Below are 71,900 nucleotides of genomic sequence, written 5' to 3' on the forward strand. Positions count from 1 at the left end.
CCAGTCTATTCCTCTGCTGAATTCTAGGGATTCTGCAAACAATGAAAAATATTTGCTTAATGGCAGACTTGCATACAATATTCTTGTTGTGCTGACTCACTGTATCTGGGTAAGCACAATGTAAAAAGGATGCTAGATACAGAAACCACTTTGCTAGACAGACTTCGAGTGTGATGAAGACGGGTCATAAATATGGAGCAAATAGAGTGTATTTCTAGGAAATGGGTGTCATAGTTGTTTTCAGCTCTGTCAGGAGATACTTCAAAGCATGGGGAATTTATTTTGTTGAAATAGCATTGTTCATATAACTGTTGTAAATGTTAAAGGAGTTTTGACACTGATTACATTAGAATTGAAGAATGGACTTGGGAGCGGACTTCAGCTTGCCAGTCCCTGTGACCTCTTGCATTTTCCATCCGCGTTGCTGCCTATGGACTGAACCCAAAGCACCCACGCAATGTTTCAGAATAGTCATGTTCTGGATGCCTGCTGCTGGACAAGAGGCACATCCAACACACTGCTCATATCCACGTACACGTCACGAATAAAATGTCCTCTGTGAAGATGCTAACCAGCTTTCTGTAGCTCTCAGGCTGGGATGATGCAGACTTGATTGTTCACAGAGCGCATGATGACTCTGGTCTTGACAGTCGGCTCAAAATTATGTCAGGGTTACTGTTCAAGCAGACGTGCTACATTTTTCCATGAAAATCTGAATGAGAAATGTGTTGCTTGGCAGCAAGAGAGCGTTTCAAGTCCAAACTCTCAACACAGAAAAAGCGCAGAGTTTGTAAAGAAACCTTAGTTGACACGACAGGAGCGAGAAAGGAAGAAGGAAGAGCTAAGTCCCCAGGACATTCTTGCTTGTACTGATGGGTGGAAATCCAGATGTCTTTGTGTGCACATGCACATGGAGTATGTGTATACACACTGCTGGAACTCGAATTTCACGTATCTGAGAGAAATGACATTCGGAATTGTCATGAAAAACTGGGTATGAAATTTATTATATTTTATAAAAACATCATGACAGACTTATCAAAACAGGCACCGCAGAGTGCTAGATGGCTGATAAAAGAAGCAAAGGTTTCAAGTTTGACCAGAGAAACAAGCTGGATTTCTGAACCACTTGCAACTCATATCTGTGTTCTTAAAAGCATGTGTCAGTCACTGGTGCTTGTTTTTGGTAAACAACAGTTGCAATCTTTATAAAAAGTCTTTCAGTTTTTCAAAATCATTTTTGTTGCAGAACAAATGTAGGTGTAGGTGCATTCTAATGCAAATGCCTTGGATGGCGCTAGTGAGGCTGGCTTCCTTTTACAAAGCAGAAACCCAGAATGACCCCAAATGGGTCTTTCATAACGAAGGATTTATTTACGATCATACCTGTGCCTGTACTGAAATGAAGAAGATGGCAAATAAAAAGTACACAGTTGGGGAAAATATAATATAATCTCAAAAGGAGAGAGATGGCACCTGGGAAATACTGGCATGGAAGGATTACCTCAGACCATGCTAGACACTTCCTCACTCACAATGAACTGTGTTACTGCCCCGGAGCTTGCGAGCTGCTTGCTTAACGGAGCTCTCTGGGCTAAACCATTCAACACAATCTCTGTAGCATTAATAGCTCCTACTGCTGGTTTTAGAAAAATATCCCCAAACACAAAATCTTCCTTTATATGTAACTGATACAAACTGTAAGTGTAAAAGCTAAGCCAGACTCCTGCTCAGAAGGGTTTCAGAAATTTCCTTTGCGTGGCTTGCGCGGGCTGTGCCTGTGCTGCAGAACAGCTCGGAATAGCTCGGAATGGCTCAGCATTTCCATAACCAGCTAGCGGAGGAGCCAAACGGGCTTGTAGGGAAGTACACATCACTTCAAGCAGGTGCTCAGTGGCAAAAAGCTAAATAGTTTTTGAAAGATCTGATTACTAAACGGTTCCCTTTTATTGGCCATGTGCTTTCTCCATGAGTGGATTCATTGGATGTGCAAATATAATTGAGTTTCATCCCACGGGTGAGGTCCATTTGGTGACTTAAGTGCAGTCACTTGTCAGGATGGATTTTTCCACAAATGTACATTTTTCAAGTTTGCATGTCTTTTGTCAATACCTTGGCTCTCCAAGGGACAGCATGTCAACTTCCTACATTCTTACATTTGACTGGTACTGAAAATTCGTCTGTTATGGTTCTCTGAAGCCTGTTTGATGAGGAAGGCTTTTTGACAACCCCTGCCTCTCCAGAGCTCTTACCTCTTTGTTTTTGTTATGGTCTTTTCTCTTCCCAACAGAAACCTTGTATTCAGCCTAGCAGCATTTACACCCTATTTTTCTCTTCCTCGTCTCCCAAACTAGTGAACGGTTTCAAAGTCAAACCCCTGATCAGCCCAAACTGGTGAACTCCAAGGAATAAGCACCTCGAAGCTGAAGGGATCCTGATGTTTTCTCTCTGAACTCAGCCCTCTGCACTCATCCAAAAGTATATATTAAGCACGAGACATACAGGGAGCCCATAAATAGAAGCCACACCGATGGACACAACAGAGAATTTGAAACTATTGCAAATAAATAAAGTAGATGAGCAACTGCTAGCAAAGTAAGCGGGCCACAATATTATGGTCTTGTGCAAGACTTGTTTTACTGGGTGGTACTGCTTGAAAGGCAACATTTTCCATCCGTCTGGTAATTCTTCCAGAAGGAGGAGGCAGGCAGTTGGAAATGAGCGTCAGTTTGTTCCCGCGTTCCCCAGGATCAGAGAAACAGCAGATGGTAGTTCTAACTTTCTTTGCTGAGGTACAAGAACTGAAGGACTTGGGAACTGGAAACTATCAGTCCATTTAATTCACTGTTTTCTACCTCATGGTGGCCAATACCAAATAATTCTGAGAAAGGAAATATGTACTAAATTACAGTGTTACAAGGTCATTCATTAATTCAAGAAAATGTGCACTTAGGTCCCAGTGCCAAGTCTGGTTCTTGTAGATAATGCTTGAAATACATACTGTTAATTTATGCTGCTTTTTCTTATCTGACATTACTTTCAGCCTGGTCAACAACCACCAGCCTCAACAGCTTCACCTTTGAGAAAGATTTTGCTCTTTCAATCTTTCTTTTAACTCATTAAAACATTTGTGTTCATTTCAGTAGCTTTTTTTGCTGGTATGGTTCTTGTGGTTTGCTTTTGTGAAATACTCATAGTCCACATCAGCTTTTAAAGCCTCGCTTCTGTAAATAACAAACCAAAAGAACCGTACTCCAAGCAACTGCAATAGGAAAGAAGGAGAATGAGGGAAGCATGAAAGGAGAAGTTGCTGAAGCACCATTGCCTTTCTCAAATGGAAGTTACTCAGGTGGGAACTCTTTGTTCCAGGACTTGGAACTGGATTTTTTTTCCTAGTGAGGAATATAAATTATGATGTTACCTGGAAGGGAGAAAAGAAACTCACGAAACAGCTTGCTTCTTTTCTCTTTTCTGTGAGTACAAAAATCAGCAGCACTTTCCTTTATTCTTTTTTGTTTTGTTTTGTTTTGTTTTTTCCTTTGGAACACAATTTAATTGAAAACTGTGGAGAGTGGAAAAAAAAACAGCATTTTAAAACATCCTCTCTCCCGCTTTGGGATAGAAAGATAATTTTTCTGACTAAAACTGCCTGGATAAGTACAGCCTGGAGATTCCCAACCTGTCAGGCTGTGGAAATGTTTCCATTAGTGTGTTTCAACTCAAGTCCAGCTAATCATTCTGGAAAAAGATTTCAAAAAACATCTTGCAAAGTGTTGCCGTGGCAATTTTCATTCCCACGTAAATAAAAATGTCCATTCAAATATTATTTCTGCTTATTGTTATTGTTATTTCTGTTTTGTCTATTTTGCTTGTTTGGTAGCTTGCATCCATGAAAATGTATATGTATGACCTTCAAGGGAAAAAATGCAATGCTTCCATGCGTCATGCTTTAATAACTTATCAAACTGCAGCTGCTGTGGAACACAGCTTAAAGATTATAGTGATTTGCCATTTCTTTTACCTGTTTAGGGGCTATTTAGTACTACTGGGGGCAGGGAGAAATGTGGCTATAGCTCTGTCCTCTGGTTGTCCACAGCTCATGGAAAGCTCCAAGAGGGCTTTATTTGATGAGGCATTTAAGGTGTCTGTGATACTGGTTATTACACAGGACAGTGGCCAAACCTAAAAGAAACAGGGCCTTCAGGGAGCAGCTGCACAAAAGAAATCCAGTCCCTTGGAGTTTTGTGTCTTGTGGTTGGATTCTCCTATGCTTAAGAACGTACAACTCCATCAGAAGCCGGCACATTCACAGCTGTGTTTCTCAAGTGGATTCGTTGCTGTCTAACTGAACTCCCACTTCAGCTATTCCCAGGAGAGGGGCATTCATGTGCCCTCCTTCTCTGTGCAGCTGGGTATTTTCACAGGATGTGTTACTGCATGTCCTTAAGCCTCCGACCCCTCTATCTAACCAAGTCGGGTAGAAATTGGCCAGTAAGTGCAATCGTAACTACAAGGGGTCTGAGAGAGAAACACATGGCAACATCTCATAAGGTTTGTGTCCTTAGGAAATTAGGCAAAGAAGACCTTCCTGGTTTGGGATCTAGCACAAAGCTGAGTGACTTGGACTATGCTCCAAGACACCGTAACACATGGGAACATTTGCTGGCTGCAGCCCTGCCCACGAACGGTGAGCTCACGGCTCTGGCATGTGCCCTGGCTCGGCCCCGTTCTGCCTCCACTTCTCTAACCGCGGCCACTGCCACAGGAATTCTGGAACTCCTAACCAAGACAAACCCGGCAAGGGCTGAGGGTTACAAAAAGCACACGGCAACCTGTCCTCTCTTCCTCCTCCCGTGCAGTTCAAATGCTAGCAAGAGCCTGGTTTGTGTCAGTGGGCAAAAGAACTTCCTGAAGAGCTGCGTGCTGCAAACAGCAGCAACGATCGAGGCTCGAGATATACCGGAACTAAAGACAACAATCTGAATTGCCCTAAGAAGGAGGATCATAGGTGATTCATCTGACTGAAGCATATTATATGCTGAAAAGCACTTCTCGAAAACAAACTCCTGAATTCCCCTTGTAAAGTACCACAGCCAAGTAACACGGGCATGAAAGAAACCGTTGTGGCAACAGCCAGAGGGTGTTTCCCTGTATCCTGCACTGCCCGCAGCGTGAACACACTTCTCCATTTCCAAACCCTCCTCCAAGTATTGGATAATGCCACTTCATGAGCATGAAGAACGTTTAGAATCGGCCATGGGCTGGCGAGCCCCAAACTCGGCATTTTTCTTGTAATTTGGAAGTGTGCACACACAGGCAATTGCTAGTGCACGAGAAAGAAAGAAAAATCAAACAAAAAAACAGTAACTCTGTAAAAAGTGGAATTAATGAAGGCTAATTCCCTGGAGACTTGTCTCAGACTTGATTGGTTTAACAATTAAATAATAATATTTTGGCAGTAGGAGATCACCCCTTCCTAGACATTAGGGAATACAAAACAGAGGAACATCATGATGCCCTAGGCACAGGAAAGCCAGACTTTACTCCTTCCTGGACACCAGGGAACCAGAGGAAACAGCCTTAATCTCAAAGGCTCAAGGACTGAGCTGAAGCTGCATTTGTCCTTCAGGAGCAGTCAAACAAAGTAGCTCCTAATAAAGTCTCTCCTATTCTGTCACCTGTTCTCAAGAAACCTGTAAGAACTTTACATACATTTGTGACTCACTTTGCAAAGTCACCATCTTTGCCTAATCTATCCGAAATGCTTTGACTGTTTCAAAAGACTGAGCCAGGCAGAGTGAAATCCACATGCCCACAGAACAGAATCAACCTTCATTTCTTGAGGCTAGAAGAGAGAACAAGCACAGGGACTAAAAGCAGACTGAGGTTAATATTCAACACAGCTTCCCTGTGGGGACTTCTTGCAGAAACTTTCTGGGGATGTGTTGGCTGTCTGCGGGCAGAGTTGCCCTCCCAGCCTCTGAGACAAATCGCCACCTCTGCACTTCAGTCTTTTGCAAGCATAATATGATGGCAGTTGCAGTCTTGGCTCTGAAGTTTAAAATAGGGTAATTGTCACTCCTTAGAAAACTTTGATGTTTGCTGCCTAAACATTCCTTTCCAATGAATCAGACATGTCCTGGGAATGAAAATGCTGTTAGTAAAAGGAGGTATCACCTCAGAGTAGGGGTGAAAAGGCCAGTGTTAGGAGGGCTATGGCTGCAACAGAAGGCATCAATCCCAGATTCTTCCTTTCATTCTTCCCATACTTTTCACATGCATTCCCAAGCTCTGCCTGCACGCCAATGCTAAGCCCCTCTCCTTGAGCTAGGGAGTGTGAATGAGTCCAGGCAGGAGCAGTGGGAGCTCTGCGAGCAGCCTGAGGACCATGGAAGTGACCTGAGGGTTTTGCTCCCTTTATTTACCAGAAGCAGAACGTTCTGTGCTGGAACAAGGGGACAGATTCCAGAAAACATCATCTAGAGACCTTCTGCTTGTAACAGTGTATGTGTATAAGTTTGCATGGATAGCATATAGTAAAGAAAGCCAGAGATTTGGAAAACCTGGAGCATCAACCAGTCTACAAAGGGAGAGAATTATTTCAATGATTCGTCTGTACTAGCAATTCTTTATAAATATATATATATATATTTAGGAAATTCAGATTTCAGCTCTCTAAATAGGTGAAAAGTAGAGCTTGAGGAAATGATGAAAACAAATACTGCTTTAAGTGAAGTTTGTCATCCTCTGCAATCGCTTCCATTCCCTGTTTGCTTCTGACACTTTTGGTGTTTTTTTCCGGGGGGTGGGAGGAAGAGGGGTGTTTTGTTGTTGTTTGTTTGTTTGTTTTCCATTTTAATTGTAAATTACTCACTGACTTGGATATATCTCTGTTGTGCATTAATATGGTTGAGATTAACAGCAATATTGCTCTCCAGGCATTTGGAACGCGTGAGACTTTTTGTGCACCAAATGGCCCCTATTAACTTCTGGAATATCCAGGTGCAAACTCTATTGCAGTGTTCAAATTAGTTCAATTTCCCTAACAGCTTCTCTTGTAATTGATGGCTCAAATTATAATAAAATACAGTTCCTCTGCATGATATATGCTACAACTACTACCTGTTATCTTGAATATTGCATTGCTTTGAAACTGCATTATCCTCTACCTACATGGCTCAGATCTTTCTTTAAAGCAACTACTTATGCACCAGAAAGTGTCTTCACATCATTCAGAAATTAGACATATGCTCATGCACTTTATCAGTAGCTGACAGAATGGGGATGGCAAAATTACTGTCAGTCATGTTACATTCAATCTTACATAAAAACCTGCTTTTACTATAGCCTAAAATTGACAATAAATGCCATTCATCTCTCCTTGCCCCATTACTGCATGCAGCCATAGCTAGTAATGCTCAAAAGACCTGCACCTTCATCTTAACTGCTTTTAAATTTCAGCTTTATCTTCTGTCTTTCTTCTGCATATCCTGTTACTCTGCTATGCCTAAAATACTCTCTCCCTACTAAATCTAAATACTAAAATATTCTTTCCTACTCATTCTCTTTTTCTGGACTCTATAATTAGAGCTGGTCTTACTTCTATTTTTCTGATGGAAGGAAAGATTTGTAAAACAAACAAGCAAACAAATCAAACCCTAAGGGCTCGCTAACTCCCAGTATTTCATTCCAAGTGTTAACCGTGGTGGGAAGAGAGGAGGAAGAAGGGGCGGATTTGGCTCTGGGGCATGTGCACCTGAAATGTGGCCAGAGCCTGGACCCTGGAAAGTGCCTCTTGCAGCCCATCAAACCTGCCAATTCGGGGCAGATCTGCTCCAGCGCTCGGGACTCCGGGAGCTGCCTGCAGCTGCTCAAGGAAAATTACACTGACAAGAACATCCATTTCATTGGACTGGGGGACTTCAGATCATCAGAAATACATTTAGAAATTTGATTTTGATCCTAAATGGACTGAAGCCAAATTTCAAAATAACAATAGCAAGTGAGAAACTTTGCTTTTTTTGCTAGCTCCAATTGTAATATTTAATTCCTCTTTCACTCTCCTACTCTTGAAGACTAACGTCCTCAGTATATTCGCAAAAATAATGTATTTTTAAAATAATTACAACAGCCACAAACAGCCACTATACATGTCATGTTGCAGATTAAAATACCAGCTTGGTGTTAAATAGCATTCACAAAGACAAATGGTGTTAAGAACTCGTGCAAGTGGAACTTAAAAAAACAGAAAATATTATTAGGGTGATCTATATCTTGAATACAGCATGGAGTGCTAGCCCCTCCCTTTCAGTTTCAAAAATGATGCAGTAGAATGGAAATGGTATGTTTAAACATATGGAGCAATTTCTGCACAAGGGAAAACTGGGTATAATAGGAATCACAGGCACAGAGACTCAGTGAAGAAAACAGTATAGTAGAAAATATCATATAATCTATCCTAAGAATTCACAATTGGCAATAAAATGAGCAATGAGGTATTATTATTATATACTAATTCTCATAATACTTGAACTAGAAATACTATTAAGTAGAAAATCAAAGAAAAGCATTTTTTTTTCACACAACTCTATGTTATAGAATTCATTGCCACAAACTGTTGTTTAAGTTAAAAATATAAATGCGTTCAAAAAGAAATCAGTTGAATTCATGCAACCAACTTCTATCAAGTATTCTTGAATATAAAGCTTTAGCACCAATACTCTGGTACCAAATGCCTGAGTTGCAGAAAAATGAAAATCACAGAAAACTAAAAATAGGGAAGCTCTACCTGGGGAATGATCCATCCACACGCACCACTTCTTACATATTTGGAAGAAATCATCAGAGTACCTATGTAAAAAGATAAAACTGGATGTCAGAAAGTGGGTAGGTGGCCAGCTGTTTGCTTGTGTGCCTTTTCCTGATTAGTTCAAAGAAGAACCAATTTTCAGAAGAATTCAGTGTAATTTGACCATTAAGTGAAGTTGCAGCTGTCTTCCAAATGCTGTTTTGCATGCTTTGAAAGGATAATTAAAATGTAAGGTAAAAGTTTACAGATATATGTTGTCTTTGGGCAAAATACACTCATTTATTTTTTGTGTAACATCCTGCAAATGAAAAGTGTTTATGGCATTACAAGTCTGCCTTATAATTTGCTCTGTGTAGTATGCTGACAAGTATAATTGTTGTAGTGAAGTTCTCCCACCACACAGGCAGGAGATACACATCAGGAATATATTACAGACTAACCATAATATCCAGGCTCTCTGTTCATGTCCTGTAACTGGCAAAGAGATAGCGGGCTGACTTTCATCTCTGCTGAGAAAAACAATCCCTCAGGACTAGTCATTCAAAATTCATCCTGAAAACATGTTGATAGATAGATCAGCAACAAAACTAAGTGTATAATGAAACTGTCTGACAATCTTGATTATAAAATCACTTCCCTGGCTTCACTGTTTTCATTACATCCTGGGAGTTGTGATTCCCGTTCAATACCCCGCATAAGCAAGCAACATTGAAGATGGCACTGCAACACTTGTTGACAAGGATGTTAAAACAGTTGCTATTCTCCTGAGGCAGCTTTAATGCACACGAGCCTCCCTGGCTCGCTCTCCTTGACTCGATCCTTCTTCGGCAGCAGAGGCAAAGCTCCGACACGCGTCAACGCCGGGCGCCTCGCGCGGCCTCCCAGCGCTTGGCCGGGCCCTGCCGTGGCCTCCAGAGCCTGAGGCCTCTACACGGCTCGGGGAGGCCGAGTGTGCGCTGCGCTCGGCAGACAAGGAACCATAATGAGGGAGCTTTATATGTAATAAAAGCAGGTGACATATTCAAGTGACTTTTATACCAGTGTTTTGTGGTTCAACAGGCCGCTTGCACAAGCCGCTCTCCTTTGGTTGTCCGCAAGGCAAGAAGTTAATCAGCATTAAACAGGGTTAAGGGGGAGGGCAGGGTTGCGGCCCAGGCCGCTCAGGGCGGATCCTAGCACACGGTGAGGATGTGTCTGTGGGGCCCGAGCGGCCGGGCCGGGTCGGACCGCACCGCACTAGGCCGGGTCGGGCGGCCGCCATGCAGGACTACGACTCCCAGGAGCCCTTGCGCCCCGAGCGCGCGCCATTCACGGGGACCAACCTCCCCCCGGCAGGCCTTGCGCGGCCGACGGGGAAACTACATATCCCGTGGTGCCGCGCGGCGGGCGGCTCTCCATTTCCGGGAGCGGCGCCGCGTCCCTCGCTCGGCAGCGGCGGCGGCGCGGGCCTGGCGCGGCGGCGGGCGGAGCGCGGCGAGCGGCGCCTCGGGGGGCCGGCGGCGACGGGGGGCAGCGAGGCCGGGAGGGCTCCGCGCGGTCGGCGCCATGCTCAACATGTGGAAAGTGCGGGAGCTGGTGGACAAGGCGTGAGTACGGCCGACGGGGCGGGGGCCGGGGCGGCCCGGGCCCCCCTCGGCGGGGCCCGCGCACCTTCTCCCCTTCTACACGCACAACATGGCCGCTTCCCTCCCCCCTTCGCTGCCTCACGGCCCCCCAGGATGATCCCCATTCCCCGTCCCCTGCTTCCTTGCCGGGGGAGCTGCCCCGCGCCACCTCCAGCCCCTCTCGCAGCCGGGGCCTCCTCGCGGGGCCTGGGGGCCTGTCCGGGCGCTGCTGGCCCTGGGCGAGCTGCGCTGTCCCCACTGGGCTCCCTCTCCCTTGCCGGGGTGCTGCGGGGTGAGCCCTTAAAACCGGGCTCTTCTCATGGCTATAAGTCTCTATAGGAGGAAACAGGAATATGGTGCTCGAAAGGAGGAGGAGAGTCGGGAACCACCTGTACAGCAGTCAGTTTTCAGAGTGCTTGCAAAGACCCTATGATCTCCCTGAGTTTTTCTGGTTGGTTGGTTTTTTTTTTTTTTTTTCCCCGTTCCTTAAGAACAGGTCACTGCTGCAATCGCCATTGACTCACCATCTTGGGCTTCTGAGGTGGAGCATGGTAGAGGAGTGAAATACTGTATCCCAACCCTTAAATGTTTAAATAGTTCAGGTGTTTGCAGGCTTATTGCCTTGAGCACAACCTCGTCCCACTCTAAACTGGGCAGAGGTGGTAGTAATCGCGATCATCCTGCTGCTGTATGAGAACGTATTATTGCAGTGTTTTTCTGCCACCTCTTGGCTTAATGAGAATATTTTGATCTGGTGCAGGAAAAAAGATATATTTTGCCCCCTTAAATGATCTTTAGGAGTAAATTGGGAGCGCTTTCCCCTGAGTTTGCAGGCTTAGAGGAATACCTGGCTGAAGCTCAGGTGAGACTGCACCAGATCAGATTACATGATCTAAGAGTTGTGCCCAGCTCTGGAAGTCAAGGTGAGTCTTTCAGAATTGAGGCCCCATTTTGAACTTTTTTACTTTGGCTTCCCCAAACAATACTTAAACTTTTATAAAAAGGTTAGTATAAAGGCAACAGACTGAAGAGAAATGGTAACTTCTTCATGATAGTTAATTTCTGCTGACTATCTTGGCTTATGGTTTTGTATATCTGACTGAGACTTTTCTAGGCCAAGAGTTAGAGATGACATTTAAAAACCACTGTGAGTAAGACTTCTCCCAAGGCAGTAGTTTACCTTTATTGCTATCAGCTTCTTGCGGGGAAAAAAGTCTGCCTTTGCCCAAGTAGGGTGGTAGTTTTAATAATGCTACAAATCGTATATATGGACAAGCCAAATACGAGGCCTGTCTTGAATGCCAAGCCCTGAAAGGGCATTTTCAGGGAAAGCAAGCTCTTCTAAGTTTAGCTTGTGTAATTTTAATTGATTAGTATTAATGATTGATAAAAACACTGCTCCACCCTCTTACTATGTTTAAAATATTTACTTCTAAATATAGTTCATAAGCAATTAGTCAAGTATGCATCCAAACCTGTATTGGAAAGGCTTTTGATTTTTTTCAATCAAGTAGAAGAAATGGGTAATTACTTGTAAAAATCATGGAAGAAACCTTTTGGACAATCTTCAATTTCAGAGAAAAATACTGTCCAAGAGAAGAGGAGTGTATAGGCTTTTTTATTAATAATAAAAAAAAAGAAAGTCTGCAGAATAAATAGCACTTAGGCATCAAAATCAATAGTCCCATTGTGTTTGGTACAGATCTGTCATGATGTCTTTTGTCTTAAGGCCATAAGGTACAAAATTCTCTGTGGAAGAGTCTGTGAAGTGTTGTCCTTCTCTTGAGTAATCCCAGGTGCTGTGGCAGGGACATGTCAAATTTTAATAGGAATGTCTCTCTTTCCTTAAGAAAAGGAATTAGATTAAATAATGGTTTTGAAATTGCAAATAGCTGTCAATTACAAACTTTGATAGTTTGGGGGTGGGGAAGTGCTGGTGATAGTAACTCTGTCTTGATTCCCTACTCAGCTGATGCTTATCATGGTACTTCAGCTTCCTCATCTGCTTTCAATTTGCCATTGCTTGGGCTTTTGGCAGTTTGATTAGATCAGAGATGTGTCATGTTGGAGAACCTGTGTTAACATCTTTAGGATGTTTGAGCAAATACTTAGTTTCTTAATAAGTAGGAACAGTAAATAAACTATTAAAATCTGAAAAATTTTTAAAGCTAAAAATGTTAAGAAATGACAGTGAAATATAAAATAAAAATTCAGGTTTGTAGTTGATAGTTCTGAAGTTTTTAGTTTTCATGCTTTCTTCAGTTTGATAGAAACCGAGAAAATCAAGTTCAGTAGGTTAGGTCTGCTTTCCAGTTCTTCCTCTCTAGAATCACCACTACTACTTTTATCATAGCATTTCCTAGAAATTCAGAAATAGGTCAGCATCTGCATAAGATATTGTTATTTGTAATATAAGGTCATAGCCTTTTCTTGGAAATTTAGAAAGCCTACAATAGAATATTGGATTTAGACTGTTCTAAGCTATGACAAGATAGTGTGATCTGTCTTGTTCTCTAACCTTTCTGTTCAATAGTTGCTGATACAACTCCTTCCCCTTTTCAGTTTTGAAGTGCCTTCATTAGAGTTAGGTACAATTCACTGTGATCCCTCTCTCTTTTTTTAATTAGCTATTATGAAGTAGTTTGGAGCAGAAAGCAAATGAATAATATAGCTTGTCTGTATCTAGTTAGAATTGTTTTGATTTAAACTTTCATTCTTCTGGTTTCTAAACACGTGTCAGGCTTCTGCCCTCATTTTTCCTAAGTACTGCAAAGTGCATAAGCACTGTGCTTGTGTGGAATTAGACAGACTTTCTGTAGGGCTAGCTTGTAGTTTAGAGGGTAGAGGTCTAAATTTCCTTTTTTTCTTTCTTTTTTCAGGAATAAATTCTGGATTTCACACTACTTCATAATGTGAATAAATTAACTTTAGAAGGGAGCTTTCTTTAAGCATTTACTTGCATAGATTCTTTTTTGTCTAGCTGGCCAAAAGTAACTTGGGAAGCACACTGTATAAATGCAGCCCTGTGTGATGGACTTGTAGATGCTGTAACTGTAAACTCTGTTTAAATGGCAGAGGTTTTTGATGGCTCAAGAAAAATGCACGGTGTTCCGTGGGGCACACTTACTGAGTCAGGTGGCAGTTTTGAGTCATTGCTGAAGTAGTATAGTAGACTTTTTGTTAAATTCTCTGTTGCCATAGACTTAGGCGAGGCTGGCCACAGAAATGTGTGGCTTAAATTGGCTGTCTCCTGCACAGTGCTTTTCTGATCTCATGAGCTGCATACCAAATTCTCTGTGTGACATAGAGACACGCTGTGTGTGCTGCATACTTCAGATAACTGGTAGGAATGTGAGCTGTAAGAGCATTCTGCAGATGGGAAGTACTGTCCTGCGGTCCCCCTGCTACGGCAGGATGAGTTTTGCAGCCTTGGCTCTGGGTGGCCAGGTAAGAGCAGTTCCTGAAGGCCTGGGTATTCTGCCACCTCCTGCAGCAGGGGGTTGAGGTGCTCTGCTCCCCAACAGCCCTGCTCAGCTGCGGCTTGCAGATGAGCCTCATGTTTGAGCAGTTTACATGAGGCTTTAGAGTTGTAAGCTGCCAGTCTGGAACTCTGAAACCTTGAGAATGTATTTCTGGTGTGGAAACAGTTTGGCAGAAATGTCATGTTTTGGTTGATATAGATGTATGTGCTTTGAATGACCCAAACAACTATTTCCCTATGGAGTCTTAACAGCTGTGTTGGCAGAAGACTTTGTACTCCCTGAGTTCTGGAGTCCTGGACACAGAAGTGTAGAAAATTGTGCAACTTGGAAACTTCCTCCTTTAATCGCAGACAAGTATGTAGTGCTTTGTATGCTATGTAGAATTTTCAGGGATATTCTGAAGAATATCTTTTGAAGAACAAAACAAGAAATATTAAGAAAACCTGCTAAAATGGTTTTTAGCAGCATGAAGATATTAACTTGGCCTTCTTGCCAAGTTCAAAAGATAGTCTACTGCATCTCTCTTCAGCTTTGCTGAATTCCTTTTACCGTAAACCAGAGCCTGCTCTGGTTCTTAGGGTATTTTCCTGAATTACTATTGTGTTATTTCTTATGCTGAAAGCAGAAAATGTGTTTGTGCATATGAAGCTAGCAAAGCTGTTTTGAAATCTCTTTGGAATAATTCCTCTGTCAATAAAAGATATTGTCATAACTTAATGTTTTGACTAGTTTGTCACAGATAAGTAGGACACACTGTAAGTAAGGTAGAAGGAAGAACTTAACCTTTAGACTCATGGAGATTAAACTGTTGCTTGTGTCACAAGGTGATGACTTTGCAGCTGCTTTCTTTACAATTTTCATTACCATACTTAGCTTTTGTGACCTAGAGTCTGGAAGAGATGATTCTAAGTGCTTTCCACATATCAAAGAGCAAAGAAATAGTCTAATTAAAAATTTGGTCAAGGTGACAGATGAGCATGTATAAAGGACTGTAATCCAGATGCTCATTTGAGTTAGTTTAGGTGAGTGAAATAGTTGTAGCTGAATTTTGGAGCTTCTTGGCATGTACTGAAGAGAGCGTGTGTGTCTTTCTTGCTAGTGTTAAGAACATGACATTACCCCTTCCCAGAAAGCATGGTTAGGGTTATTTTGTCCATATAGCTATGTCCTGACTGCTTTGCTGATACTGCTTCTGACTGCACCATTATATTACCGATCAGGCACTGGATTTGCACTCCCTCATAGACTGGGGTTTATGTTACAGAGCTGTTTTTCTACATTTTGCAAGGTTCTGCCCAAATATTACATGTTTTAACCTACGTTGAAGTGGAGAGCAAGGTGCCTCTTCTCAGGTTAGAACTGATTGTGATGTTTGTACACAGTTTAAATGCTGGAAGCATTTATTACCCTTGAGAATGTATTTTTAAGTTAGATATAGGATTTTCTGTCAATTATTCTGATATGTCTATGCAAGAAGCAATTATTTTAATGTAAGTGAAAATGAAGGTTGAAGCTGCTGTCATCATCTGCAATACAACAGGCTAAAAGAGAAGTTTTAGTTAACAGAGTATGTTTTCCTTAGCTCATATGATTAGAAGCACTGTAAAGAGAGGGTAAATTCCTGGCAAAACAGAGTGAATTACTGCTTTGCATAGTTATTGCAGATTCTAGCGATTGTAGCCTAAAGCAGGGCAAACTAATTCAGGAACCTCTACTCCACAACAAAAGTGCAAAGATCACCCCTACTTCACAACTATGGAAAAATAAAAAGTCATCAAGTGAACTAAGTTACAGGCAGTTAGTGAACATGGAAACTCTAGATTTACAGGCTCATGGGGTCTCATGCTGCTCTCTGTACCCTGTATTAGGCCTGCATTGTATGTGTTAATATGGTAAATGCATGAGTAATTTACCCTACAATTACATGGCTTACATTTAATATTCAGTTGCTTACTGCCTGTAGCATTCTTGTGTTTGACCAGTATATAAGTGGGTACTGCTTATTGCTTGGCTGGGAGTTTTAAATAATCTTGCCCAGCTACATTCTTCTCTTTTTAATGTGCTTGTAATTGTTCTTGTTTACAGACAATTTGGTTCAAGGAACAAAAGTATCATATGGTTTAGGTTAGTAATAACGGGTATTATGGTAAATGATGTTTCAAATGGTGTTTCCAACAAAAGGGTAAATAACTGTTTAATACTAGTCCGTTGCTCTCTGACCTTACAGTAAACTCACTCCAGTTCTGGGATCATTTACTTTTCTTTATGTTGAAGATTTATTTTGGTTTGCCTAAACAGGATCTTCAGAGCAGTAAGCACTTCCACAGTTTCATGTAAGGGACACTTAACCCTCACTGCATGAGTTATTCTCCTGTTGCTGCTTAAGAGATGTCCTGCTGATAACTGCTCTAACAACACCATTTTGTATCATTATTTACAAGCAAGGTCATTATATTATCTCCAGTCCTATAAGGACTTGTCCTCTGCTCGGTTATCAGGCACTCTGAGAAAAGCAATACTCTTGGGAATTCAGAGAGGACTATTCAAACATACTGTTTGGCTCTGCAATAGTGTATAGCTCTATCAAACCACTGCCATAGCCCTTATTTTGGGGGGTGTTTCTGCTTCATTTAAAAACTTTTCAAAAGTGTTACACTATTTCTTTAAGAAGGAGTAAAAATAATTGTAACTTTTAGACTGTGGAATTGAGTATCAGTAGCAATTATCTTTGCACATAAGAGCATAATAATTCCATAGGTGCACCATTCTCCTGTTTAAATATTCAACCAGTACTGTAATCAAAGTAAGCTAATAGTAGAAGCTGAAGTATATATCAAGGCATTGCATAAGGTAATTGTGACCAAATATACAGGCTTAATAAGCACAGTCCTTAAAGCGGTGCGTTTGTTTGAGCTCTTTCCAATGACTCTTGCTTCTTAAACATTACAGGAAGTAACAAGAGTTAGAATATGTTGCATAATGCTAGTTAAAGCATTGGTCATGTGCATTTTCAGGGAAGCTAAATGGTGTGTGTGTTAGAAAGCTTATGTATTGAGAGATTGTGAACTAGACCACTGTTGTCTCTAATCAGAATAGCCTACATAGAAAGATGCAGCTGTAAGCATTACAATGGTGGTCATAAAATGTAATCTTTGGCATTATCAGATTCCTGAATTTTACTTTATGCCTTGTATGGTGATAGGCTTGGAAGATAAAAATCTGGTGTTCCTTAGAGAAGTTGTATATTTCGTTTTAAACTGCTCTCTATATATACCTAAATTTGGGCCACAGTTGGTCCACAAACCATAGTACAAGAATAGTTAAAGCAACCGGTTATTTTTTGTATGCTCAAATATTTTGCTGGCGTGCCTCAACTTCAAGCCACCAGTGTATTCTGAGCTAGTATTAAGGAAGTATTACAATATATTGAGAATTTTTTGACTTAAGAGTGGTCCTGGAAAAAGTAGGGTCACTGTTCCCTTTAGTTGCCTTTTTCTTTAAAAAAAAAAAAAAAAAAGTGTACATAGAGTAAATCTTTTCTTGTTTTCCTGCTTACTTCAGTATGTTTTTATTCATAAATGCAAAGCTAACACAGGGCAAGAAAAAGTAAGACTAAATTTGTAGAAAATACACCAAGTAAATAACACATTCAATTTTGCAATTGATTTGTCTCCCTCTCCTTGTAGTGTGCCTCATCTTCATGGCATAGGTCAAGTACAGGCGCAGTTACAGACAAAGATTGGCAGCTGTTGTGGCCTGCAACTTTGAGCAGGAGCTTTATTTACCACACCATTAGGAATAAACAGCTGCAGTATAGCAGTTTTGTTTTATGGATTCTCTGTAGTCTTTCTTGAAGAAGCAGTCCGTGTATTTTGCCTCTCTGAAAAGTAAGATCCAATTCTACCTTGGACACGTAATTTTTTTAAGAGGTGGACGTTAGTGAGGGTAGGATCATATGAAACCATTTAAACAATTTAGTTCACTGCTTCTGGAAGCTGTTTAAATTGTCCTTTGAGCTTTTTGTAGTATTAGATTAAATATTCATTGCTTCCTGCATCTTTTGCTATGAAGTATGTCAATTTGGCTTGCCAAGCAGTGAACTAATTAGAGGAACAGCTCAGATTATTTTTATTTGTTTGTTTCTAAGTCAGATTAGTTCTGTAGTCTGGTTTATCGTGCAGCCGTGTGGTGCAACTGAGGGAGCAGTATCAAGGTGGAAAGGAACAGGAGAGACAGCTGAAGCTGGCATAACTAGTAAAAATATGTGCCTGAATCTCCTTTTAATTGTTCTGAAGTCTCAAACTACCTTAGCATGAATACGAGCTATCCTGAGCAATGAAATCTTAGGTTAAGGTTCCCCAGTCGGTGTCAATGGAGGTTGATCCATACTGAAACCTACTGTGCTCTTCCTTCTGCCACAGGCTGCCTGTTTTCTGTGCCCTCCTCTGGCTGGCACTAGCTACCTTCTGCCTGAGCAGAGAGTATTTCCCTTGGACTAACCAGTTGTTTTTGCCAATTTAGTTCTCAGCTGGATCAGTTCCCTGGTATAGTTGATTCCATGGTCACACAAATATTTATACTGGCATAAAGCAAGGAATGGTATTTGGGTAGGAATAAGTGACTGAGAGCAAGGACAGGTTTAGCTGTGAACTACACCGGTAGGATGTGCTTTTACAAGTGGGTGAAGGAGCCCTAAGATTATTCTGCGACTGAAAAAGACTGTCCTACTTTCATATGTGACCATTCAGTGTTTTTTGCCTTCCTTGTGTGTTTCTGTTCTGTAGTTTGGTGTTTGCTTGTGCTAGCTTGCTGATGCACCTAAAAGCAACCTTTTATTTTATAGAGTTTGTTTACAAATGGATCAGCACTGCACTGCCCTGAGCAGCTGCTTATGGGGCTGCAAGTCCTTGCCCTGGTAGGGGATAAGACAGGAAGATGGGCTGGGACCAATTTTTTGATGAGGGTACTGTTTTCTGTAGCTTTAAGTCCATTTTAAATCTCTGCCATTAATGATTTGTTACCTGCAAAGCAGCTCTAAAATTTAGATTTTTTTTAAAAAAAATCTTAAATTTCTTGTGTATCACTGCTTCAGGCTTATGAGCTAAACTTATGTTTGTGTAATTGTTGTGTTTTCAAAGCCATATGTTTTGGTTTTATTCAAGTCCCTAATTTTTGAGAAAAGATATGAACAGGAATATGTAACTGTCTGACATGGTTCCACTTTAAATCTTTCAGGTTGGAAATAATCTCAGGGTGCAGTAGCCACGCAGAACTGTATGGGTGCAGAGTAGCTAATTATACTTGAAATACTGGGGGCATATATTTCAGTTACAAAGTGGTGGAAGTGGTACTATATGTAGAGTATTAATTTTAAATAGTTTTAAGTCTTCCTGCATGTGGTTGTTTTACAAGTAAATAGCAAACTAAGATGACAAAACAGCATCTCTAGTGCATGTTTGTGCTTTAAGGCAATTGCATGAAAACTGTCATACTGCTTTGCTTCATCCAAATAGTGTCATATCTTCCTAACCAGTTAAATACAGCCTGCATGTTTAATAGATATTAACTGGCTCATTTGGGATACAATTAGAAATATTAATGTATATCCAACTTCCTTAATGAGACTGACCTGCATGCTTTTTTTAATCTGTTGTAATAATAATGAGACCCATTGGGACTGAAGAAGTATGTTATTTTTTGTCTCTGCTCCATCCTGAGTCATAACAATAATATCCTTTTGTTGGTTCTTCCCCCAGCTATCTGGAAGCATCCAATGTGTATATAGTGGATATTCGGTGTTTCCTCTCATGGCATAATTTTCTAGCTGAGAAAACAGATACATCTGTATGTGATTATTGGAAGCTGTGGGTTCTGTGTTCCAGGAGACCATATAGTTGAGTTTGTCCAAGTCCATTTTGAATTGAAAGAGAAGAAAAAAGCTTTTCATAACCTTTGGTAATTTTATTGGCGCTGATATGGGTAGATGCCTGCCTCTGAGAAGTCAGTTTCATTAGTATCCTATTTCTGCTAGTAGAGTTGATTTTGTAATGATTGCTGTCGTCTTTAATTCTTTCTTATGATGATTTATTTTAATATTCCATGTGATCATGGAAAGAGGTGGAAAAGCCTTCTGTTAAAAGGTGTTTAGCATCTGAGTTAACTTATAACACAGTAGTTTTTCTTTGTGTCACTGAAGAGATTGAATTGCTTGAAACAACTTGAAAACTTAGTGTTGATAGAATTCTAATTGGAAAGTGGACTTTTAGCCTTTAAATTACCATTCTCAGTTCTTTTTAATATTCTGTAAATAATTTACTTCTATAGTTACCAACATTGGACTGTATATAAAAAAAAAGATAATTTTGCCATTAATCAGTTAAAATAATATCTTTGGTATTGAATCATTGTTTACTTTGAAGTTTCCATCTGTATGTGGACAGAAACTGGAAACGGGGGCTCTTGAGAAAAGGAAACAGCTCTTGTTACCTTTTAGGCCAGAAGAGTTACTTGATCTCCTGGAAGAACCAGTTCAACAAACAATACCTGTGAAAGGAGAGGAAACTCATTATCATTCACAAATAAACTTCGTTTGGCATTTTGAAAGTAAATTTGTGTTTGATTTGCCAGACTCTTTTACCAAGTGAGCGCTAGCTTTGAGTAAAAAAGCAGTTTTGTGAACTTGCAGGGTTTTGATTGCCAAACTACTCCTTTTATTTAATGTGAGGTACTAATCTAAAAATGTTACTAAAATACTGAATATTAATGTCATAATGCTGATTTCTTGAAGCTTTGCTTTGGTGTGTTCTTACTGCTTGTGCCCATTGCTTCCCTTACTGTCTTACTATAGGTGACATTCAACCATGAAGCTTGAGCCAGTGTTTTCTTACAAGTAGAGTTACTTTGCCTGGATGCTTAATACATTAATAGAAGGGTTTCTAGCTTGCAGCCTGTCTTCATGAAAAATGTAATTTCAAAGTAAAATATGTATTTTAGGACTGTGGTGACTTTTTATGCTTAATAAGCTACACTTACAGGAAGAAAGCAACGTTGTAGTAGTTGGGTTCCTAAAAGGATGCACGATCTGAAACAGGAAGAGATTAGACTTAAAAAAAAAAAAAAAAAAAAAAAAAAAGCTTTTTTGTTAATTTGGTGGCTGAGATATAATAAGCTCATAACTAAGTAGTTGTGCCATTTTTAGTGACTATATTTGAATGTATTTAAATTGGATATTTTTCTTCAGTATGCCTTGAGCAGTGATGTTTGCTTTTCTGATGTAGTTTTTCTTCTGTTTCTTGTAGTAATTACTCTGGTGTGATCCTAGAGTCCTATTTCATAATTTTCTAGAGAAAAACCTGAAATCCAAGACAAAAAAATGGCAAATTAAATTATAATGCTATATCCTGGTAAGAATTCCAGAATTCAGCTCTTCCAAGAATCTTAAGGGTATCAGTCTTATAAAGAAAGAAGTAATTCTCTTGGGCCTATTGTGCAATATAGGCATCTACAGCCAAAACCTATCTTGGAGCTGGGACTCTGGTTTAAAGACAGTGAGTGTGCTACAGGTGTGAGCAATATAGTTGTAGACAGAAATGCATTATTTATATCCAAAAAAAAAAAAAAAAAAAAACCTAGGGTAGCAGCTTGCCTGTTGAGCAGCAAGATGACAGACTTTGTAACATAGTTGGATAAGCTTTTAGGAAATACTGGAGAGAAGCTACTGACTGCAGTCTGTGTGAGTAGCAGTGTCATTGGCAGGCGTAGGAGTGAGGTTCTTGAGCTCTGAGGCAGGAGGATAAAGACAAGAACTTGGGTAGAAATACTTGTCTTGGAAATAATACTAGTGATGTGTGCAGGATCAAAAAGTGCCTTAAATGGATGAGAAAATGATGTGAGCAGGAGGGATTCAGGTGAATTGGGCCTGGTGGAATGAGAGAACTTGCAGAGGAAGGACTTGTACTGAAGCTAGAATTGAACTAACTTGTTGGTCACGAACTGCTCTTACCTTCTTGAGATGCCCTTGTGGTCTCAGGTCACAAAGCCAGAATCCTCCAGTGAAGGGGGAGAAGAGAAACTATAGGAGTCAAGGAACAGAGGATACTGTTTAAACAGGCACAAAAAGAAAATCTAAACTGATTGTGTGTGTTTCTATACAGATATTTAGAAGATTGAAGGATCAAGTGGGTAAACTTCAATATTTTCAGAAAATTTTGGATAGGCCTGCTATGGCAATGTCCAATTTTAAGACAATGTGGCTAATAGAACTCTATGCCAGGTGAGAAATAATACAGGCAAGGGTGAAGAGAGAAACAAGCAGCTTTAACCCAATCAAACCCTTATTCACAGTTCATGTATTCTGTGAACTAAAAATTCAGAACCGAAGGCTTAGGGGTAGAGAGAATAGGAAGAGGGACTGTTACCACTTGACACCCTCCCACCAGCGTGGATGACAGAGGCAGTGTGGGCAGGAAATGCAATAGCAGCGAGTGACCTCGTTTACATCTCACCAGTCTCCTGTATTGAGACAAAATACCTCGATGATCACAGCATTTACTTCAGTCAAAAAAGTAGTAGTGAGACTTTGCTTGATCTGAGCAGTGCACTTTCTGGTTCATATTATTACCATCAGAGTCATACTGTAATAGTGGTGATAACACATTTAGATTTAGAAGTTTTTCATGAGAAACAGAATTAAAAATTTTGTGTCTTTTTGGAAAGATGAGGAATGTTGTTTAAAAGAAATCTCTAAAAAGGCATTTAAAATAATGAAATATCTGCAGTTACATGGAGATTATGAAACTTATATTGGGAGCTCATAGCAAAGCTATTTTTCAAAGGCACTGATCTAAAAGAAATATCATTGCTAAAGAGCAAGATTAAGGAAATAATAAAAGCCAGAGCAAGTATTTCAAAAACCAGAAAAGATGCCCAGTTGAGGAAAACTGAAATGATTGCAGGCTCAGCATTTTGTGTGTAAAATTGCAAATAAGAAGCATGTGAGGGAATCTGAGGAACAATCAGCAAAAGTCATGCCACCTAGTTCATGGTAAGTTTGGCATAGGGTGTGTGCCAAAACCTACAGGGCTGTTAAACCCTGAGTCAGCACTGAAAGGGTAAAGATGTAGCAGAAACACTCTGCAAATTCAGCCCTATCTGTGAACTGCTGGGAGGCTGCCTGAATATGCTGCACAATTATCACTACATATTTGCTCTATTTTTTTTCAATTCTCTGTGGGTGTCTTCTCACAGTGTTGGAGATTAAGATGCTGAGCAGGTTTGGTTTGCCTTTGTACAGACATGCTTTTGGTAAATGAGTGTAAAGTACTTATTGGGGAGCTCTGAGGTCTTATTTTTGCTATTAAGTTGCAGACTTTCTTGTTTCTGCTTGTTAGCAAGGTGAGCTGCAGGGAAGCTTCAGGAAGTTTCCTTCATAGGGGAAAATATATAAATGTCTGGAGATACTGAAGCACAAGCATCTTAGTTGTGTTCCTTTTTTATAGCTGTGTGGAACTGCGTCAAGAAATAAGGCTTTTGGATCCAGATGTAATCAGTGCAGTCTTACTGAAAGACCACATTATTCTAATATTGTTTGACAAGTCTAATGGTCTTTTCTGGATTACATTTTGGTGCTGGATGTGTAAGGAAACGTTGACCCTAGATGTGTTTCATCTAGGGACAAGAGCTGTTAATGCAGCACGCTAATCCACTGAACAGTTCTTGCCTTCAGCTTCCAGTTGTGAGTAATCAGGAGATTGAAAGCAACCAATTTTGAGAAGAGAAGCTGATCAGCTCCTCTGTAGTGAGCACAAATTCCCCTTGTTTAAATTATTTTCAGGTAAAAGGTGAAAGACCTGAAATGGGGATGCTGAGAAGTTTTGGGAGGGAGGGCATCCATTTGTTTTGACTTGTGGGGTCATGGTGTGGAGTTCTCTTGCTTTGTGGGATTTGTTTACACTTTTGGTTTACAAACCAGGAACTATAGGATTAATTCTAGAATATCTGGAAATAAGAGCAATTAATTACATGTTTGTTTTGTTTTTAGACAAACCCAAATATTGAAAAAGTCCTCCAGTGTATCTCTGTCCTACTGAATATCTCTGCTGAAAGACACTTGATTAGATGAAGGAAAACAAACCAGTTATGAGCCACTGATTTGATGATTTTGTGTAAATTGTCATCTTCCATTCTCCCACTCCAAAAAGTCTAGTGCAGCATCTGTCTCTTACACTTTTGTCCTGGAAAACATCTGTGTATTAAAACAGCTGTTGCAGGTTCTTGGTTTTGGTTACTCTTGGCTTAGAGGCGTTATCTGTGCTCGAGTTTATTGGTGTCGAGGTGGTTGCAGAGAAAGCTTGCAAAATACAAAATATTGCAAAATACAGGGGTGCCTGTGACATGTTAGCACTAGAGTGATTACATAGTAGAGCAGAATAAGTTAGTGTGTTAAAAGCTGTAGCATGTGCATTGTTTAAACTTTAACCAGCTTCTCTAGTGGAACAACTAGCTTATGTTTAAAATGCTTAATTTGTAACAAATTTGGAATTCAGGCAAAGTTTTAATGGTGCTTGGTCTGTACCAAAGGGATAGCTGGAGCTGCAGGCATCATCAAGCATAGCCCCTGGAGTGCTGTGAGGGTGGGCTTTGGCAATACAAAACTCTCCACTGTTGCTTATGTGTTCCTTCTGTGCATACCTGATATCCTGTCAGTTGAGGGATATTCAGAGCAAACCTAATTCTTTGGGTAAAGAAAGTTTGGATTCCTTGGAATTCAATTTAGCAACACCTAATAGTTTTGTGCAGTTCATGGGTGAAGTAACTAGTGGGTAGCGTTTCCTGCTTTTCAGAGCAATATATCTGACTATTCAGCTAATATCCTAGAGCTCCCTTCCAACCTTAAGGATTCTGTGATTCTGTGAATATTGTTCAAGCATATATATCTTCAAGACTTTTACTTGGCTGACTGTGGTATTGTAAGCTAAAAATAAAAGTATGATATGCTCTTTATGGTGTTGGAAAACCTTAGTAGGAGTTTTGTGGTGAAGGCACTTCAAGTGATGTGAGCGAGCAGTTACAAATAAATCGGGGTGCAGAATTTTGGGAATTGAGAGCTTTTCAAGGGAGTTTTTGCATCTGCACGAAGTCATTTTAATCTGGTAAATGCACAGGCTTTTTGACACTCTGAAGAGTAAGGATTTTTTGAAAGCATGAGGAAAATGATTGTGTAATGAGCTCTGGAGCAAGATGTTCTGGATGCTTGGGAAAGTGATAGCTCAATACTGGTGGAATATTCTCTTTACTACTTTTCTTCCCCTCCCCTTCGTCTGTCCCAAGATCACTCCCAAATACATTTTGGTCAAAAACAGGAGGTCTAGAGTATGCAACTGAGTCAGTTTTATGCAGCCAGAAAATTTAGTGTTGCCTCAAAAAGAAGTGGTGAATGTAACTGCAACCTGAATGTCCTCTGAAAATAATTATTTTTACCCTTTTATTTCTTATCCTAGAAGAAGGTATCCAATAGGTTCTTGTTCTTGTAGGTATTTCTGTTTTGGCATTAGAGAAATCCATGCCCTAGTCCTGAAAGCTCCCAGACTCCGAGTACAGTCTGTTTGTCTGAAGGTTTCTGTGCACGCTCGAAACACTCGAGTTGTGGACTTGAAAATGGTGCCTTTGTACAAAAAGGAAGTAGCATTAGCTGTTTTCTTCAAAAAGAAGCTTATGCAAGTTTCTTTTTTGGGGACGACTGCAGCTTTGTTTTTTTCAGGGAAGGTTTCTGTTGAAGTTTGTGGTGCAAGAAAATACAGACTAAAGCCAGTTGATTGGCTGTGGCAGTTGGAAAATATATAGCAATTATGGCCCGCACTTGAAGGGGGACATGAGAACTGGTGGAATTCTGTAAACAAATGCAGCAACTTTAAAATATATTTTTTGTAAATGATTGCTGGTTTGCAGGATAAAAATATGAAAAATAATGAGCAAAGTAGGTTAAAATAGTTATCTGTTTACAAAATGCATGTGGTAACTTTTTGTAATTGCAAAGCTGAAGATATTCAAGTTCAGTAGTTCCAATTTTTGATTATATAGATGCTATTGTTTAAACATACTGTCTCTTAACTCCGAGAATTAAATCTAAAGGAATAAGGCCTGCGAAGCAGGGATTTCAATCTAAAAGCCAGGGGCGTGTTCATATTAGTACAAGGAGACAAATTTTGTAGAGGACCATAAAAATTTTGGTTCTGTGTTTGACTGGAAAACAAAGGTAGTGTTTTAGCAGGTAATTGCCCCACTACAATGTCCAACTCCTGCCCTGAAAAGAGGGGCTGTTGAAAGGCAGCTGTTTACATTTGTTTGTGAAATTTTGTGCTTAAGCCCCTGAATTGTTCTAAGAGCCATTTAACTCTGGCTGTACTCTAATTTGAGCTGCAGTTTAGGTATGTAGTGAAAAACAATAGCAATAATATTGCTGTTTTTCTGCAGTGTAAAGTAAGTGGCAAATAGCAAAATCCTCAGCGTGTTTGAAAACTTAAGTCAAGAGGATTTTACTACTCCTACATACAGTTTTTCTTATCTAAAACTTCTGTTCTTGAGGGTGCCCTACAATAGGTTAACATTCACACATTTAAAGCAGCCATGTATCTGTTCATGTAAATCGCATAATATGGTTTTATATAATAATATGAAAGTATTTACAGTACTGCAGGGGTTCTGTAATTGATGGCACCACTCTTAATTAACTATGGAAAAAGTGTCCTTAACCCAAGTATCCTTTAAACCTACCACATAATTGGTCACCTCATGTTCCCAACATCTGTTTAAAAATTAAAAAAAAAACACTGCTTGAGCCATAGCATAGCAATTAAGAAAGGATATTAAGAGTATAGCAAACCACAGTTGGGTAATTTCTGATGGGGAAGAACTATGAAAGGGAAGATTTCGCATGTGATTGGTGACTTCTAAACAACAGATCCAAGTGCTGGAACACTGCAATTTAATTCTTAGTCAGGGCCCTTTTTGCGAGTGTGTGTGTGTGGTGGATTTGGGGTTATCTTGTTTTCTTGGTGCTCTTTTGTGATTAAAAGTTGTACAGCACAGGAAATAGCTTTATAGTTCCTTCCTCCCACAAGCTGTAATTCATTTGTGGACATCAGGATGTTTTTCTTGGCTTATCTATTTCTGTGCAGTTTGCCTTGCACATCTGCCCCATAAATTACGGAACTGTTAACTTGGAAAAACTGCAGAAGTGTTTGGGATCCTCTTGTACCGTAATGAAGATGGTATTGCTGGTCAGAAAAATTGTAATTGAAACTTTTTTAGGTCTGTATTAATACCAGCTATTTATGTATTAAATTATCTGGTGCTCTATTAGTAATACTTCTGAGCACTGATTTGAAAAATCAGTAATTTCAAGTGGTCAAGTATCAGTTAATGTAGAGCTGTTACCTCTGTGTAACCTGAGGTGGTTCAGCAGATGGGTACCCATCTGTTTTGTAGCTCAGTGTGGGCTACTGGCTTCGTGTTTGGTATCCATATGTTTCGGCTGTAAGGCTGCAAACCTAAGCTGTATGTTTTATAACAAAAGTGACAGTACTGACAGGAGCAGAATGGAAACGGACTAAATTTGTTGCATGTTTTTGGTTTGTCTTCACTAGGTGAAGACAAACAGTTGCTGGCTGAAATCTAACATCAGAGTTAACTGAGGGCAAGAGCAGCACTGTATTTTGGATGGTTAGTATCTCTTTCTATATAATGGTCAGTAACATTAGGTACGCTTTGGATTTTGCCATTATGCTGTTTGGGAAACAGATGTTAAATGGGGTCTTTCTCTCTGTCTCCTCTTCATGCCTCAGACTGTGTATTTAATTCTCTAAGTTAGTGACAAGCCAGTAAAATCAAGTGCTGAGATGCATCTTTTGGAATTGAGTTTGTATTTTAAATATTAGATCCTTTCAGTTTCTTGAATCGGGAGTATGGATCAGTGATCAACTTGAATCTGAGTTTGCAGCAAATGATGCTAGCAGAAATAAATGCAGCTGATGTGATCCAGCTCTTGGTGAGATACTTCCTGCATGGCATGCTGGCCCCTAGCGGCTTGGAAGGATCTGGATAGCTTCTTTTTTTCTGTTTATCACTTCAAATCCTCTGGGAAAAATATTTCATGACCAGATGGATAAGTATTAAATGATATATTTGTATTCGTCAAAAATTTTCTAGAGACTAATAATTTTATATATACTGACTTTTCTGTTCCTGGGAGTGAGAAAGACGTATCCTGGACTCAAATGACTTGGATATGTTTTTGATATTACTTAGCTGTGTGCTGTCAATAGTTGAAACCAACTTCTGAACGTAAGCTGAAGACTAGATCACTTCATATTAAAAGAGCCTTCTTTTAACATATTCAGAAAGCTTTCCATCTATTTTCTGCAGTATGAGAATCTTTTAATCTAGGTACTAATAACAGTATAGGTGCATGACTCAGTGTGCATGGTGGAGATGAAGATACCTTTCCCCTCTCCAAAACCTCCATCTCAAATGCCCGGTGTGCATGTGGGCCAGGATGTTTTTCATAAGTACTCACTGCCAAAGTGCTATTGGCGTTTGCCTTCTCCCAAGTTTTGAATGTTCACTTTCCTTGCTTTATGGTCTATCCGTTCATTTGTAAGATAAATATGGATCCTGCAATCCTATACTTCTAAAAGCAAAGCTGTATACCCCCCTGCTTCAAGTTCACAGCCCTGCCCTGCATTTAGGGACATCCAAAAATTGCTGTTCTTCTCTTTGGCTCGTATTTATAAAACAAGCACTATGGATCACATAATTATACCTAGATCTAGGTGCTGCTGTAGGAGATGACCAGCTTCTCAGCTGAAAGACAACCAGATGCTTAGAAGGAAGGAGCTTGCTGGAAGAGAAGGCTTTAATGGCAGGAGCAGGGTCTTGGCTCTGCTCTGGACACAAGTCACCGCTGGCTTTTTTTTGAAAGCCTACACTGAACTTACTGCCAGGCTGGTAACAAACTATCCTTGTGGCAAAAGTGCTCCTGACTTTCTGCATGTAACTCGCTGTAAAAATCTTGTCAAGGCTTAGGTGGAGGTATGCAAAATGACTAAATGAGCCAGCTGTGTTTTCCTTGTTCAATTGTTCAAAGCAAACTTATGCTGTAACTTAAAGGGTTTTTATATGTATTTTTCAGCTATAATTGTTCATTGTCCTATTTTGATTTGGAAAAGCAATCTATTATTCGGTCTTGAAACATAAGACATGTTTAAACGTTGCCTTACTCAGGTTTGTGGACATAGACTTGGGGACTGTAGCTGTAATACCCTCCTTTGCTGTGTCAATCAGTGAGGTTACGAATTTTTTTCCCCGGAGTTAATGACATTGTCATGGACCAGCCTCTAAGTTCCTTTTTTTAGCTTTTGCTCAGAGGTTGTAGGAGATGTAGAGAAGGCTTTCTAAATATAAAGATGCTGCTAACAAATTTATAGATAGAATGAGATTAAAATATAGTATATGAGACTGCCTATTAAAAGATTAGTGCTGCTAAATGCATAGGAATTACTTAAAAGATAAAATTGTCCTATTTGCCTTGGCATTTGAAATAACTAAAAACTAGAATATTTTTATTTCTGGCAAGATTTTCATAGTACACTAGTGCTGTAGAGTAACAGCTCTTCTGTTGTCTCATGTTCATCTTAACTGCTTCCTCTCCAAGAGACAGATCACAAGATTTTTGTTTTGAAAAGAATTATTAGTGTGAGTTTCTATTTGAATAACATTAATATTCAAGCTATATGTATAAAAGGCATGCATGTGGGTAAGACTTGAGTGTTTTTTCTTCTGCTTTTAGTCTTTAAACAGGTATTTGCAGAATGATCTCTCATTGCAAGCTGTTAATAGTGGTAAAATGTAGAAAAGTTTCTCCACTCGGCTTCTAGTATTTTAGTGGTCCCAGTTGTAAAATTAAAAAAGGAAAACAGAAGGTGCATAATCCAGTGATGTCCTTGGAGTAATAGTTAGAGGCATAATATTATGCGTGTAGGAGTCCCATGTATACATGATATCGTAATTGGTTTGAAATATACATTGAAAAATTTAACTGTGTAACCGGGTTTCTTGTTCCTGCTGCTCAGTCCCTCAGCACAGTGGGCGGCTTCCCAGAGGTTTGAGAAGTGTTTCTAATTAGCCTTGCTCTGTCCAAACCAATACCTTTATCATTACTGTAGAGAAACTGCTGTAATGTACCCTCTTTGTGACTTCTGTTTATTTTGGTTTTCACAAGATTAGATGTGGCATTTCACAAATCTTCTGTGGATCTAATGTACAGAATATTACTTGTGTCCTCGGTGACACCACCCACATCAATAGCAACTCTAATCCTAATGGTGCTTTTAATGGAGTGGTCTGACTCTTGCCCCAGGGCATATTCAAGGCTTTTAAGTTTCTGCAGAAACTGGCTAAGAGCTGTTAGGCTTTCTGATTCCTTAATATTAAAGCAAGCTACATTCTGAGTGAATGCATGTATTTATTTATTACGCTTTCATTACTTTTAATATATAATACCTTTTTTCTCACAGCCTTGAGATTTCTTACCTATATGGAAATCAATTAGTAATAGTAATTTACCAAGTTTTAGCATGGATGCATTTATCTTTGCTTACGTAGAAGCAGAGCCTGTAAAGTAACATATATGCTGTTTGAGATATACAGTAAAACTAAAGCCCTTGTTTTCTCCAGTGCAGTTTTTTTATGCAAATGCTATTTAAGCTTTTCAGCAGGTTTAAGATTCTGTTACTCTTTTAGCATTTCGTGCTTGTTGCTCAGTTTGTTTGGGAATCTGAAAGGCTGAGGTGTGGGTATCGGCTCCCTGACTGCGCTCATCCTAGCAATGCTACCTTCAAAACAACACTGTGCCCAAAATCTAGCAGTGAGCCCCAAGTTGTGATTTCACACATTGAGTGCATTGACAGGGTGGTGAAAGAGTAATATGCCAGTGACCCTGGAAAAAGCTGCGTAATGTAAGAGATGCTGGGGATGGTGAGACAGAGGTACCTGCCTGCGTGCAGTTGCTCTGTGAGGACCGTGGGCTTGGAGGTATTTGCTCCTGCCGGTGCTCTGTGTTGCGTGCGAGCTGCTAACCAGAACGCTGAATCGAGTTGTTAAACACACAGAAATTGTTCTGCGCCCATTTTAGCAGGTTTGCTGAGACTGTATATAAATCATGGTTATAAGACAGCTTTGTTGTCAGTTTGGCAGTGGATTTGGGGAAAACTTTAGAGCGGAGACAAGCTGAAAAAATTGATTTGATTCTCTGATGGTAACTTGAGACCTGGGTTTGTCCCCATTCCTGGGGCTTTTTCCACTTACATTACTAGCTATGTTCAGAGGCTTGTGTCTCCCCATTTGTGTTCCAAAGTATTCCTGCTTCCAGGGATAAGATATTGAGAGATCCAAATTTTTCTATTGTGGAACAAGCAATGGCTGATGTGGGATAACAAGTCCAGGCACAACTGTGTAAGAAACTGGCTGTAATGCTTCCAGTTGGAAGCTGCTACTTGAAGCAATGTAGTTATATTTATCTCATAATTTATGTAATATATTAAATGCTTAAAATGTATATAGAATAACTGAAATAATACAGAAATAACTTTATAAAGTATTAATCAGGAATAAGAAAGTTAGTCAAAGTGGTGGTGAGCGTATAGTCCATGATTTTATATAGGCTGTGAAATGCATCTCAAACAGAAAGAAATGTGACAGCTTAAAGTTAATATGAACCCATTTATTTATTGGGCTTGCCTTTTTTGGGGGGCATAAATTTCACAAATAAACAAGAAGTGTATTTTGACTTTTGTCATCAGTTCCTGCAAATCTTTGAAAGATTCCAGTTATGTGGGTTTGAAGTTCACAACTTGTGGTAAACCCAAATCTAGTCTCATGGATAATAGTTGTTTTAAAGACTGATTCTAGAATCCCTTCCACCGATCTTAACTATTGTAGAGCCGTTTGTTTGCAAAGCCGACCGAGTCCATGAAATCCAGCACGATTCCCTGGAAGCTGCCCAGGATAAACTAATCAGAGAGCCCCCCCTGGTGTCTGAAAGTGTCCTCGGATATTAAATTTATATCAATCACAGGAAGTCTTGGCAATCAAACTAGTCACTTTTTCCCTTCACATCTGGACGTAAATTATTTTTTTGCTGCAAAGGTCGCAGGAATCATGGGTAGGGCACGGAGTGAGGGCCATGGAAAACATGGGAAAGGAAGAATAAAACTATATTTCCACCTTTTTAGAAATGGCTATTTTTAAGTGACCTGGAAGGGTGCCAAACTATACAAGTTTTTCTTTTTCTGGAAGTTTACATTTGTTGCTGAATTAAATGCAGCTTAAAGATACTTTGTTTTGGAACGCTTTCTGCCATTAGATCTCCTCTTGGCTTTTACAAAGAGATTTCTCGTAGCTGTTGAGAACAATAACTTCACTGCAGGATGGTTTTAAAAATACAACATGTACATGTTTTCCTGCTTAGTGGGGTTTAACTGTGTCTTTTCGGGGGGGAAGGGGGGGGGGACTGTAAGTGGCACATTACTTAATTTCCCTTGTTTCCTTTGCATTTCCACCCCTCAACCCTGATGGTGTTTTAGCCACGCACTTTGAGTTCCTCCATACTAAATGTTGGTATTTTTGCTGTGAGTTTGCACCTCTTTTTTTTTTTCGTAATTCCCATTCTTAAATGTTTTTACTTAAGAAACGGAGGAAATGCTTCATTTTATATCTACTCCCCCCTTCTCTCAAACAAGAGCTTAGGGAGTGGTTATAAAAACAAACAGAGCCTTTCCATTTACTTGCTGGCTTTCCTTCCCTCTGGACAAGGGAGCCAGTGTGCTGAAAGCTGCAGTGCTGCCCAAGCCCCTCACTTTTTTTTCCAACTTCCCTGCATATGGGAAGTGAAGTTTATATCTGTATTCATAGTAAAGAAAATGTCAGAAACAGAAGTTTGAAGTGCATTTAGTGTAAATAAATTCATGAAACCTTAATTACTATTGTTCGTACCTACTGCTGTGTTCCTTCATGCTTTTGTTTTAAGAATAGATTTCGTTGGCTTGCTGATTATTATTATTTTTTTTAATTACATGGCTTACGCCCTTTATACCCAAAGGTGATTAGAAATCATACTTCTGAATCTGACAGCAGGAATTCTCCTGCTGAGAATCCAGGAGTAAGTCCAGGAATTTTACACTGCTTCAACAATCATAGTCTGTGCTCCTTTTCAAACAAGGGGATCTCATTCTTGTTTGATGTTTAATATCTCCCATTCCATGGTTTTTGCTGTATTTATGTCCATTAAAACAGAATGCATGTTGTTTGAAGACTGTTTTCTGCCAGTTGCTTCTTTTTTTGACAGAGGGATAACTATAAAGCATTTTGAAGTGCTTCTAGTCCCCTCAGATTCAGACGAGGATTTGTAAGTGCAGAAACCCTTCTCAACATGGTATCTCCTTTACATCTTAGTCACTTTGACTTCAGAGGATGGTTTACAAATGGACCACAGTCATTTTACAGCAGTGTTGATATTTTAGCTCCTGAAACCAGCTGTATGATGTACTTGAGAAAAAACAAGCAACTTTTGATAGCAAGGTGTAAACTAGTAATTTGTAAATGCTTCACTGCAAAGAATGTAGGGAAAAAACAGGCAACTAGGTTTCTGTTTGTTGATGTTTCTCTGCAGCAGTGGGCTCACTGTGCAAAACATGTGAAATCAAAATCCATTTTCGTGATGAGAGGTTGCTCCATAGCTAAAGATGTGTTTGTGTAACATTCTGCGTATGAATGGAAGCGCAGGCAAATGCCTTGGGCCATCCCTCACACCTGAACTCTTAGGGAAAGACATTATCAAATGCTGCTTGATGTTTTTAGTGAGGCAAAGAGGGTTGCTGGGCTTATAGCCGAATGTCAACAATTTGGGAGAGATGCATTAAAAAAATCACATTTTGACTCTTTTAAAATATCTGATACTGAAAAATCATGATTTCTCTTTCCAAGTTATGTTTTTCTATTGCCTGTGGTAGAAGGTCCTTAATCTCCTTCGATTTGCATGGCTTTAATCAGCATACACAGAATTCTCTAGCTTTTCTTCTTTTTCTGTTTTCCCTTAATTAAATAAGTTCAAGCTGGGAAACATATTTTCTAGTGAGTCTCATCTCTTCAGTCTTCTGCAGGCATAGTTTTGCAAACACCTGTTTGGTATACTGATACTTTTCACTTCTTGTTGCAGCACTCCTGATTCAAAAGAAATCCCTCATATCTGCTGCTAATTGAGTTATTAAGCTTTTTGTAAATAGCTATTCAGCGTACAAACCTGCAAGCAAGTCGTATCTTATCAAGAAAGCTACCAGCTTTCACTCTAGTGGTTCAGTTCTGGCTTTAATTTGACCAAAAATGTTTTTTATGGGACTCAAATTCAAATGCATAGTTTCACATCTGTATTCTTGATGAAATACTAAAACCTTCTTAAAGGTAACTTAAATGCGTGGTATAGTGTCCTCAGGGTAACTTGTGCACTAAATATGTTTTCTTTCCCACCTTGTAGAGGTATCTCATTAAGGTACCAGCTAGTGTCATTATTAAGTTTTCATGTGTTTCTCAGTTTTGATGCTAATCTTTGTGTGTGTTAATTTTTATTTTCCTTTGCAGCACCAATGTGGTTATGAATTATTCAGAAATCGAGTCTAAGGTTCGAGAAGCAACCAATGATGATCCGTGGGGACCTTCAGGGCAACTCATGGGAGAGATTGCCAAGTAAGTGATAATTTGACTCACTGGTGAAAGAAAGGGGCACCTCATCCAGGAATGCAGAACTTGCTGCTGGATAACTTTGCTGTATGCTGGCTGATAATGCTGAAAAGTTGCAGTATTTTTTTCAATACATAATTTTATAATCATTAAAACTGTCAAGCAAAAATGTAGTCAGTATCTTTGAAACTTTCAAAACACAAGTAGTCTAACCAACTTCCAGTGTATCTGGCTTTTTGGAGACTTTATTGGTAGACTGCTTTTTCCTGTGGATATCTAAATGGAGCAAAACGGATCAAATTATTTAGACCTTCTTTTGTTTAAAATGAGTTTGGAAGTTGCACATTTGACTGATTGCTCTGGTTTAGACTGCTTGTGCTAAACAGTTCATTTTTAAACTAGTGAAGGTTCTTTAACTGCCCCAGGTCTGTAGAATTACCTTTTTGGACTACTGATAATGCAGATTACTTCTGTATGAGTAAGAAATGCTAATAGCTTTTCACTTACAGTTCTATCAAACTTGAATGGACTTAGATCAAGCCTGCCATCTACTGTCAACTGTGAATCTCAACAAGCTGTTACAGCAAACCACTGTGAATATAAACTCTTTATTCCTTTTGTTTAATTCTTTAGGGCTACATTTATGTACGAACAGTTTCCAGAACTCATGAACATGCTTTGGACTAGAATGTTGAAAGACAATAAAAAAAACTGGAGGAGAGTTTATAAGGTGTGTATTTATATGAACTGGATGTATTCAAGGCTTTGTATTGGTCTACTAAGGACTTAGTGTTTGCTTGATGTTAGTAAAACATTTTGGAGTGTCTTGTTAGGATAACCCTATGTCACTTTACTCCACTAATGTCTGGAGTTATTTTTCCGGACTGCTTGCTCAATTCCCTTATTGAAGTCAAAATTGTCTTACGAAAGCTGCATGTGGAAAAACAGAACTTCTGATCGTAGAAATCTTTCTAAGATGCTATTTAATGAACATAATAGAGCAATTATTTTGCTGATATTTGAGTATTGGAATAAGGATCACGTTTTGAACCTACCCGAAGGAGTTTACAGTGCTGCAAGAAAGATATGATAAATTATTATGCTATCAGGAATATGTTTTTTAAGGAATTTAAAAATAACTGAAATAAGATGAAAACTAATCTTGTGGGGTTTTTTTTGATATTTTGTAATTCTCTTAAAAATAGCAGGCAGCTTGACTGTCAGGAAAATTCTGTCCATTTATGTCGTATAAGGCTTTTAATTTATATCCTACTTGCACTTTGGAAATAAGAACTGAAATTCATTTGCATTTTTCTTGGCTTTGGCTAATTAGCTGGGTGCAGAAACTTTTTCCTTAAGATTTTCATGCTGCACTTCAAGTAGCGTTCAGTGTTCACTGAATAATGCAAATATAACCTCATTTTTTAGAACTGGTGTATTACATGCACTAGGTTGTATTGTTTTTCTTGATGCTGGGATTGTAACCAGACAGAATTAATTCTAAGGCAAGGTTTGTGCTTTTCACAGGTGCTTGATGTTTTGTATTCATAGTAATTGTTTTCCCTGATGTGCAATGCAAATTAATATTTAATGTTATCGCACATACTACTTAATGTTATAAAGACTGCTTGGAATTGCATATCAGGTTTGAATAGGTTGCAATATCATGGTATTTCTTAGCTGATAAGGATATCTGCTTGGAAAGGTGTTTTTTTGAGAAACTGCAAAGGTTAAAGTACTTCAATTGTAATTCTTTGAAACTTGTTTTTAAAAAAAATGTTCTAAACTGCAGTTTAGTACATCTTTTGCATCCTGCAGAAGGCTTTATATATTTTCATAGGAGTTACTTTTCAGTGGAAAAATACTGAAGAATTATGAACAGAAAAGGCAAAAGAAAATTCATTTTACAGAGTTAACTTTCTGTAAATTTCTAGAGCTATTTTTTAACAGTAGTTGCCGAAGGTAACTGCTTGTGATATGGTAATAACAAATTATTTTTTTTAACAAAATTTCTGATTTCCTAGAAAGGAAAAAGGAGGGAGGGAATATTGTGTGTGTCTTTTTTTTTTTTTCTTTTCCTCCTCCTCCTAGGTAACCCATATAATAAACACTTAGTTAAAAGGGGAAAAACCTTATTTACTAATTTGGTGGGGAGTGGAGAGGGGGGAGATTGGGTTTTCTATTGCACTTGAGGAAAAAAAAATAGAGCTTTTGTTCATGCAATCATAAGGTGCTTTGTATTTTTATAGTCTTTGCTGCTCCTAGCTTACCTCATAAGGAATGGATCAGAGCGTGTTGTTACAAGTGCCAGAGAACACATTTATGATTTGCGATCCCTGGAAAATTACCACTTTGTAGGTGAGCAATAGAAAAATCTTATAAGCAAATTAAAACAGTAGTTGGAGTTGTCAGTCACCTGAACCAGCTTAGAAGCTTCCCCAGTCTAATTAGAATGTGACTGTTGCCAGTTGTGTGAAGAGTGCAGAATCCAAGACGTGGGACCCTAGAGTATTAATTAGTGAAGACAAGAACTTGCAGAAAAGACTGGCTAATAACAACAGAACCAACACAACATGAGTGTTCGGGTTTATATTAAAATATGCACTAGAGACTGGTCCCCTGTGGTGTCCGTAAAGGAATAGCTTTAATCATATGGGAAGAAAAGGTTAGAGCTCCAAAACACACACATCTGTTTGAAGCTGGGTTTCTTTCCTCCCACCAAATAATATTTACAGTGCAAAGGCAGCAAGGCCAGTGTGTGTTTTGAATGTGAAAAAGGCTGGGAAAGCAGCACATTTAGCTTGTAGTATATCCTAACTGAAAGCATTTTTTTCAAAAATTCGGTTTTGCAGTGACAGTGAATTCTAGCAATTAAAGTTGCAAAACCCAAAAACACTAAGAAAAAAGGTTATAATTTGAAGGGTTAAAATACTGAAGTGGGGAATACAATTTCTATTGCAGTCTCTTTAATTTTCAGTGCTTCAGAAGCTGTTAGGTATTTCTAAATACAGCATTCAGTGAGAACTGTCTCCTTTATGTAAGAATGAAAATTTGTGTGGAAACAAAATATCTAGTCCTCTTTAAACAAATGCAATGGGCTGTAAGATTTTTTTGACTGCTCTGTTCGTAATTGCTTTTCTCTGAGTTTGTAATGTTGTTGTTGCCTCTGTTACTGCCTCTGACTTTCCTTCATTGCTTTTCTCCCCTCTTCCATCCCCCCTATCCTACATTATCTACCAGATGAAAATGGCAAAGACCAGGGTATAAATATACGCCAGAAGGTAAAAGAAATGGTTGAATTTGCTCAAGATGATGATCGTCTTCGGGAAGAGAGGAAGAAAGCAAAGAAGAACAAAGACAAATACATTGGGGTTTCTTCGGACAGTGTCGGAGGATTCAGATACAGTGAGTACTTAGCCATGGTGGTGAGGACTTAACCTTCACTTTCAGATTGGCTAAATATGTAACAATAAACAGATAACAGTTCAGGAGTTTCTGGGATGCTCCATTAGATGCTTTTTTCTTTACAATTTTTTAGTTGCCAGGGTTGATATTATTTGCAGATTAATCCTGTCCTTTTTTAACCTATATACATATTTTAAATAAATTCTTAAAGTATGTTTTTTGGGGGGTGTTTTGGTTGCTTTATGTTTGTTTTTGACATTCCTTAGTATCTGGGTGAGCTTTCAGGTAAATAAACTAACTGGAAACATCTTATTAGAAAATGACACTAATCCACTGGCTTATCAAAACTTTGCTATTTCATCTTCACCTGTGTAGAATCTCATTCCAAAATGAATGCTGCTGTTGCACAAGGCTTTTTCTTAAAGTTTGTCTTTAACTGTATCTGCTAGTGAGGAGGCCCCAGTTAACATCACAAATTTCTAAAGTTTTCTTAACAAAGCAGATATGAATGTTTAAAATAAAAAAGATGTGTGGTGAGTCCCTTGGCCAAAATCTGTTCCCTCCTCATTGTACAAACTGCCAGTCTTCTATTCAACACTGAACTGGCACTTAAAATAGGATCTTCATTGCTAGCCCTTTAGAGGGGAGAGAGGGGGACTCCTTCTGTGTGATCCTTAAACTTGAAAAATTGTCTCCACTGTTTGGCAGTTGCCTTCCTGTGTTTCCTTCAACATTAAGCTCAAATTTTTATCTTTTGCTTCAGGTATTCTTAGTGCATAATGAAAGTTAGTGAAAGCTGCATTAAAATGCTTGAGAGCACCTGACATGAGCCAAAATAAGGCCATTTCACTCCCCTGTGATAATTAGCACTAGTGAAATTCCTAGCAATTTATTTTTATAATATCTCACTGAGTATCTAGCTAATCTCTAATAGGTGCTGTACTTTGAAAATACTTTCCTAACCTTTGTGGATCTAAATAAAATCATTTGAGATTTGCATTTATTTTTGATTAGAAAATCTGTCTGGTATATAGTGATATCAGATCTACTTGAAATTTTGCACCTTGTGGCACTGAAACACATCACCTCCTTTTTATTAAGGAGGGCTTAGTTGAATGAATTTTGAGCCTTACCTGGCTGTATATAGCCTTCCTATATAACCTTAAGTAATGATTTTTTTGCCATCCTTACTTTCTGATGTTCAGTTTGTCTGCTTAAGTAGTAAAATTGAACTCATTTGTTTTTAATCAATAACACAAGAAAACAAAAGTTTCATGTGTATGATGCTCCAAAATATAAAATACTAATGCCTGAAACTGAGCCATATTGCCTCATGGCTCTAAACTTAAATCTGATTTAAAGTTACAATACTAGTCAGTAAACTGTTTTGCAGTTCCAACAGCTGAAGTAGAGCTGAATCCCATAGGTTTAGTAAAATTCAAGCGCTGCTTTTTCTTAGATTATACATAGATAGGGGTAGTGCTTAAATAAACCCAGACTTATGTTCTTAAACTGTCTTAATCAGTTTGTAGCAGCAGCTATTCTAAGTACACCCATCAGCTGTTTATAAGCTAAGATGTCAATAGAAAGATCTTGACACTGGTGTTCAGAAAAGATGTTCAGGGTACTCAGTGGCTGCGGAAAAGTAAGTTGTTTTAGTCCCTCTTTGTTTCACTTTTTTAAATTAATTTTAAAATGACTGAGTGCAGAAAAGAACAAAGGTGTAACCATGCATTTCACACTTGTCTCAATATTTTGGTATGCCTTTGTGCTCGTGAGTGTCTAAATGTACACAAGTCTCTGATTTACCTCTTAGCACACAGCTTGCCCAAGAATGGAATATCATGCACTAAGTGACTGTTCGTGGTGTTGCATTTCTGATAAGTTGTTTGTACAGCTGGAGCTGGTTGTGCCTCTTGTGCTTCTCCAGCAGTATCCTGATGCACTCTATTGGTCACTGCATTGAGACTGTGTGGTTGTCATAAAAGTCTTTGAATCTGCATTCCTGCCACTTAATGATTGGCATTACATGCTGGGCCTTGCTGTAATACTGTGGATTCACGGTGGGAGCTTTCAGATTGCTTTGAAAACTTGTAAGGTTTATGTTTGTAGGGGAGGGGGGCTTGTGATGATTTCTAAAAGGACTGCAGGCACGTTTTTGCTGTTATCTTCATTATTTCTTGTCTCAACACCGTATACAGGTGAAAGATATGACCCTGAGCCCAAATCAAAATGGGATGACGAGTGGGATAAAAAACCTGCTTTCCCATTCAGCGATAAACTAGGTGAGCTAAGTGACAAAATTGGAAGCAGAATTGATGATACCATCAGCAAGTTCCGAAGGAAAGATAGAGAAGACTCTCCAGAAAGATGCAGGTACTAGAGCTGTTTTTAACATGAATTTATTCTGTGAAATTGTTACAATAAAGCTCTTTGACACTGCTGTTTGCTAGTTAGACCTTTTTTTGTATATGAAAATGTCTTTAGGGTCAAAACCTGTTTTCTGGACTTCTTGTGCAGCTCCTAGGGAATAATGCAGCTCAGAGTTAACTGCTGTTGGCCACCTTCCATGACAGCCCCTTGCTTAGAAGGCTGCTGGCAAGGCAGGGAATTTGGCTGGAATTTCCTAAGGCCGTGCTTGTCTCAGCTTTTCAGTGGTCTGTCCTGTGCCAGGGTACTTGAGGGTCCCATTTCATGCTGCAGTTACTGTAACTGCTGAAGTGCCTGTGAAGAAGGATGTAGAAAAGTGCTCGAGTCCGTTGGCGCATGTATTTGTGCTGCTGCTTCCCTGAGCTCACCTGTGAGAAATATGAAGAAAATTGTGTCAATTTGAATTGAACCTCAGAACAAACCTGTCATATTTCACATCTGGCTATTTTTCAGTAAGGAAGAAAATTCGTACTACTTTGCCTGCAGGAAGAGGGTTAAGTGCACCTTCAACAGGTGTTTTGAATTTTATTATCTAGAGATCAAATCTATTCTTAGAATCTGAAGTTGCTGCAGAGAAAAAGCCCAAATATATTGAAATTTCCTTTTGAGAAGCAGCTTAAAATTCAAATTTGCACTGAGAATAGGATTAATATGGTACTTTCTATAGTGTGTTCAAATATATCCATGCTTTTATATAGAAACTTGCATATATATACAGATGCATATGCATATATGTGTACACCTACTCCCCCCCCCAAAAAAAATTCCCAACAGTAGCATTTCTGAGCAAAAGGCAGCGTGGCCTTGCCTGAACATTAATAAATCATAGATCTGGTACTCTTTGCACACATCAGGGTTCCCTCTTAGAACTTACTATCAATAGACTACAAAGAGAAAGGATCAGAAGAGAGGTAAACAATTTCGGGTTGAACAATGGTGCATTGCTCTGTGCTCTTCTGTACTTAGCTTTCGAAAGCAACTTGTCACGTGAAGTCTGTAAAGCTCTCTGGCCATAGTTCATGTAAAGCATGTGCTGTAAGCAAATACTGCCTCTCTTTCTACCTCCTCATTAAATGGCTTCTGAGTTTTTGCTTGTGCTGGTGAAGTCTTGCATTTTCCAGTGTGTTAGACTATCCCTTCCACAGTCTACCTTGTCTTGTGCCATAACAGGGTGTTTGGATTTCCTGACTGTACATCTCTGCACCAAATTAAAATGATCTTCAATAAAACTACATTTTTGATTCTTGACTTAGGTTTTGTATAGAAGGTATTTTATCGGAGAAGTTGAAATTTATGGATATCTTTGTAAAAAGGCATCATTCTTTGAGGTGTTAGCACAAGTATCTAAGATGATTGAACCCCAAGTAGTAGAATGTCTGTTTATACCTAAAGCTACTGTAAATAACAAACTTCGTAATTCGTATTAATAGTGTATTGACTGAATACAAATACAAAGCTAAATACTGGAACTTCAATAAATAGAGAAGATGGATTTTTAATAATCATATGTGACTGGAGCTCACAACAAAGCACTTTGTTCTAAATGCTTTGTGAAGTCCTTGTACTTCTGTTTTTCTGGACTTGAAGCAAATTTGCTTTCTAAAATCAGAAAGTTTCCAAAACACTTTCTATTTTATTTGTATTCTGCTAGTATGCCAGGATGTTTTGTATTACAGTAATATCTTCCTGAGAGTGGCTGGTGATGCTCACTGAGCTTGCAAATCTGCTTGTTGTGTTTTTTGTTGTTCTAATATGATAGCTTTATAAATCATTATTTCTTTTGCACTGTAAAGCCAATAAAAGTTTTGAAGTGCTAAGACAGGATGAATCTGATTCCTTCATTTTTAGAAGGGGTAACAGTTCAGATGACAGTCTCTTTCAGGATGCAGCAGGAAAGCTTGGTGCAGGTTTTGCATTTCTATCTGAATTTATGAAACTGACAGTTCTTTCTTCCCCTCAAAAGATGCTGAAGTAACTCAAGTAGTAATCTAGCTTGTAGCTGTTTTATAGCAGAATTAATTGAAACTGCAATTCATGCAACTAACTCTGTAGAAACCTAATCTACGTTTTCTCATAGAAGAAAAATGTTTATATTGCTGTGAAGACCTGAAGTCCTTTTTCAGTATCCCCTTGCAATTAGAGAAGACCAGGAAATTATGCTCAGAGGGGAAGGAATACCTCAGTTTTCTTCTGTAGTGCTTGTTGGTTTGTACTTTTTAGACAAATAAACCAATGGCTGCCCCAATTCTAGCCTTGTGTTTTGGAATTGTACCCTTTAAATTACTTGTAAATACACAGATGTTCTTGTGAAGTTTTACTCTTAGCATAAAAATTCTTTAGCTCTGTCAATCCTTGTTCCTGTGCTATTCAAATTGGTTTATGCAGATAACAGGATAGAAAAGAAGCAAAACATTATTTGGCTGTCCTATAAAATGATCCACAGCTCTGAGTGTATGTGTCTTTGAAGCAGCTTTCACATAGAGCATTAGCTTTGCAGCAGGTTGTCTTACATGATCTCAAATTAGCAGTAAACTATTGCTTTAAGGGCTATTGTTTTCTTTTTTTTAAAAAAAAAAAAAAAAAAAAAAAAAAACCTCAGCCAAAGGAAGAGCCAGGAAGAGCCCATCACCATAACTTGGTTTATAGAAGTTGTAACCATCTAGTTGTAGAGCTTGTAGAGTACATTTGGTACAACACTATCTATAACTTTTTTCCATTCATTGTGTAATTCTCTGATGAAGCACTGCAATTTTACTATTCTGGGCATAGTAAATACTTAGAAGGAACATTAATCTATAATGTTTCATTGCTGTTAATGTGACCATTAAAGAAAAGGGGGGGCGGGGGGGAAGATCCCCTGAGGCAGTTTTGAAGTGGTACAGGTTGTCAGAGAAAATTGAGTATTGTAATGTTTGTCCTACATTCTGGCATATACGTTCAATTTCCTTGCTCAAAAGCTTTTAGACGTTTTGCTGTAGCTTGCTAGTCACTTATTCCCATTCTCACATTAGTGGGATTAATTGCTACCAGTTCCATTGCAGGAACTCCATTGATCAGAGTTTGATGCCTGTCAATCACTTGCTCAACACAGAGGTGCATGTGGAAACCAGCTACTTTGCAGCAGGTTTTTACGGGCTGAGCCTTAGTTGTGATTTGTCCTGGTTTTACGTACTTTAAAAGAGAGCTTAAATGCCCAAAGCTTCAGCAGTGTGGGATTATGTACTGTGCTAATGTGCAAATTGGTCTTCTCTGGGAGCTTGCATTAAAACCCTAATGTCACAAACAAAAAGTGCTTAGTGGGTCCCGTCTATTTGGGTGCATAAGCAGTGGAAGCGGATGCACAGAATTCCCAAACGGCAGCACTGGCCTGTTGTTAGCAAGTCAGACTGGAAGTGCCTGGGTTGTGAAGGGGTGGGTGGTGATGTGGGACCCACATGTTGGTAACGGGCTGCCTCAGGCTGATGCTGGTAGCCACAAGGTTGGCCTGCAGTTGTACTTGCACTTTTTCTTTCATTTTTTTCTTTTTTTAACAAATGGGGGCGTTTGGGCACTTGTATTCACTGATGTTAATGAATCGAGCCGTCCCCCGTGGTGAGTAGGTAATATGCACAGAGGAAATGAGGCACATGCAATGTATTCCAAAAAGCCTACTATTGTTATCAGAACAAAGGTACCCTCCAGAGTATAGTGCAGTTACTGTCATAGTCCCACTGACAAAGGGACATCCTTTCTCAAATTTTGCAGTTTTAGTATTCTAATGCATTATTAAAATACAAAAACCTTCCATTTTCAACTGTGTGCCCAAAAGGGAATTGCTATTTCAAAATAATTTTCAATGTATTTAAGCTTCCTCCACAGCAGTTTTCACTGTAACATAGAAATCCTACCCCATTTTCTAATACAGCTGTTGAGAGGTGGGGGGAACATTGTCTTGTTTGTATCAAAAAGGCTTTAAATGTAAGAGCATAACACTTAATAGGATAAACAAATATTATGCAGTGTCCAAGAAGTTTTCATGTAAAATGGTGATGCTTCTGTTCTATATTCAAAGAGTAAATGTGTGTTTGCTGGTAGAAAATGAATAGTAGCACTGCATGATTGTGTAAACATTTTTTTCTACAAATATTCTATATAAAATCTTGCTTAGCTGCAAAGAGAAATAGGTGCTATTTTTGAAATTTGATAGGTGATACCTTTATTTGGTTTACTGTCACCTTCTCTGTTGTGGTGCAAGTATTGAGCAGACTTGCCAACTTCACTTTTTTCTCTGAGGAGTTATATAACGTGAGGGGGAGATCCTGTCAGAAGGTAACTAAATAACCAGATTCCTTTCAACTTCTGCCATGAACTTTCTGTGCGGCGTTGAACAGAATAACTTGCCTTTCTTTCCCTCATGTGCAATAGGTGTAGTGCTGTACAGCCTTTGTGGTGCATGCTAAAAGGATGAAATGTAGGAAGAAGTATTACTATTTCTTCATTATTAATCATCACTATGTAGAACTATAGTAAGCAAAGCTTTTAGGACCCAAGCAAAATGTCCACAGAATTAAGCAAGAAATAATGCAAACTAATGTTTTTCTATTGCTTTTGTTTTTCTAGTGACAGTGATGAGGAAAAATCAAGAAGAGGTAAATCTCCCAAAGCTGAGTTTAAAGACGAAGAGGAGATCGTAACAACCAAACATATCCATATTACACAGGCTACAGAAACTACTACCACCAGGCAAAAACGCACAGCAAATCCTTCTAAAACCATTGACTTGGGAGCAGCAGCACATTATACAGGGGATAAAACAAGTCCAAAGCAGAACGCTGCTCACACTGCACAGTCTACAGGAAAGGTGAGGCAACAGGAGAGCACAAAAACACGGCTTTGGAATCAGTGCTCTTCTAAAACAGCTTCCTATTAGAAACACATTTTTTGTTATACAACATTCAGGGGAAGTATTTTATCAAAAAATAGTAAGGTAGGATTTTTCAAAGGCTATGAAATGTTTAATTATAGAATGCATCTTCTGTGATCATTTTAAGATGTAATGGTTTTTTGTTTTGCTTCTTTTTCGGTTTTAATGAAGGCGTTACCACGTTTACTGTTTAGTCAATGTGAAAATCTTAGCCTTATGTGTGAAGGATTCCCTGAACCTGCATACTTGTTGCCAAATTGGCAAGCTCTTCAGTTATCAGAAAGAAATCTCAGCCACTGATTGGTCAGTATTTGATCTGAAGTTTAGACTGGCTTCAAAGCCAAATAGGCTGTTTCAAAAAAAAAAAAAAAAAAAATTGAGAAAATCATTTTTAAAAAGTGCCGTTAGTTTTGTAATAGGTGAATACCTGCATTTCAAATGTCATTTCACATCTGGTGACTTAAAATTGCATGGCTTTAGGCTCTGTTCTTAGACATTGCAAGCAATACAGCTGACACTTCAACCAGATTATTTTCAATTGCCTGTGTAGCATTTTCAACTTGCCTGAATTTTAAGCTGTCTTTTCAGCATCTCTTTATTTCAGATTTTCCAGGATTATTTTCTCAGAAAATTCTGCTATGCTTGCTTGTACAAATCAATTTTACACTTCCATGTATTTAGATATTCTGTGTGTTTAAAGGAAAAATGGATCAAGTGGAACATTTTGTCCTACTAGAATTTCACCTGTTCCTTTTTTCATGAGACAGTTATTCATGATAGTAAAACAGATACATTATTACTATTTGCTTCTATTTTTCTACTGCTTTTAGCCCTAGTTGGTGTAATAAGAGCTGTACAAGTGCTAAGTATTTCCTTCTGGTCCCTTTTTCCTAAATGCAGAAGTCTTATCCATGAACAAATGACACAATTTTTAGTCTGGCTTTTTGATTCTTCTTGTACAAACTTTGTACCAAAGTGAATGTGCAGTTTAAATGGCAGGAACCTATAAAGGCTGCACTTACCAGATTTTTTTTCTTTTAAGAATTGGTTGGGGGTAAGAGAAGATTAATTGTGTGGTTTCTTCAGGCTTCTGTGCCCTCTGGCAGCAAGCCATCTAATGACTTGGTCGATCTGTTGTTTGATGGAGCCAGTCAGCCAGTCTCAACAGGTAAGCCCATTCTGCTTTTACATTCTTAATGCATATTTTGAAGAACTAATTCTGAGAATGGACATAGTTTATCTGAGAAATGCTACTACATAAATAGAAGAATAAATAAATTTAAAAATCGCTACCTAGAATCTTTTGTGGTAGCATTGCACAGGATTAAAGCTAGCAATGCCAAGATGAACTACCCGATCAGTCTGTCAAAAACTGCGTTCGTAATGCAGTTATTTTTAATTAAGTCTAAAAGTAAGTGCAATCCATTCAGTTTTAAGCATTCATTATAGTGCAGTTAAGGACTCAGCAGGTCTGGAAATGGATGATGTTCATATAAACCTTCATCTAAACTATATGGTAGACTTGTTTCTTTATCTTATGTTATCTTGGCCCTTGGTTGATCTCAACTGCAACACCAAAATAAAAGTGCTGCCCCAAAGAAAACTGCTCATTATAAAAACTGTCCCTTTAACTCTTTTAATGTGAAACTGCATTTTAAATCAATTCAACTTTGAAGTGAATTTGAACTTTCACTTCAAATTGGACTTGCCTCTCTTTCAAAGAAAGCTAAGACAGCTTTCATATTTTGGCATATTTGAATCTTTTATCAGTTTGGTTCTTTGCTGTAGAAAGCTTTTTTATTATTATTTCTCCCTTCTCTCTCTTTTGCAAAGCAGCATTTAGAATTGGTGTTGAGGAGAGGCGTGTTACCAGCTGGCCCTGCTAAATAACCTCTTTGGTGACCTGGGAAGGCAGATGGAAAGGGTTCATTTATAGTGACAAATCTCACATGGGAATCTTTGAGGATAGCTCCTGTTGAGAGGATTAGCACTGTCCTTCACGTGCAGGTCATCTGTTACGACCAGTGCTCCTTGCAGCACAGGGTGTGGGAACGTTCCCCGTGTCACAGCAGACACAGGGAAGGGGTCAGATGCAGCCTTTGATCTGCGCTGTGAAGAAATTGGCAGGGAAGTGCTGTGAGTGCCAGGAACTCAGAACGTACTCGTCTGTGTGCAGAGCCTTGGAAGGAAGGTGCTGAGCTGTGCAGGTTTGCACGTTACTAAAGCAGCACGACTGGTTTGTGGCGGGGAGGACTGGTAGCAAGGAGTAAGATGAGGCAGAATCCACGGTTGGACCTTCTGGAAGTTTTTTCTGATGATGCCTTTCTGTAGATAATTACTTCACTCATCTTACGCTCTTCCATCTTTCTCAGACTCAGCGATTCATTTAAAAACAGGCAAATAAGAGATGGAGAAAAAAGTTGACTAGTTATCTTAGGTTTCATCTTGTTTCTGGTTTCAAAATTAAATTAATTCCTAGTTATTTGTGTAGAAGTCTAGGAATAATAGGCATGCTATTGATTTTTTTTTTTTCTTTTTTTGATGATGTGGCCTGATAGATGCTGTGGTCTCAAATTCTATTTTGCTCATTCTGCGTATTAAAAAAAACCCAAACCATTAACCTATTTTGAACTCTCTGACAAGGATGCACATGAAAAAAAAGATGCTGTGAAAATGTTAATTGCAGTGCACAGTTAAGATAATCAGCATAGCTTTTGACTTAATATTTCACTGGCTTATCCTACCCTTTTCATTTTAAGGGTATACTTAATATAAAACTTTTATATTAACTTACGTAAGGGTACTTTTAAGATCATAGCAGAAATTGTGATGAAGAAATTTTTGTGTGAAATAGCTTCCCTTTTGAAAAGGTGGTAAAAACTACAGTAGGGATATATTCCTGAAAACTCTGAGACTGTCCTTGCATTCCCTTCTCTCATGTTTTATATCCTATGCTACACACAGTAAGAAAAGGCCATTTCCTCTTGGAAGAACAGTCGCCTTGCTGGCACGGTCTACAGTAAAATAACATTAAAAAGAAATACAAGTGCACATGTATCACAAAGTGAATGGTTCCTTTTATTACTGCTAGCCATTTATTAAAAAGGAGATGGTTCTAGTTTAATTAACCCAGTTGAGAGTAGCAGATGGGGCAGAATGTCTTGCAGCGATAAGACAATTCAGAAATGGCACCAGATGTTGGAGCTGTCCCTGGTGGTGTTTGAGTGCAGCACAGATGTTCCGGTCCCACCTGGCTAGTTTCTAAGCACTGCAGGCTAAGCAGCTGTGATGTAACCTATATAATGTACACATAACACTAAAAGCAAAATAATTGAACTGCTGCAGCTTCTTCAAAGAGGGGGGAGGCTGTTTGGAGGTTAAATCTTTGAGGACAAACAACTCCACGCAACTTTTTGGCTTTCTTGGGTCAGTGGAATAGCTGCCTAAAAGCAGCAGTGAGAATAATTGGCTGATTGCTGTCAACTAGGTTTTGGATTTGAAAAAATACTTTTGTTTTCTAGTATATAATTGTTACAGGGCTTTCTTGTAGCTTGGCTGTATTTTTTAAAATGAAAAAAATGTTACTATGTTGTCTTCAGAAATTAATAATTTATTTGCTAGTATAAAAATGTCTGGTTGGAAAACTTAATGTTCCTGCTGTGGAAAGGAAGAAAAGTTATTTAAAAACAAACAAAAAAATCGCACAAATGCAAGTTCTGTCCTCCAGATCATTGCAAAATCTTTCATGCTTTAAGTAACATAACTAAATATAAGACATTTAATTTTTCATGACAAGCAGCATAATAAATTAACAATGTTTCCAATACATATTTGGTTTTTATCTATTATACTTTAAAAGTTTTAATTTCATCAACTGCCAAACTAATGCCATCATTATCTAGCTTATTCCTAGTTAATTTTTTTAGATCTCTCAAAACTTATTTTTAGAGGTCATAAGAACAGCTTGTATCTTGACATTGTTTCTTAGGGGGGAGAAAAAAAAAGAGGAAAAGGGGGGGAAAAAAAGAAAAAAACAAGATCTGCAATGCAGTTGGGAATATTCCAGTTTGTTGTTCAGGCTAGTGTATGTAAAGTGTGGTGATGAATAGGGGAAAACAGTGCAGACTTACGGAGCGGAATCAATAAATGCATCTCGCTGAGCGCGGGGCAGCTTTTCATGAATCCCGCGTGCAGTTAAAGCAGCGGATCTTTGCACGGTCCTTTGCACTTCACTTCCTTCTGTTTCTAGGTGGATCTCCTGACCCGTTTGGAGGATTTGCTGATTTTAACTCAGCTGCTGCTTCAGCAAGTTTCCCATCCTCGCAAGGTAGGATAATTTGCAGACTGAGATGTTGAGGGATGAGGACGGGATGCCACACGGCAGTACTGACAGGCATCTCCATTTGCTGGGCAAACCCTGGTTTTTACCTAGCTGGACCACAAATGCTAAGTTCAGTACAGAAAAGGCCTGTTGTGGGACACAGCACTACGTGTCTTTTTGGACCTGAAGTTTTTTTTCTGAACTTGGTCATAAAAATACATTATAGAAGTTTAAAATATATCCTTGTTCAATAAAAAGCATATAATAAAGCATGGCTCCAAATCTCATTTTAAAGCTCACTTTGAGTACTCAACTGTTTTATTTGCAAAGAATCTTTTTTCTAGTACTCCAACTTGACAGTTTGTAAAGCTATCAGATAGAAGTAGATCTCCTATTTAGAAAAGAAGACTTGCATGGAGTGCAAGATAGTCTGCAGAGCGTAGTTGTGCCAGTGCTCTGAACTGGGGAGTGCTCGGAAGTGCTTTATGCTGCTGTTCGTAGCTTCCAGACATGCACAGAGGGTTCAAATCTGTCATAAGAACTTTAATTATATGGGCTGGACAGTAAATTACATAGACTTATGCGTATCCACAATATAATAAAGAGAATATAGGGGAATAATGATGAAAACAGCAATAGAATTTTTGACTTAGCTAAGAGTTCAAATTAAACTCTTGTACTGCTGAAAGCATGGAACCAAATCATAAAATAATTGGTTACTCTACTCCTACTTGCCCATCTGTAAAAGTTGAACAAAGAGGCAGGATGGTGAGCAATGGGAAGTAGCAGCCTACCTGTGCTAGAAAAATGATAGCGCTTGAGGACACCCTCAGATCCTGCCTGTCTCTTAAGATTAAAAGAAAACGTTATTGTCATAGTTTAAAGAGAAGGATAAAATTGTTGGCTTTGTTAAGGCATAATGAGGTGAATATAGACACGCTATTTCTCCAGCTTCCACTGAAGTGTGGGCTGCTGCTGGAAGGCTGGGTCTGGCAGAGGGGGAAATACGTCAGATTGGGCTTCCATGCACAGTGTAACCTCGCTGAGGTTTTGAATTTACGTATGTGCATCTGCGGGGTGAAGATGACCAATCCTTTCTTTTAGCTTACCCGAATGACAATTCGCTTACAAAAGTATTTCCCCCTTAAAAGAAACCTAGAAAAATATCAATTTAATCTCAGTTGGCTGTGAACAAGTCTCTGCCATTCACAGAATTGACACTTAAGGCTGTTGGATCAGCACTTGGCTTGTACTCAACTGGTTGTGTGGATGGAGGATTAGGTCTAGCATGAGAAGACAATGGAAAAAAAAAAAAAAAAAAAAAGTTACCTGCAGGCCTACTTTTAGTCAGCATGCCAGTCCTCTCCTTTTGCTGGGATAGGAAATCTCTATTGGGCACTTACTAGTTAATATACCTTTAATTTGCTTGGCAGGAAAAAATAGTTCTTTTTTTCATGGGCTTCCTTAGTCCAAACTAAGTTGCTCTGCAAACACAAAGCCGCCTACTATGCAAATAATTTGTGTGTTAATACAGCTTAAATTGATACAATCCTTTATCTGCATTAATGTGATTAATCTATTCCAATCGCCATTATGCAAGGGACAAGGAGTGCTGTGAAATGATTAATCATTCCTGAGCAGCGTAAGCCCCTCTAGAAATCTTTTCCTTCTTGATTAATCATCTTAGAAGTTTCACTAAAGGGGCAAAACCTCATTCCTTTTACCCCCACTCCATTATTGTGTGCTCAGTGCACAGGTCTGAATGCAGAAGCAGCCCACTCAGCATTTACTAATCTATCAGGAATATTTAAAGTAGGTTTTTAATTTTTAATACGCAATACTAATTGAAATACTCTCAAATAGGCCTTCATTGTGAGGGAGATCAAAGCAAATATTCTAGTAAAGCCCAAAGCTGATGAATGTTAGTGCCCTTCATGCCCTGAAATTGGTGCCATTACTTAGATTTTTGTGATGATTTTACCCTTGCCCCTTGGCCCTCCGTGCCCTTTGGTCCAGAAATCCCGACTGAATCCCAGCTTTCGTGCTGACCTAAGCACAACAAAGTGTCTGCTGGCAGGTTTCTTAGGTCCAGGACTGAATTTTTACTTCAAACCAAGAGATTTAGATTAGAAATCTTATCTGAAAAACTTGTTTTATGTGAACATCTAAGAGGATAGAAAGAAAGTATTCCTTATTTCAGTTAACTCCCTGGTAACTTCCTTTTCTAGTTCTGTTGTTATTCCTGTCAGTATTTTTCTTTTGTATGAAGAGCTACTGATTATCTATAACCACATTTGTTTTGAACTATTATGTTTTATAATTGAATTTACTCTTTTGACAACTGTCTCTGAAAATATCAGTGCTCTGAATGGAGAAAAGAAAAAAAATGTGGTCAGTTCTAACTGTGTGTGTCCGCAGCCTGCAATGTACTCCTCAGTAATCTTTCAGTTGTCTTTTGACTAAATAAACCTCTCCCTACTTGTCTTACATCTACAGGTGACATGTTATCAAACAGTCTTTTTTGGTCTGTGCGTGGGTGTTGCATATTTCCTTTGCTACCTTGTTAAAATTGCTGGAATATTCATGAGAGGGAATGATGTCCAGATGGAGGTTCTACCTGCAGATGTTAATCTGGACGGACACAGATCAGCTCTCATTTGTTTCAGTCCATGGAATATGGCATTTGTTGTGTGCTTCTTCCTGTCTTCTACCTTTCTTTGTTAGCATCTCTCCTCTCACGCTGTGCCCTTCCCTTCAGGTACAGCAACAAGTGAAAATGGAGACTTTGATGACTGGAGTGCCTTCAACCAAGCTTCTCCTTGTCCCAGTGCTCCATCTGGAGAGTTCTTGAGCCGCCCTGTGCAGCAGCCAGCCGTGGAGCTCCTAGGCAGCTTTCAGCCAGCCTCTGCCCAGCCTCCAACTGCTTCCAATTCTGCTGATCTCTTTGACTTGATGGGCCCCTCCCAGGCAACCATGACCTCCTCACAAACTATGGATTTCTCTGTGATGAGCTGTAATGTTGTGGGCATCAGCTTACCCATGTCAAGGTCGCAGGTAAGCTGCTGCTGGGGTGCAGTTTGCTAATGACTTTCCTGACTTAAATCTTTTGCATTCTCCCAATCACAATATTGAAACTGGACCCATTCCACTCTTTCTGGATGTTTTGATCAGCTTTCATAAGAGTTGTCCAGAAATGGTATCTAACCACCTAAAAAGGTGCCAGGTGTTCCTGGAAAGCCTTTTGTATTAGCTGGTCTTCTCTGGGATGGTCTTCAGTCTGAAGTGGTGCTGCCTTGTTGGGGAAAGAAGTGGTTGATGTTTAAACCCTAGAGCCATTAGCTGTGTTTCTAACTTTGGGTAGCTTAGCAGGCAGATGGACATGAGGACAGGTGTCCCAAACCCAGAGGATCTTGTTTCAGTTGTGTGTTTTGGCTTCCAAAGGAGGTATTCCCCAAATTGCTGTTGAGGGAAACAGTTCTTGAAGTTCCAACCCTGCCTGCATGTCAGTCTCACCCTGCACCCTGAGGCCATTCCTAGTTTAAGAAATGTTGTTCTAACTTCAGTGATGTATCCGTTGATGGTATAACTGCTTTGAAAGAGCTGAAAGTCATGGCTAAAGATCATCTCATTGACTTATTGTTGTCTCTATTGTTTTGACCATGAAGGCTATTAACAAGTTGCTTGAGTATGTGGTCAGTCCCAACAAATTTTCCTCTCCTTTTCTAGCCTCTGCAAAGTGTGAACACGATGATGCCGAAGCCCAACCCTCTTTATAACACAAGCACAGAGATGGTCCAGAAAAATGCAAGCAAATCTTTACCCTCAACTTGGTCAGATCCTAGCGTAAATATCAGTTTGGACAATTTAGTACCTGGGATGCAGCCTTCCAAACCTCAGCAGCCATCACTTAATACCATGATGCAGCAACAAAGTAAGTGACTGTGGGTGCTCTCTTTTGCTTGCACACAGAGCTCTCTAGGGGTTTCGTAGGTTATCCTAAGGATAGAACATTTTGCTAATTATAATTTTCATGCATTTAGATATCATTCTGCTCGTAACAGAACTGTCTTGCTTCTGGCTAAAGTGGTCTTTTGTAAGTAGAGGTTGATCATCTAGGAAGCTGGGTAACGCTACAGAGGTTTGCTGTAGAGCTTGCACTACTCCCATGTCTTAATTTTAGGTTTCTTAATCTCTAGAACTCATGTGCACAGTAGCACATATTGCTATGAAATGTTTAAAGCTTTTTGTAATGAGTCTTAACACAGAAAATATGGAAATGAGCAAAAGAGCCGCATCTTTGGCCTACATGTCTTGATCATGTAGAAGACTTAAAGTGCTGGAGCACCAATCAGTCTGTTTGAAGTCGCTGCATCCGTTTGTTTTTGTAGATATGCAACAACCTATGAATGTCATGACTCAAAACTTCGCAGCCGTGAACCTCAGTCCTCAGCCCAATATGATGCCTGTGCGACCCCAGACGAGCCCAGTGATGGGAGGGCCCATTCCCGTGGGGATGGGAATGCCCGGTGTGATGACAGGTACGATGGGAATGGCCTCCATGGGACCTACACCAATGATGAACCAGGGAATGTTGGGAATAAACATGGGAGTGCCAGCTGCTGGAATGGGCCTGACAGGCACAATAGGAATCCCCAATATCGCGATGACTCCTGGGACTGTACAACCCAAGCAAGATGCCTTTGCAAATTTTGCCAATTTTAGCAAATAAAGATTGTAAAAAAAGAAAAAGTAAAACATGGGCAGACTGAATGAAGGATTTTTAGCTGCGCAAACATAGCTGGGAAGGGATGGAAAAAAACACTGATCAATACCTTTTTTTTTTTTTTCTTTATCAGTTACTTAAACTATGTATCTACGTAAAGAACCAAAAGCTATTTTCTAAATGTTGAAAAATTAGTATTCAAATTCTGGAGAGATGAAAGGTTCTTCTGAGGAATGTTAGATGATTTTGCAAAATAATTTGTATTGAGACCATCAAAAGCCTTTCCTAGGTAGAAGAACCAATTTTAATGTTGAAACTTGATGGTAGACTGGAATGGGGGTTGGGTAAAAGTGTTCAAATCTAATTTTATACTTTTCTTTTTTCTTGAGGAGCTTGACTTTCTTTTTTTCCCCCCCTTCTCCCTGATTGCTTTGTCATAATTGGATCATTCCTTTTACTACCACTCTGAATCCACAACTGAAGTCACTCAAATGCTATGATCAGTTTTTTATAAGAATATATATTTTTGTCCAACAAATGGCTTACATATGTGATTATGGCTAATTCAAAGGGACCCAGAATGTATATATACACTTTTGCTAATGTTCCAGCCACACTGCTGTGTTATCCAAACTTTTATTGTAAAAATCCTCTTCCAGCGATTTGAATCAACGCATTTCTGGGGCTCTACAGGCCTCTGCTGTTCCAACTCATGTCCAGTGCAGGTCTGGGAGAAGCTTCATCCAAGACCACTAAGGTTTCCTTTCAGAAAATACCAGAAAATGCTTTTTTTTTTTCCAGTTCTTTTTACAGTGGCACTTAGTGTCCTTTTAACACCAATATTCCTATGGGGTCACTGATTCACAGTGTCGGGAGTAGACAAAAGGCAAAAATATTTACTTTTTGTGTCATTACCAAGAAAAAATAAGATGAATTACATTGTGTTAAGTTATATAAATCTATAACCCTACTTAATCCAACAGCATTGGATCTTAGCTTTTATACAACATTTGGTGATCCTTTTGTGTAAATATGGCATTAGCAGCTGTGGAATCCAATAGAGGAGTAAAATATATATATTATTAAAGGATACCTGTAGCAGTCACAGATTTTACTGATTTAATGAAAACAAAAGAATGAATTAAGGTTTTGGGTTTTGTTTTTGTTTTTCCTTCTGTAATTCTGTGCTTAAGTTCACATGAATCATGATTCTAGAATCTGAAATACAAAGACTTTCTACTCACAAGCTGGGAATATTACTAAGAATATAAGCACTATACTATAGGTATGAAATTTATTGCTTCCCCTTTCTTATGTTGGATTTCTTTTTTATTATTAAATTGATAAAACTTTGTTTCCATTGTATTCATAATGTTCTGTTATACATAACATTAAAATGTTCATTAAAATCAATGTTGGGTTGCCTTTCCTTTCATTCTGTTTGACGTTTATGAGAGCATTTGGGAAAAAAAAATAATTATAATTTGGGCAAAGTAATTTTTATAAATAATTTAAAATTGTTTAATGACTTCTTATCTGAAGCCTTTCCTATCTGGCTCTACTGTTAGGAATTAAAAATGAAGCAGGCAAGATATCCTGACCCGCTCCAGCCTTGCTAATGCTCCATCTACAACATTTCTAATTAGGCAGAAATTCATGTACTTCAGCTAAGTGGTAATGAAAAGTGATTCATTTGCTGAATAAGAGATGAGAGTGAGTGTAATTAGCTGACTGCGGTTTTTAATCTTTCAACAATTCAATGTGTTTAAATTAGTTTCAAAGAATAGGAGCTTTCAAGTGTTGTTACATCAAAGTAATCAAGGCAGGCTCTAACGGCTGGGTATGAGAGATGGCTCTGCTGCTTGTTCTGAAACCTTTAAACTTTAGAATAATCAGCTACAAACCTCTGGTTCTAAAGATGGGAAGATTCAACCTGGTTCAAAAGATGCAGAATTGCTCGCAGAGGGCAGAAGGGGCTAGTTCTGAAGGCGGGAGGGCGGCAAGGAAAACGAAACCAGAGTCCGTCAAGCTTAGTGATGCTGTGGGGGCACAGTGCAGGGGGAGCCTCTTCATACCCGTGTCCTTTTGAGCTAAGCTTAGCTAGCTAAAGAGTTGACTTTCAATTTAAAGATAACTTGGTTTAGGTTGCTCAGATCTCCTTACTGGGATTTCCATGACTTAGCCTCCAGCCAAGAGACCAAGTATAATGAAATATATTTGTTAGGGTTTAGAGCAACTCCAGTGTAAAACACTTGGTCATTTCTTTAGTTGTTGACTAAGTTATAATGGATGCAGTGCCTTAATTAGTCATTGTAGTACTGAACTGTTTAATGTTAATGTTCTTATTATTCTCATGGACTGGTACCTTAATTATGAAAAGTGCCTAGAGCTTGGAGAGAATTTTCTTATCAAACAAGTCTATTTGCAGGTGGAACAGAAGGATGTCCTTTAAACCAAAATAAACATTAAAAAGACCTTGGGAACATGGGTCAGGTGCATCCCCACTAAACACCGTCCTGCAATGATGGAATCCAGCTGTATGAGGGACTTATTTTGCTGTTTAGATGAAGAGAATGTGGTACCTGGAAGTCATAGGTCATAGGCAAAGGTGCTGCTTAGCTATACTATCCTTAGGATATAGTCTGGAGGTAAAATGGTTTGCAAGTGTTTGCTTCAGTAGAAAAGGAATGACTTTGAAGGGTGAAAATGAAAACAGGCTTCACTGTAGTCAGTGGCAAACTACCCACTCACTGCTGTCTAGTATGGATTGAATCTGCAACCTCAAACATCAGTTAGTGCAATTAGAAGCCCAGCATTTTTGACCCCAGGTCCAGCTGTAACCGCTACCTGCTCTGAAGCCCAGCTGGGCCTTGCCTGTGTCCCGCATGGTCCTGTCCCTCCCGCTGTGCTCCAGGAGAGGCCAGGCTTCCCGGGGCCTTCCCTGCCTGCTCGAGGGGTGCTCTGCACCTCGTGCTGGTACCTGCGGGCTCCTGTTCATCCTGGCAGGGTCCCAAGGGCTCCGGGGTTGGGGTCTGCAGGGAGTTGTGTATCGGGGGCCATTAACTCTTCTTGGCTGCTTGCAGGAAGCAGAGTGTCACCTTTGCATTCAGAAGCTTTATTAAGAGTTCAGATAAAATTACTGAAATGCTTTGTAAAGTGTATCTGTACCTACAAAGAAGGCTCAGTCTTTCCTTGCATGTTTATGGAATCGCTCCTAGAAAATGATGCCTGGTGATGTGTACAGCAGAGAAATTCCTGCACAGGTGGAGGTTCAGTGGTAACTTGAGCATCCCCTATGTTCTACAAAAGAAATTATATTCAAAACAGCTAAACAAGGGTATTTATAGCAGCATCTGTTTCAACTCTATCTGTCACCTAAGAACAGTCTGACACAGCTTAAGGGAGGTGGGGGAGGGATTTATCAATGAAGTGTTTACATAATGCAGGCAGGCATTGTATACTCAAGGTGATATCAACTATAACAGGGTAACAAATATCTAAAGACATTTTTATTCTCTGAGGCCTTTGCTCCAGGAGTCATGCTACAAAATTGCTTCCACATTCATCTGTGCATGACTGTAAATACTTTTATAGCATATGACACTGTATAGTACCTTCACTTCCCATCCAAGGTGTTCTTTTTTTTTTTTTTTTTTCTTCATTTTTCTTCAAAGCAATTGCTGGATACAGTTCAGAATTGTTTTAGGCAAACCCATAGGGTCTTAGCGTGTGTTGCTTTACTTTAAGCAAAATATTTAATTTAATGGCAGAGTAAACGGGTAGTTAATGCTCAGAACCTCAGTTGTTATACGATTGCAGGTATTAACTGACACCTTGGGCTGGCAATAAGGAAAAATAATAATGAGAGAACTGGACCCTAAGCAGTGGGTGTCTGAAGGTTTCCAGTTATTCCACCCAGGAGCTGCTTGGGCTGCTCTGGGGCAGCAGCTGCCCCCTCCCTCCTCTCTTAATAAGTGTGGGGCAGCTCTGCCTGGCAGAAAGCAGCACCATATTCCCTGCTCCTTGGAGGCTGTTGCTACAGGATGAGATGGAACTTGGATTGCCAGAAATGTAACATCACTGTTAATACTTTTCTTCATAATGTGGATTTTGGACAAATATTTCAGTGGGAGAATGGCCTCCTGGGGTGGCAGGGGCAGATGGCTAGTGCAGCAGTGCTCCTACGACCTGCTCCTTAGGGCTTCAAGGGAAAAAAAAACGAAAGGGAAAAAATAAGTTGCTAAAGCAACTAGAGGAGTTTGTTAGATGATCCCGTTATAATTTTATCTATCTAGGATGCTGGGGAAATGTCCTTCTCTCAGATACAGCAGCCTTTAAAAGCACAAACATGTTTTGTTTTCATTTTTGATGTGCTTTTATGGCTGCTGTTTGGATGAGGGAGAAAAAGAGCTAAGGCAGAATTCTGCAGTGGGTGGAAAATGAAAAAAGGTTTAAAATGTTGGTGTAGCTGGGGGTTCTTGACACCCACCTCCAGGAGTAATCTAACTGTGCATGTATGTGAGGTCTGCACATCTACAATACAGAGAAATGAGAGCTCATTGCTGATTTTAGAAAAACAGTCCTTACTCCTCACAAAGTTGCAGATTTTTTTTTTTTAACCATGTGCCATAAGGTACTGGTTCAGTAATTAACTGGCTCTTTAACAGAGCTACAATTACTTTGTTTCATGGTAAGGAGAAAAAAGAAAGCATTCCGAGACAGCGCTCCTTTCGACATCTGGGAAGCTCCTAACAGCTGGCTATCTAATGAATATGCATCTGCTTAAGAGGCTGTAGCCCATTAATAAACCAATAGATATAAAACAGAAACAATCTTTGTCAGCTTCAAATGAGATCGGGTGCAATGTGCTGTGAAGTGTCACTGTCACATTGGATCGCGCCGGGGAGGTGAGCGGTTGACTCCGGTACCAGCGCCGCGCTCCCTGCTGCCGTCTGCCCCCCTGTTCCTCCTGCTGCCCCTGTACTGGGGGCACTGGTGACCTGGTATTTGCACATCCACCCAGGGTGGCTGCTTCGGTTTGACAAAGGAGGGCGAGCTTTTTTCCTGCAGAAATGAGTTGAGACACGTGATTTTATCATGTGAATAAATGACTGGGGAGACAGTTACAGGAATGTGATAAAAATGCACCTATTTGACTGAGAACTGGGGCTTTCTGAGGGGATTAAGAACACTCTGTGAGCCATGTTGTACAACAAGGTTGTTGTAGGGTGAAATAAACACTCTTAAAAACCATGGCAGTGACCCCCTTGGCTGTATAAATATCCCTGACCCCCCTTAAGAGTTGTATCCACTCTTGTTCTAGGATATGTAGCATCATGTGTTGTCCCAGTCTGTAGCAATGTTTGGCATCTGACCGTGTTATTCTGCACCTCTGTGTCCTGTGGTGGCTCCTGTACAATGTGAAGTGGATTTAGTGTTACTTTAAGCATCCATATCCCCTTTATGCAGCTGTCTAGCCCCCACTGGATTAACCTAGTACATTCTTTTTTACAATGGTAATCATACTAAATATTAGCTTCTTGAAGCAGTGATAATTATTTCTGATGTAAAGAGCTAACTTGTTGGAAATCTCTTTAGAGAAAAGTTTGAATTTCATCCTAAGCCATACTTACTATGAAACTTAAGTTGACATTAAAATTACCGACAACTTTTAAATAACCAGGCTTCATTCTCCCCTGTGACGCAGGTATGTGCTGCTTCACTTTTGGTATGGGGGAACTTGTACTTCATCTGGAGTCATGCATTAGAGATGAAGTTAGACTATGTAAGTTTTAGTTCTCGGTTACTCTCCCTGTAAATTGATCTTTTCTAGCACCTTCTCCAGAGGAAAAACTGTTGCTCTCCATCTATATCCTCATCTTGATCTAATTTTAGTTAAAATCTGTTAAAAAGATCAACTTAATTCCTAGAGTATTTCTCTTGCTAGTAAGTTTTAGATGAAAATTCAAAGAGCATTCCAGACTTGCAGGCATCCTGGTGACAAACGGCACTTCTCAAAATTAAGGAGTTGCATAAAGAGTTGGCTTAAACCTCTGTGCTACGGGTCAGGCCTCTCTTCGTTGTGGAACACAACTGGGGAAGTTCTTTGTGGAATACAGTTTTCTGTTCTTATCCTGGGTGTGGGGTCTACTGCATTGTCACGGTCTAGATCTCTGGGCAAGAGAATGACGGGTTCCAATTTCTGCCCCAGAAGGGGAAGAGAAGGTAAAAAAAAGTTCCCAGCAACTGCTGCTAACAGTTGGGTTCATTTTGCCCAGGTTAGGTCACAGTTACGAGGTTAATCATTTTGATAGTGAGCTGTAGCGCTTAGCTGTGTCCCACCAGCCAGGGGACTGGTTTGAAGATATTTCAGAATTGAAGATTTTTCAGGACAGACTTTTAAGGGGAAGTTGGGCACCTGCAGCCGGTGTCTCGGTGCCCGTGGGATGTTGCTGTCGAGGGGAAGGCGCCCGGGCTCCCAGCCATTCCCGCCGGGAGCTCCTGGAAACCCGCCGGCTCCAGGCGGACCAGCCTGGCTTTTAACTACTGGCAGCAGAAGAAACAGGTTTTTTCCTAACAACTTGTCAAGATGTAATCTTTGCCCTACACCTGACATGCAGAACAGGTGAGTTCAGCCAGCAAAGTTGGAGTTTCTCATGAGGCCTGGACTCCTCTGGCCGTTTTTGAGCACCAGCAGGTAGGTCACTGCTGAGCAACCCACCTTCCTGCCCTCCCTCAGGAGCTCTGCTTTTCACCCCAGCATTAGCAGGACCAGGACGCTACGGTTTTATCTTTTTCTGAGACAGACAAAAGAGCAACCTCTAAAGGAGAGCAGCCCTTTAAAATACTTTTACTTTTCAAGGTCATTTGTGGAGCTTTTATCAATCAGAAAGCTAAATTCATACAAGAAACATCTATAATGAACCAAGCATATCTTGAACCTCACCCTCAGCTGAATACGAATTACGTAGGAAGGTGCTTCAGTGGCCACACTCACTGTGTTGAGCAGCCCTGCAAATGTTAAGAAAGGGAGCAGAGAAGCCACTGCTATTGTGCCTTGGCATCTATCAATTTTTCGTCCTCTTTTTTCCATAATTGATGTATTAATTATAGTATCTTAATGATCTATTTAAAATAAATAAACCATTTACACCATTTCAAAGGTATTTTGTGATGTTCAGCTGATATTAAAATAGTGCCAGCCTTATGTGCTTTTTCAGCAAGTGACCTAATTAGTTAATAAAGTAATTGAATATTAAAAAGGATGTTGCAAGTGATTAAAATTTAAGAGCCTTCAGAACATTATTAAAGCTATAAATCATACATCACTGTTTTAATTTGCATAGCTACAGAATTACTAATGGTCCCCCATGCATAAGCTACTTGGCAATTAGTCTTTTAACAAACTGTTGGTGATACTACGAGGTTACCAAAATCTTTGCCTGCTTTTGATTTGCAAACAAAACCCAAGATGAGAGAACAATAAGGGTTAAATTCCTAAAAGCCAGGAAATTAAGTTCTTTTACATGTCTTTATGTAGGAGCCTCTGTTCACTCATTGTCCCTGGCCCTTCCTGCCCAGGACCACATCCTCTCAAATCACATCTAGGTGTAAAAAGCTGAGGGGGAAGTTTCTGTCTCCGCTTTGAACTTCCTAGACTAGCACTGAAGTGTTTTTCCATGTGCAGGGATTTCCCTACCTGCTGGGACAGTCTCCGTGTTTGTCTCGCTGGCTGTCACAGTGACACTTTCTTCCTCACCTGGGTTCCAGTCCACCGAGGGCTCTGCTGGCACTGAGAGAAGCGGGAGAGTCACCGATGCAAGGCCACCGGTTTTGAACTTGGGCACACAGACATCTTTTGGCTGCAGAGACCAAAGACCGTCAAAAGCCACAGTTTGTCACCTTCCTCTTCTTCCCTGGTGCTTGCAGCGTTGTGAGAACTCCTGCATGTCTGCAAATTAAAGGAAATTGGGGGAAAACAATCCCTAATGTGGCACTACCTGCTCTGTGTGTGTCACCAGGTAGAGGCTGGTGCCTCTGAGCTCAGCCTGGCCCTTGCAAGACCTCAGCCCAGCTGGGAAGATCCTTCGCCTGCCCCCTCCATGGCCAAACTGCCTCAGGGCAAAGGAGGTGCTGGAGCCTCCTGTGCTTTCTCACCTTTTCCTTCCTTTGCAGAGGCAGCATCTTCTCTCCCCGGGACCTCAGTGGCCCAGCTCCTGACATGGAAGCAGGGACTGGAACTGGGAAACTGGCTCTCCCTTTCCTTTATTCCCCTGCAAAACGTCCAGTTGCTGCACTCAAGCTGCTTGCGTAAGCAAATATGTTCATCTCATAAGCCACATGGCCATGTTTTGGAGCAAAAAAAAGACATCACAGACCTGTGTTTACATTCAAAACAGAGATGTCATTTCCACCAAGTCAGCAGACGCCTTGACGTAGCTTTAGGTATGAAAGTGCGTTGGCTGCTGCGTTACAATTTCTGCTGCTGCAAAACTTTGCAGGAGCTTTAACGGAGGCCGGGGCTGCAGCCTGGCTCCGTGTGAGCCCGCAGCGCTCCTCGAGAGCCGCCCACGGCTGCTGTGACAGGCGCCAGCTCTTTGTTCATCCCTTCACACTCACTAATAGATGTGAGGCAAGGGGAGAGGATGGCTCTCAGCAAGCGATTCACACTCTGCTGCACTAACATTTACCGTGGCTTGAATAGCTGGAGACAGTGCAAGCCCCTCTTAAGAGTCTGTGTATTTAATTAAGACAGCAAGCTAAGAAATGGGCGACTTCAGAGCATTTTGACCCAACAAGGAATGACAAGCACAGGGCTGCCTTTAAAATGAACTCATTAATATGATCTTATCAGTATAAGCTTGTCATCACATGAGGACTGGGGGCAACATCCACTGCAAAGTAGTTTTGTAAACTACATACATGCGAATGTTACCGTGATACAAGCAACATATTGGCTGTCAAAGACGAGTGAGAAAACACTGACGTTTTTACCAGTTTGCATCATCGGGCTGGTTGTAGGGCAAGTTAAACAGCGGCTCCACCTCAGTGCACCTGGATCCTACCGCTCGGTTTCCCTTCTGCCTTGCACCGTTACCCCGGGTGTCTGCCAGCTGCTGACCAGCGCTCCGAGCGCCAACGCGAGCCCGCGCACGAGCCCGGCGGTGACACGTGTGCCTGGAGCCGGGCGCGGGGACCGGCACGTCCTGCACAAGCAGAGGTTTAACTTTCAAACAGCCAGCTAAAAAACACGTGCGCTTTGAGAAGCAGATGTAGCTGGTGTGCCAGATAACCCTTTCCCTACCCGTGGCTTTCCTGATCAACGTGCTAGATAACAGTTTCATATACCACGTGGGATCCTAGCACTCTGTTATGAAAAAGCCTGTTCCGTACGGGACCATATTTCCCTGTGACAGTCTTTCCAAAGAGGACAAAGATCTTCTTGCTCTCAGACTTAATTCCATTTTTAGCGGCAGTTGCAAGAGGCCAAGTTGAGGACATCCTTGCACACACCTATTTCTGTGGCCCCAGCTCACAACCAGGCCTCAGAAACAGCAAATACCAACTGAAAACATTTGAGAAGCACCTGGGCTCCCAGGGCTGTCTGGGTTTTAGATTTGCCTGTACAAATTTGTCAGGTTTTTAGCCAAGAAGCTTGAATCCTTCAATGAGATCTAAGTGTAGTCCTGCCCACTGGAAAAGCCAACATTAACATAAGCCAAAATACTCATTCAACCCAAAGACACCTCAAAGTGATTCTGTAGGAGACACTGTAAGCATGTCCTTCCACAGCATTCACCTCCAAGATCATCTGCACCAAAACCTGAACTTCCAAAAAGGATGGGACAAGCACATTTCCAATGCTCGTCATGTTCACAAGGTGTTGCAGGAGCTGGCAGGAGAGGGGCTGCTTTGCCAAAGCACATTCCCATCAGTGCTGCTTTGTCTTTTTTATCCCTGGGTCCACAACTGCTTCTCAGCCAGCCCTTGGTGCATGGGGATCCTCCCACGCATCCCCATTTTCCTTCATCTTCCTATTGTTCTAAACCTGCAGCCTGCAAGCAATGAAAAAAAAAAAAAAAAGTTCTCCTAGTCATTTCTTCCATCACTTCCACAACTTTGTGATGTTACCTGACATTTACCTGATTTTCCCCAAAAGAACCAACAGAGAACCCTTCTTCCCATCACGGAAGGGGAAGGTCTGTATCTTTCTGCTTTCTGGTTCAGCTTTTTCTGCGCTGACTCCAGCCTCCTCAGCCTCAGAGTTGTTTTGTATTCTTTCTCCCTAATGCAGCCTAGTATCCTGTTTGCCATCCTTCCTGTTCCTATATGCTATTAGCACGATAGTATCAGTTTTTCCACTAACTCCCACATCCTTTTTCCTGATCAACATGTTGTATGATTGTTCCATTGACCATGCTCTGATGGGAAAAACGTATTCCACTAGAGCCTGCCCCCTCGGGAAGGCGGCTGGTTGCGTTCCTCAAGGCCTATGCTGCTGTATTTATGGAAAACGCCATAAAAGCAGCCACATCCTCAGAGAACACTACCCTACAGCGTTTACTCCGCCATATTGCTTCCACACAAATGACTGCAGCCTTTAAATGCACAACAACAAGCTGTGGCTGTGCATGGGGCAGTAATTCCTGCAGCAGTTACACCCAGAGCAGTGCATGACGTTTCCTGTTAGGATACACACACAAAGGCCATTCCCACTGCCGTTCCTTCCTCCACCTGGTCTCCTCTCCCAAGAGCTGCCTCACAGAATCACAGAATGGCTGAGGCTGGAAGGAACCTCTAGAGATCATCTAGCCCAGGCCCCTGCTCCAGCAGGGACACCCAGAGCATAGGACACAGGGTGGCATCCAAGCGGGTTTGGAAGATCTCCAGAGAAGGAGACTCCACAACTCTCTGGGCAGCCTGTGCCAGGGCTCTGTCAGCCTCACAGGAAAGAAGTTCTTCCTCGTATGGAGGTGGAATGCCTCACAGGCCTCCAGAGAGGTCTTTGGGTTTCTGTCCTACAGCAAATACAGCGGTGTTTTTGGTCTTTCTTTTGCGGGCTCTGCTGTGTTTGCAGAGCACACACCTAAGGCAAAAGCTGGTGAGAAATGTGTGGTCAGTTCCTGCCCGCTCTGTCCCTAATGCCCTGACCCAAAGGCAGAGGCTCTTTCCGCACTCCCACAGCTATTCCCAACTGATTTTGCCGGGGGGCTGGGTGCAGCAGCGGCAGTGGGAAACGAGGTTTCACGGGAGTGTGCCGCGCTAGCGACACCGTGTCCCACAGAGAGCCCAGCGCGGGGCCCAGCGGCACCGGGGCCTGCGGCTCCCTCAGGAGCTCTCAGTTCCCAGCTGCTCCCAGAGCCGCAGCAGGATCTGGAGGACACCTGGCCTGGTCATTCCATCCGCGCTGGCCTGAGCATGGAACCCCAGCGAGGAGCCCGTCCCAGGATTTGCGGCACTCCTGGCACCTACCGGCTCCTCACCAACAGGGAAGAGCCGCCGCAGCAGGGCCCGTGGTGCCGCAGGGGCCCTTCAATGGGCTCCCTTCAGCCGACTGCAGCTCGGGAGAACTCGCTCCCGGCCACACAGCGCCTGGGAATATCCTTCATCCTACTGCCACCTCGTGGAAAGCGAGCAGGGAATATTTTACTGGGATCACAGTAACTTCAAGCTCCTCTTCCCCTGACTGGACAAGGAAAGCAGGCCGCTCCTTCTCAAGTGGAATTAAACACAGTGCTGCTCTCCTCCAAACATGGAGCACAGCAGGAGCTCGTCCCCTTGATATGGGAGCAGGCCTCTGCCTCGTCCCCACAGACCACAAGGACCTCGACTGTGTCTAAAGCTGCCCTTGCCGGGAGGGCCCTGCACTCACTCTGACTTTGGCCCTTTCGGATTGCAGGGAAAGGATCCATGGGGTTTGGAGATACATCCCCGAGGAATCCAGACAGCAAAACTCACCAAACAAGGCTGCTGGTAAATGAGCACAGGTCAATCTTTACTAATACGATCCAGATTTGAGCAGCAATGAGGATCTGAACTGGTCCCTCCCCAAAATCACCTTTAAAAATCTGCATAAATAGCAATATACAAAAACATTTTTTCTACAGCTAGACCTGTGAGCTTCTTCTGCAGTATAATATGAAATTTCTTGAAAGACAGTAACGTACCTAGGCCCAGACTTACTTCTGCATCCAAATGTGGCTCAAGCATCAGGCTGCAGAGCTGCACGGAGCGAGCGGCCTCAAGGACAGGGCCATCCCACCGGCAGCTACAATTCGTAATGACACCAAAAAGCAGATGGGAGGGAAGCGACAGCAGAACCAGCAAACGGTGAAACAGAGGCTAGCAAATTAAACACCACCTCAACCGCAAACTCTTCAGCTGGTCAGAGACCAACAGGGATGACTAGCACACAAAAGAGGTTTTAAGGGTATTCAGGAAGCTGCATTAGACATTTGTTTTTTTCCAAAAAAAAAAAAAAAAAGGCCAAATACTGCAAAAGGTGAAGTGGAAGGGGAGGAAAGAGAAAGTGCAAAGGGCAGGTGGGTCTTGCTCCTCAAAGCAGGCAGCAGCGACTACAGAATTACCTTCTCCTGTCCACGGTGGCAGCCTCCAGGCCAGGTTGTTCCAAAGGAAGCTCATCCCGCGAGACGCTGCTCTTCGGGGGAATCTTCACAGAAACTGCACCTCCTCGGCAGAGCCGACCCTGGCAGCACCAGAAAATCCAACCCAGCTGATGCCACCTAGCAACGCCTCAGTTCATTAACCCAGAAAACCAATGATACCTGTATTTTAAACATTAAAATGTTCAAGTACTTATTCAGGTTCCAAGAAAGCGGTGTCACCCAGACTGATCTGTAAGCAGAGCATGCGAATCAGCAATATACCTATCTGCATTATTAAAACTTCATTTTGGACATGCTTAAGCTGTTTAAGGACTTGTGAACCATAACGGGCTGTGGAGAACAAAATCAAGACTAAAAATTGCCTGTGTTGAAGACGGTGAGACAGACTCTCTTCCCAAAAAAAGAACAAACCACATCAGAAATGAGAGGTTTATGCCTTACAGAACTCACGAGTACCAGCTAAAATCAGGAGCTGAATTTGTGACTGTTTCTTACCCCTTTAACTATGATTTGATTAATTAGAGCAAGTAGTTTTGTTGAATATGACAAAAAATGTCTGCTTAAATGCTATGAGCTATGTTATCTGCATGTAGACAAGTCATATTAATCTACTTGCTAAGGCACAAACCTCTGCTCTAAAAAGAGCTGGAGCAACTTTGGATGTTCTTGCACTTGCAGTGCAGCAGGTGGAAAAGGTTGGGCGAGCTCTTCACACCACATAACGTTCAGTCCTGCCTCACCTGCAGGTCCAGCCAAAACACACACCTGCTCCAGGCTGCTGCATTAGCACAGGAGAATGAAGTTTCCCACCATGTGGTATCATGTTTTAACAGGCTTTTTCCCACTAGAAATATATATCTATATATTCTAATACTTATGAGAAGAAAACACAATGAAAAAAACCTCAAGTAAGTCTTTTGGCAGTGCAGAACTTGCACTCTCAGGCTGTTGGAGAGACAACTGTTGCAACTGCTTTGGCTCCAGTTTGGGAAGGTATTTGAGCACCTGCTTACCTGTAAGCACCTGCGTGAACATCAAAGGACAAGTCATGTCCTTTGCACTTGTAAATTAAATGGACAGAACTGCAATCTGAAAGAATCTGTTGCTGCACTGAGTGTAAATCATCTTGTAAGACAGTAGGCAAAAATCAGACGCATGGAACAAAGGGCAGACTCCTAGTGTAAAACAACACTTTAAAATGCAAATGAAAGTCAAAGGGTTGTAGACCTCTTCTGTGAATTCCCTGTCTGATCCTTCTCATTACAGGCATCCTCACACTGCTGCTCACAGCTCTACACTGCAGATTTTGTTTTCCAAAAGCAAACATATTGTTAGCATTTCTGATCCAAATGTAAACATCATCAGACATATACTCTTATTTTGCATATTAATATACTTCTGAACATACAGACAAGCAGTTTGCCCCAATTCATTGACTACATAGCAGGACTTGCATTCAAATCTTATGGTCTCCACATCCAGGCATCTGCCCAAGACACTGCAATAGAAGTCTCAACATTGACAAAACGTATTGACAGAGCACAAAAATAAAATGCTTTGAAACCATCTGTTACATGGATATATTTATTGCATTGCAGTTTTAGCACTGTTAAATATAAATATTTATATATCTACAAAGCACAATATTGCAAATTCTGTATTATTCAGTATGTTCATAGCAGCATCGGCTTCCTAATAAACAAAATATTTAGGAAGACAAAGGAACTACAGACGAGTTACACTCCCATTTAACACCATTTGACCAAAACATGGTATTGCAGCTGTGAAATAGATACTGAAGTTACCAAATCTGACCTTGAAGACACAAGTAATTTCAAGACTGAAGTGTGTCATTGTACCTGATATCCTGCACATTTGAGTGTGTTGAGACATAAGGCTAACAGTCGAGTGCCTGAAGAGGGCAGATGATCTACGTATCTGCATTACCTGACGTATTACAGCTTCAGTAACAACACGCAGCGTTTTGGCAGCACTCGCTGCTCCCCCAGGCCCCTGGGCAGGCAGGGATCGCCCTCGGATGCGCTAGAGCTGTGGAGCCGAAGGGGAGAGGGGGAAGGCGACTTGCCGAGGCCGAGGCCTTACAGTGAGCAAGTGGCAGTGGTGAGATCGGAATTTGTGAGCACCTGACTCCGATCCCACGTTAGTCTGGTAGGTTGTGGCATTCTTCCATGTTTCATTTAGGAAGTTTTATAAATTACTAATCAGTTAACAAGTCCCTGTCCATGCAGCTATATTGGAGGCATGCACCATCTGAAAAGAGGTCAGTGCAACTACTCCCCTCGTAATGCCCATTTTAGTCCTAAAGAAAGTGAACACTTCTCTCATTTTCTAGTCTCAGGATGATCTGTCAAGCAGAAGATACAATGATACAGCTGCACTTTGCTCTGCAGCAGTGGAAATCAGAAGCAATTGCTAAGGGAGCAGGAACAGCTTTCATTTCTTTCCTGAGGGAGAGCACTGATCTTCTGAGAGGAAAAAAGGATGGATATGTTTTTACACAAGCTGATCAAACCACTTTTCATTCTAAACGAATACAAGACTGCCTGAAAGTCTCAGGTGTACTAATTTTCTCCAGCTAAGTCAGCCAGTGTACACTACGAAGCTAGCAGCTAATAAAAGGGTTATCCAGGAACATCTGAAGCCATTTTCCTTCCCTGACAGGCCTTCATTTCTGTCAGCTAGGAGCACTTACAGCAACATCTAAAAGGACTTGTAAACATCATGGGACAAGCCATCACTGATAGTCCTCTGCTAAAGGAGTCCCTTCTCCTGCAGCCCCAAGAAGAGAACAAGGATAACCAAGGCTCCTCCCACCCCTGCCTCAGAAGAGGAAATTTGCTTATTCGTTTTATTCTCCCACTGGGTTTCCTTTGCAAAACTGGAGAGGCAGGATCAAACAGGCCAGCGCCTAGCGACGGAGCCCGCAGCGAGGCCACAGGCGCAGCCCGCGCGCGGGGAAGCGGCCGCGCGGCGACGCGCCGGGCCGAGGCCCTGCACCCGCCATGGGCCCTGCGCCGCGCCACAGCCCTGGTGCCGCCACAGCCCCGACGCCGCCACAGCCCTGACGCTACCGGTGCGCCCGGGCAGGAGCTGCCACGGCTGGAAATGACTCTTGTGTACAGGAGCTGTCATCAAGTAAGGCATCTGCTCTTACCTCCTTTTCCTTGGCCTATTCTCCTGCCGTCAGCAGGCCACAAAAGCCGGTAGTTGGGACAATGTAAAGCGGTAGGTGCTGTGTTATACTGCAATATAACAATATCCTGCTGCCCAGCAGGAGGAGTGCTCAAGGAGGACATCAATCCTGCAGGGCCCATGCAGAGGGAGGACCCCCGGCCCCTGGGCTGCCTCCTCACGGTGGCTTCGTTGCTCTTTTTGCCCAGGCTGCTAATGCCAGTGAAGGTGGCAGGAACAGATGCGTCGGGACAGCAAGCGGCTCCCTCGCATCATTCCTACCACACGACCACAGATGTTCTTCTCCTCCTGATACATTGACAAAGCGTGACAGAAAGAGCTTTAAATTTTTGGCAAGTGTTTGTCGTTCCAAGCAGGTTTTAACCTATACAGCTCTTGACAGAAGAAAGGGGTTTTTGCTTTGAATGACAGTAGCTTTTAAGAGTACCTTTCTAGGCATGAAACACACATTACTGGCTACATGAACAGCGCTGTGTTTTTTTAAAAAGTTGTAATGTTTATCTGACAGAGACACAGGCACTGCTGGAAGAAGTCTGAGAGCTACAGTTTCCGAATGACAATTTAAGTGCATTCTTATCTTTTGGTCCAGGTATACCTCACCAGGGTATTAATAGTTTTGGTCAATTAAGAAAATAAAGCTCAACTCTGACCATCTCCTCCTTTGCCAGAGCAAAGCAGAGCTCCCACTTAGCTCACTAGCCAGACCAGTATTACCAGGATGTTACATCTCTGTCCTACAGGAAGCCCCCCTTGAATTCCTGGTACATTCAGACACCCCTTTCTTCCTCCAAGCCCAAGATCAGGCCCCATGTCTCAGCACACTGCAGCTTCATGAACAAGACCCAGACAAGGTAATATAGGACAGCACTTCCTGAGTCCTCAAATTTGCTGTCTCGTTATTTGTGAGGATAACAGCACCAAGAAAGCTGCATGAAGCTAATGCTCTAGAGACTGTAAACTCAAATTGCTTCCTGCTAGAAACTCTCATTGTAAACTGACATTGTTGGATTGTCTGCAAACGGGCCTGGGTCTTCTTGAGCTTTGGTTTTCTGTGTGCACCTACTGACTTTGGTTCTTGGCCTGTTTAGGCTCACCTGCCATCAAGCGTGGCGGAATTAGCTTTGAGATGACTATCTCATTCTAGACAAATTACCTCAAATTTTCCCCTTCACCGGAAGACAGGAAAAAATTCTTTAGACTCTCTTCTTCCAATGGTGGCTTCATACATTCTCACCTGTACATCCTGATAATATATTTTGAGAATAAATACAGATTATTTGGTTTGTAATACTTAATTACAACAATGACCCTTGGTCACTCTATCAGGCAGTATCACATAATCCCACAAATTCTGTAATCCCTTCAATTTTCAATACCATTTCTAGTAATTACGAGCTTTTTGACATGTTTTAGCAAAGGTAGTCTTAGGATTGCTATAGTACAAGCTTCAGATTTTGAGCCCAATTTCAAGAAGCAAAAGCATGAAGTGAAACAGTTCTGCACTGCACAAGATGCATATTGTAGAACTGACATTTTACACTTTGCAGCACAAGCAGAAGAGAAAAAGTCTTTGCATTAATGCACAGTATTTTGCAGT

General features: G+C 40.6%; 1 protein-coding gene across 1 annotated transcript; it reads left to right on the forward strand.

Annotated features, from left to right (window-relative positions):
• The first annotated feature begins 10,244 nt into the window (after window positions 1-10,244).
• CLINT1 (clathrin interactor 1) lies at window positions 10,245-55,877 on the forward strand. The gene is made up of 12 exons (XM_088522592.1): window positions 10,245-10,395; window positions 34,584-34,688; window positions 35,316-35,412; window positions 36,932-37,040; window positions 37,923-38,087; window positions 40,289-40,463; window positions 45,117-45,357; window positions 46,507-46,588; window positions 49,670-49,747; window positions 52,500-52,795; window positions 53,468-53,672; window positions 54,130-55,877. The coding sequence occupies exons 1-12, from the start codon at window positions 10,355-10,357 to the stop codon at window positions 54,468-54,470; spliced, it is 1,935 nt and encodes a 644-aa protein (XP_088378718.1). The 5' UTR covers window positions 10,245-10,354; the 3' UTR covers window positions 54,471-55,877.
• Window positions 55,878-71,900: the final 16,023 nt, after the last annotated feature.

The sequence above is a fragment of the Tinamus guttatus genome, unplaced genomic scaffold (assembly GCF_059628265.1).
Source record: "Tinamus guttatus ecotype Peru unplaced genomic scaffold, ASM5962826v1 Tinamus_guttatus_pri_ptg000155l, whole genome shotgun sequence".
NCBI classification, from domain to species: domain Eukaryota; kingdom Metazoa; phylum Chordata; class Aves; order Tinamiformes; family Tinamidae; genus Tinamus; species Tinamus guttatus.

Excerpts from the sequence above, each read along its gene's own strand:
- CLINT1 (XM_088522592.1), top strand. The coding sequence starts at position 10,355 with ATGCTCAACATGTGGAAAGTGCGGGAGCTGGTGGACAAGGC. Across the intron at positions 40,464-45,116 it reads GACTCTCCAGAAAGATGCAG|TGACAGTGATGAGGAAAAAT; the intron begins GTACTAGAGCTG and ends TTGTTTTTCTAG. Across the intron at positions 49,748-52,499 it reads AAGTTTCCCATCCTCGCAAG|GTACAGCAACAAGTGAAAAT; the intron begins GTAGGATAATTT and ends CCTTCCCTTCAG.